Below are 60948 nucleotides of genomic sequence, written 5' to 3' on the forward strand. Positions count from 1 at the left end.
AGGCATTGGCATGAAAATACTAAACTCTTCACAAGAAATGCTAAATTCTGTAGTCTCTTTAAATGCTTTTTTCTTCAATTTTCAACTATATTAATACTGTAAAATGTTATTCTCTGCTTTGTTTGAAGGCTCATAAGGTTCATACATACACCATGAACACGGTTCCTTCCTTCACCTGAATTCATATGGCAAGTGTCATTTAAAGGAGAGCAAGAACCAGCATCTACTCAGATATATCAGTGTACAGTCCTTTCGACTTCTGGCATCTAGATATGACTGCCACTACACTTTGCCGGTTTCTCTCTCTTTATATGTAAAACCACTATTATTACTGTCATTAAAAAAATGCTTCACAGAATATTCATTTATATCCGTGATAGGTATTGTATATATTAATACTGTAAATACATTAAGGCCAAGAACATTAATTAAGAAAATTAAAAAAACAATGAGTTAAAAAAATCTCTCAAGCACTGAAGGTGTTGGGTTTAAAAAATACTACTCGCGCCAAACCATGTTTTAGGATACACCGCTTTGCCACAATGATTCCTCCAAAAACCTCATTGGGTGAACAGCTTTCTCTCTGTCCATGAATACCTCTTAACGGCACTGCACAAGTTTAAAAAAAGAAGTCTGTTTTGTGTGATTACGCGGAAGGTGGCCAGTGTTTTGGCAGGTGGCCTCTTGGCTCGTAGTGGTGCGGGGGGTCGGTGAGGTTGGCAATGTGGTCGTGGTTCAGTTGTTGCCCTGGGTCTGGGGCAGGCTCTTCTGCAGTAGCGCGGAGCTGCCAGCAGGGAGCACTGTGCTGGTGGGTTTGATCCAGGGCAGGGAGAGCAGGGAGGCCCCCGTGGTGGTGGCCGTCATGGTGACCTGGATGACCTGGTCTCGCTGGATGAGACGAATCAGGCTCCTCAGGCGCTCCAGGGAGGCCTGAGTCTCCTTCTGCTGACCCAGAAGGCTGTTCTTCAGATCCATGCATTTCTGAGGAACACAGGAGACATTTACATGTACAGTAGTGGCATTTAGCAGATGCCCTTATCCAGAGGGGCTTAAACAGGTAACAATTTTTACATGTTACCCACTTATACAGCTGGATATTTACTGAGGCAATTCTGGGTTAAGTACCTTGCATTACATTACATTGAATTATATGCATTTAGCAGATGCTCTTATTCGGAGCGACTTCCAGCACAATAGAACGTAAGTGCATCCATTCAATTTAAACGAGCAACAGTGTCAGACCAGGCCAAAACCGCTCCTAGCCCATTGAGTGTGAGCATAACACCAATCAAGCGCTACCACAACCTTCAATCTGACGGAAGCCAGGTACACTACGATACAACAGTCCCTAGAATCCAAAATACATCACAATACTACACGTAAAATAAATATCAAATACTAGAGGTATAAAATGTTAGCGGGTGGGGACTGAGGTGGAACTGAGAGAAAGCCTGGACCTTGAACAAGGGTACAACTGCAGTGCCCCAGCAGGAATTCGAACCGGCAACCATTCAGTTACAGATCCCACTTCTTACCACTATGCTACACTGCTGAACCACTGGCTTTTTAAAAAAACCTGTATTCAATTGTATACAAGACTATAAAGTGTCAGTATGGACTAGATTCCTACAGCATGACGACAGGGTTCCCCTGCAGAAATAGATTAGGCTCCGTTGACACTGGGCTAAATACATATGCTCTGGGTACTTTCTGCTCATCCAGCCCTAATCCTCACCCCAGTCAAAGCATGCAAACAATCCCAAGCTGGTAAGTGAGACGGTGCAGATGGCGTGTAGAGTGAGTGCATGGGGCCACAGTGCTGTGGGTGGCCATGCTCCTGTAACTGCGGTACTACGTGAAAAGCTTGTACCTTGTCTCCAGCTTGTACCTCGTCTGGCCAGCCACTGAAACCTGGCCATGCAGCACTTCTAATACTGTTGACTTCTTATGTTTTTTTTTCATCTGCCACATGACTAAATGTAGATGTAAAACGTAAAAGTGCATGCGGGTGTGGGAGGGGCAGAGGGCGAGTTACCACGAGGGCCTGGCTCAGCGTCTGGTCCTGTTCGTCCAGCAAGGAGTACTCCTTCTTCAGCTCGCTGTTCCTCTTCCTCAGCTTTCTCTTCTCCTCCAGCCTCACTGCGGAGACGCAGAGACGCAGAGCCAATGAGCTGCGAGTATCTCCTCCACGCACTTACACAGGTGAAACGGATCAGTGTTGCCCTTAGCATGATCCCCCGGGGACAGTATGGATCATCTTTTGGTAATATTTTACATAAAGAGAAAATGGTCCTACTGTGGCCACAGATATCACTTTGTGCAGAATTGTGAAAAACACACATTGTTAAATAATCACTACTGTTGAAACCAGATTTATGCAATTACATGTTTTTGTTACTAATAATAAACTAGTACCGGTAATTACTATCCAAATAACAATTACTCTACCTCATCTCTCAAGCCTTAACATATTTACCACTCTTTTTAATACAGCAATTGGCATGTCATTATAGTATACCTACTGCTAAACTGCTGCAGTGTAACTGGTTTTCAGCTGCTTACCTGTTTTGTGTGTTACGTAAGACTGGACAAAATTCTGGGGCCATGGCATATTGTCTTTGTTTAGTACCTGGAAAAGGAAAAACTGTATTGAGAACTGTATTGAATACCTGCTAAAAAGACAAGTAACACCTACAGTGTGATGTCATCTTCTGAAACGTAACGAATAGACTGATACTGTAATGCTGTTCTGGCTAGGCAAATAAAGAGAGCAATATAATCGTCAAAATCATACACTTCAGAGTACATATAAACATACGTGATGAAACTGAGCAAAGATGGACAGTTGTAGAACATGTTGCATTTGCGACGCAGGTTCAAACTGGAATCATGTTCTGCCTCTCAGCTTCTAAAGGCCCAATATTCAAATCACTGGATGTCTCCGCAGAGACCCCACAGGCTTTGAGAGGCCAGACAGGCTTTCCGTCAGCGTCCCACTGGAAGCTGTGACTACGCTCACTGCACCATCTCTCTGGTGCTGGGAAGCGCACCACCCATCAACAAGTAACAATGTTATGGCAGAGCACAGCATTCTTGCACACACTTCTCACAGCTCGGCACATTCAGCCCACGTTTAGGTCGGCATGACCCTTCCCAGGGAAGCGTCCCACCTTTTTTTGGCACTTGGGGCACAGCCACGTCCCTTTGGGCGGAGCGCTGAGAGGGGGCTGGAGGCAGTCGAGGTGGTAGGCACGGGTGCAGTTGTAGCAGGGCTGCAGGTCTCCGCCCTCCTTACACACGACGCAGTGCTCGTCATGCTCCTCCTGTCGGGCACAGCAGAAACGCATCAGCAAACACACCTCTAACCAGGAGATTGCAGGATCAAATCCTGCAACCTAACCCATACTGAACCTGTTAATAGTCATCTGTAAAAATGGGCAATATATCAAATGTGAGCCATGTGGTAGCAAATGAAAAAAAAAGAAGACGAAGAAGCAAGTGGAAAATAAAGAAACAGCAAAGGGGCCCACTGGTGTGACATATGACACATCCATTAATGCACTGCTGTGTGGCAGAGCCTCACTGGGTATACTACAAGGATCCATTTCAATGCGTAACAAGCCATTTTCATTATCACTGAAGAACTTTCTGTACCAGGAGACGCACCACATACGTTTGAAAGGTAGACATCAAGTTAATGGCTTTTACAACATTGATTTATACACTCTTTTTATGTCCAAACAGACACTTCACACGGGTTTTATTTTCTCATGGAACCACGCTACACGCAGTTGAAGCAATGCAAGGCAGTCAGTGACAACACACTGAATAGGACAAACATTAGCCCCCCCGTGTTGTGGTAGACCAGATAAGACTGCTATAGGTTCCCAACAAAAGGTCACACTTCATTGTTTGGCATATAAAATGCCAAAGTTGAAGGAAAACTGGGGTTCAGAAAGCCTTTATTACTGCGTTGCAATGATTAGACTTTATATGTAGTTTATGATGTGACAGAACTCTTCAGTTTGCAATAAGAGAGGCCTCTACTGAGAGACACTTCCTTTGAAATCAAAAACGTACTGAAAGGGCAAAAACGGGTAAATGTACGAATCAGCCATTTACACAGCAACGACTCTGACACTTGAGAGCAGCAGTTAAAGCAGCTGCAAACTGCAGCAGAGGCCTCAGGGAAGAGATGGCGATGGAAAAACGAATTACATGAATATGAAATCAAAAGCGGCTGTGTGGCATCATGTAAAATAACACCGCTCTAACTAGCCCCGATTTTCAGTTTATGAGCACCCTGCCGCCCGTTTCTACACTCCCTGACATCTTGTCCCCTCAGCATTTAGTTTCATTTATCTGAGGTAAAAATGTCACACAGCAGTGGCCTTCGTCCCCCGTGTGTTTCTGATCAAAATGTTTGTGTCCCCGAGCGGTGGTGGCACTGGCACCCACAGGGAAGGGGCACGGAGTGAAAAATACTCTCTCTTGAGGACAGCAATTTATACCACAACACAAGCCTAGCAGAACAGTAACATGTATGGAGCGTTATCAGAGCAAACTGCCATGGTGTTGGCCATCCCCTCCATCACCACCCGAAACAAGCCTTGAGGGATACACACACACACACACACACACACACACACACACACACACACACACATATACACACACACGCACACACACGCGCACGCGCACGCACACGCACACGCACACATACACATACACATACACACACACACACACACACACACACACACACACACACACACACGAAAGCTCCAGACACACTACCTACCTTCCAGCACAGATCCTCGGTGTCTAGCGTGTAAGCAGGAAGCAGAGAAGAAGTTAATGGCAAGCAGTACTTTTAGACAGGGATATACACAGTGGGGTTAGAGGGAAGGCCATGCAACAGCTTTAGGAAAGAACAGTAACTGGGAAACAATCCACAAGAAAGACCGGGGCATGGAACTTGGCACTGGAGCTATTCGCAAGTCACTACAGTGTGTGTGTGTGTGTGTGTGTGTGTGTGGTTGTGGATGTGGTGGCGATTACAGTATCAGGTGTAGCATTGGGGTTGTGTCGATGGGAGATACCTCTAGCTGACATGAAGAGCGGACTGTTCAGGTAATTTCGCTTGCGCTGGAAGGCCAAAACACAGAGGAGACAGTAAGCATTCCATACGAGCTGAAAAAACACTATCCAAATCTACATCAGAGTGTTATCAGATGTACCCAAAGATTTGCTAAGACTAGTTGATTACTAAAGCAGTTTTATGAACCAAATAACTGAAGCTAACAGATGAAGATATTTTCTAACCAGTGCAACACTGGCTTATGTGATCTTTGCTGCTTTACCTAGTTACAGCACTCATTTATTATTTTTTCTGGTATATTCCTTTAGGGTATTGCAATTTGACATTAATCATTGAGATTTTTTTATTATTCTCATACTTAGTTTGTATTCATCATTGCACTGGCTATAACAACATAGTGTGACGGACTGAATCATATTCAGCTTTGGTCAAACATTTTCTACATGTGCTGTTCTTCATGAGGCCTTACTATGTGAAAAGTTGTACCTTTGCTTTGTAACAGAGTCTGGATAGAGCATCTGCCAAATGACTAATTATTAATGTAAATTTATTGCATCTGCTGAGGAAAGCTGCCGTTTCACCAGTGTGACAGCAGGGTTTCCCATGATGCCCCTCACTCAGCGCGGCTCGCACCTCGGGTTCGAACAGGCCGCTGTAGGCCGGGTTGGCTGTGCTTCGTCTCTTCCTCTCCTGCCTCTTGCTCTGGATCTCTGTAATCACAGGAGAGCGCGCGCCCTGTCACGCCAGCGGGACTACCACCTGATTTAGCTCCATTGCACACAGAATCTCACTTATTTCCGCAAAGGAACAGCAATTAATGCCATAGCCATGACTCATAACCACGTCTCTCCTTGTAATCACAAGGACTTAGTTACAATCTCCTTTTTCAATGAACCTTTCTGAGTTTCACCATAAAATATACATACATTCAAATGCATAACAAGTAAAAACTAAATGGATCAACTAAACTAAATGGATTAATTGGCACCTAATGCGCCTGTTCCAGTCACACAGAAATGAAATGAACATGGTGGTAAATATTACAGTAGAAACCAGACTTCAAAGGATGTGGTAATCAGGCTTCCTCCAGGGCTCCACCACATCCCACGCTGAGGTTTGGGTGCTCACCTTCCAGGTGTTCTGTGGTCACGAGGCCGAGGGCAACCATGAAAGCGATTTTCTGTAGGAAATAAACACGTCAGTGTCAGAGCACAAACCGCGAGATAAGAAACCCACAAAGTACACAAAGACCGGTTAGGTACTTTGAGTTTCGAGAGTGTCGCTGTGTCTGTGTGGGGAATTCAGCTGCACGGTGCCCTTGTGAGAAGCTTGGCACTTCCTCATTAATTATTCATGAGAAGCTTGCTGCCTGGGTGGGAGTTATTGCCGAGGGTAACGGTCAGTGGCTCACTATGAACAGGAAAGACGCAACTCATAGCTACATCAGAAAGCCAAAAAGGCCAAATAGGGCAGCCAACCACTGCTGGCAAAATGGAATTCCAAACGGTTTCCTTTTTTATAAGAAGCCATTCCTTACTACAAGATTATTTATTTTAAAACAAATATAAATAAGTTTCATTTTTAATTTAAAAATTCTTTTTATTCAAATTTTTAAATATTCAATTTGCATGAAGAAATTAAATCAGTCAATTAAAAATGAGAATCTTTTCAATGACTGGAAGATGAGCACTAAATTAATGAGCACTAAATTAATGCATTCATAGTGCGGAAGCTCTCTCTGCTCTGTTCACAGGATTTACATCATTGTGACCTAGCTCATCTGTACTAAACTTTAATAATCATAACTGTATTACATATCTGCACTCCTTTTATGCCACGGGACAGTTTCAATAAAAGATAATTGTTTAAGGCAACCTAAAGTTGTAGTTTTTAGGACAGGGGTGTCAGCCTCACCTCGGAGTCCTCGTCCTTCTTCTTTTTGGTGGGAGGTGACGGGGCGGGGGTGGTCTCCTGGGCGGGGGAGCTGGGCTGCGGCTCAGGTGAATTCTGAGAGCTGCTCGGAACCTGGGGCTGGATTATTATCACCTGGGGACACCAAGTGACAGGCAACGGCCAAGAATGAGCAGGCAGGTAGGCAGTAATGAGCCTAATCTAAGTCAACTATAGGTGGCTATGTCAAACCTCAAACTTTCATTACAAACAAACTGAAAATGAAACAAAAAATAAATTATACAGTCAGAAACAAATTTTTATAACCTATAGAAGTAATGCAAATTTAACACTAAAACTCCCAAGGAAAATAAGACACTAGTAGTATTAGTAATGTAATAGTAACACTAAAACTAAAACGTAGATTGCAAACTCAGCTCATATTTATTACCCGAATTGAAAAAGACAATGACAAGTAAATCATTATGTCAACGACCTAAAATTTAAGCAGCCCATTATCTGTTACTTAACTTAACTTACATCGCCTCTTTAATTTATTACACACATATTATGAAAAATTATGATTCAGAGAAGCAGAGGCGAGGTTCAAGTATGCATCTTCAGATCAGACACCGAGAGATAATCCAATGCTGTGATGGTGTCGGCTTGCTGGCCAGATAAGCGGCCGTTATCTGCAAGGCCAGGCAGCAGCGCACATCGAGTGTGCCTCTACGCGGCAGGGTAAGACCCACAGGGGGGTTGGGGGGGTGCTGTGTGTGTGTGTGTCTGACCTTGCTGTCGGCACTGAGCAGCAGCGGCTGCACCTTCACGGCCTCGCTGACGGCCGACACGGACACGGGGCCGGCGGGCGAGGCGGAAATGATGGCGTAGGCCACGCCCGCCCCGCTGACGGAGGCGGGGGCGCTGGTGGGCGGCAGGGGCAAGGGATCGGCGCGCCCATTGGGAAGCTGCGTGGGCAGGGAGGCGGTGCTGTTGGAGGAGGGCGGAGCGAGGCTCTGGGTTCGGGGGCTCACCACGGCAGTGGCCCTCTGCAGGCTCGGGGGCCTGCTGGCCTGCTGCTCCTGGCTGGGGCTGTGGGGGAGGCTGTCTGGGATCAGGGTCTTTGGCCTAACCTGGAGCAGAGGGGTCAGACAGGAACACACGCTCTCACAATCCTACACACCACAGCGGCAGATATTCCCTGATCATTTTACATTTGCTGCTGGTGGGTTAGTTTGCAGGTGAGACAAATAAACCTTTGTTCCGTCATTTAGTCACCTTATGCACACAGAACGTACAAAGCATCCATTCCATAACCCTCTCCCCCCACTATTCTCTAGACAGCACTCACATATCCCAGAATATCAACATCAACGCAAAACTAATCAACAACATTCCTACAGGATAACAGCTCTTTAACATGTTTAACAAGAGAACTCATTGTAACAGTTAAAACTGTTTGTAATCATAATCATGATCATTATACTGGGTCACCAAACACCACTGCTTGCTCAACATTCTACACTCTCACTACACCTAGTGCTTCCTATATACTTTTTTCTTAGCACAAATGGTATTTATAAGTTATAGATGGTCACTGTATAGCAGTGCATTTCCACCACAAGGTATCACTACACTGTGCAGGTGAGGTAAAACTGTTTACAGTAGGTACTTAGCTAACCTGATTTAGCTAAAATATGCCTTTTTCTGACCACTAAGTTATAAACACACATAAAAATCTTTGTTCTGGTGCTTTCGCCTCACATTTTACATTTACATTTATTCATTTGGCAGACACTTTTATCCAAAGCAACTTACATAGGTTACAGTTCTTTACAATGTTATCTATTTATACAGCTGGATATTTACTGAGGCAACTGTGGGTTAAGTATCTTGCCCAAGGGTACAACAGCAGTGTCCCAGCGGGGATCGAACCGACAACCTTTCGGTTACGAGACCTGCTCCTTAACCACTATGCTACATGGAAATGTAAAAGTGTCATTTACAAATTGTGGCACATTGTCCCAGGAATTCACTAAAGTCATATTCATATGTAAATAGATCTGTGCTCATCTGTTTTCTTTGATGTATGATCTTTGTGGTTAATATTTCACTACCTGCTGCCTTGTCAACACCTGACAGAATGTAGTGTTTATGAGCTTTGTGCTGCCACCCTGTGGTCATGTGAATAATTGCACAAAACGTGTCCTTGCTAACAGCCAGTAAGGCCTCAAGACCAACCTAATTACAAAATAAATAACACAGAGGTGTGAAAAAGTATCTGTTATCCAAATGAAAAATGGTGCCGTCTAATGCCTTGTTAACGAATCACTGGATAATCTTGCAAATTTTGTCACTGCAGCACTGAGCAATCAAGGGCATACATCTTACGTAAATTGTGGATATAAAGGATTTATTATACAAATTTATTTTTGTAGCTCCGTTTTTGCAGGCAGACATGCCAAGTATTTCAGTGTACAGTTTTAGCAAAACACCCTGGAGGTGTGGAAGGCTTTGGCATAGAACATTGCAAAGGCACAGTTAATGGTACAGGATGTTCCTCTGTGTTTGATTATTTTGGTCTGGAATTACTGAGAAGGGCATTTATAGCATGAAATCCTGTTTGCTGACAAGAACTAGCACATGAAGAGTTGTTTATTCGTGGTGTATAGGAGGCTGGGGAGGATTAAGCATTGCTGGGTGCGTAGTTAATGACCTCATGAGTGAATGATAATTTTGTATTGGAGAGATTGTACAGGTGGGTTGTGGTGTATATGCTTGACTAAAGCTGAGTGTGTGGTATGTGCATTTGTACGTCAGGAGGAGGATGTGTCTGTTGTGCCCTTAAATAATGTACTCAACTGTGCCAGTAAAAAAGAAAAAACCTGGTAAACTGTAGAAATGGTTAATATAGTGCGGAGGGTCTACAATGGCTGGGTGTATTGGATGTACAGGTGTATTTGGATATATAAAAGTGTGGGTAAATGAGTGTGTATTTGCAAAATGTTAGTAGTGTGTATAAGTCTATCAGATAAGAAATGCTTTCAGACATGACAATTAGTTTCACTAATTTCAAGGGCAAGAAAAATGGGACACATGGTATTTGCAGTAAAACATATCGTTAATTGCCAATTAACATTATACCTGTACTCAAAGCACAAACATCGTTGCCTATGAAATGTGCACTGTGTGACATGAAGTTTGCCTTTTTGTCTAGTACGTCCTGCTGGGTGCGTCCGGGTGTGCTTGTACCTGAGGTGGCACTGTGGGAGCCTGCACTGCCAGCCGGGTCAGGGAGCTGACCTGAGGCACCCTGATGGGAACAGCCGAAAGATTCCCCAGCATCTGGGAGGGAGGGAGAGAGAGACAGAGAGAGAGAGAGACAGCGAGAGAGAGAGAGAGAGAGAGAGAGAGAGGGGTGAATGAGAGAGAGAGAGAGAGAGACAGAGAGAGAGAGAGAAAGGGGTGAGTGAGAGAGAGAGCGACAGAGAGGGAGAGAGAGAAAGGGATGAGTGAGAGAGAGAGGTGGGGGGAGTGAGAGAAGGAACGAGAGAGGGTGGGTGAGAGAGAGAGGGAGAATAAGAGAAAATGAGAGAAATACCGTGGAAGAGAGAAAGTGAGAGAGAGAGAAAGTAAGGGAAAGACAAAGAGAAAAAGTGAAAGATAGGGAGTAAGAGGGAGAGAAAGAAAGAGCAGGTGAGGGAGGGAGAGAACATAAGTCTGTCACAAATTGCTGTCATTGTAAACAGCCTGGTTTTATCTGTGCAGCAAAGTGTTTTTATTCCAATAGAACTATCTGGGATTGTAAACACCTTAAGGCTAACTTTGGGCATGGTGCCATCTACCTCAGTAACATCTGGCCTAACATTTACTTTCAAAGGCTTCTTACCGTTTCTCCTAGAAACAAGTACACAGCTTGAACTCAGAGTCTGCTATGGACTAACCAATCATTGCCGGTGACAGATTTTTTTTGAAGAAAAGAGGCATTCACTATGGAAACATATCTCTCATCTGATGCAGGGAAAAGGAGAAGTCATAGGGTCTTACTCCTTTGTAACAAGTGAGCCAGATAATTGATATGAGTCAAATCAGTGTGTCAGTTGAAGAAACCCACATAGTCAACATCACAGGTTTTTTAATTTGGGAAATTCATACACACATATGGAAGCAGCTATTACATAGTGGCAGTCATTCCAAATCATTTTTAGAAACTGACTGCAACTGTGAAACTCAATAACTACTCACTGCTGTTGATAGTGGCGGTTGAGTCAAATAGCAGCCCTTGACTCATTTCAGAATGACAATGAGGAGGCTGACCTTTTGCACAATTAACTTACTGCTTCATCAGTAAGACTAAACCAATTCAGACAAACGTCTTAAAAAGACGGATCTAACATTTATTAACATCTCATTTTCCCAGAATAATAATGCTCACTGATAAACTAATGGATAAATAATATTTTTTTTTTTTTAAAAGTGCAGTAATAAGAATTTGATCTGGTAAGTGAAGCTTTGGTCTGCCAGGTTAGCAACATGTGGGGAAGCATCATGAATGAAGGACAAACTCTGTGATTGTTATGTATGAGTACCAGGGAGCATTTTCAAGATGGCTGTTAGCTCATACTGGTGACTACCAATTGCTAGGCAGCCAGCAGTTGGTTGATGTAGCAAACAACTTTCACATTCCCCCAATCACATTTCACATCAAAAGCATTACGTATCAAAACAACTCTACTGCTTTGACTGCATTAAGTAGACAAATAATTATTATTACTGAAGTCAGTGTGTTACAAACAGTTTTATGTCCAGAAGGCCCTGTGTACTGAGAGATAACAAAAGTCCAGGGGAACCAGAATTTATTTATGTTTTTCATTTTCAGGTTCCTTTTTCGCTTTGGCAAGTTATTTCTATACACAGTAAAGCTATAGCAAATTCACCAGCTTGTTTAAATTATTCTGTGACTCTGCAGGTTCACATTATCATACAAATAGACAGACATCTGCTGTATTTCTGAGAACAGTCTCCGAGTTGTGTAGCGTGCAGGCAGAGCATGGTGACGATGTCAATGTATGTCTGATGGATGATGACAATGACGGTGATGATGATTATGATGCTGATGACGAAGATGATAATGGTACTATTTCTGCAGGCTCCACATCAGACCTTTCAAAAGTAAACATCCATATCTGGTCATCAAATGACATTATAAAGACACAGCCTGACCACTACCCAACACCCAAACACATGCTAGCAGCATCACAGTATCCCTACTTTGTAGATGACAATTCAAAGCTTTTCTGTACATCTGAAATGATATTCGAAAATACATATGAAATATGAAATAAATACACTCATGATTAATTTATATCACGGCAATATCCACCAGTTATGATGTTTTATGCTGTTTATGAAAAGGAAACAGAACCAACCATTGCATCTTCGATGTGGCAAACAGTGTGAAGGTACAGGGTAAATTTAAACCTTACTCAGTTCGTGCCTTTTAACTCACAGGAGCCTTCTCTCCTTGGGCCTGGCCGGCTTTGATATCGGCCTCATTCACAGACCGTCACTGAATAAATAACATCAAGCCAAACCTCGCCAACAGGCTTTCTGAGCCCTTTCTTCTATGTTGATATCTACTGGAAAGGTAGAAGGTAGGGTTAAAAAGCCTGTTCCTATGGCAACGGCCAAGATGACCCTCTTGCACCGAGGGCATTTATTTTGGTAATTGCTCTGCCTCTTTCATGAGCTGAAGTGCCTCTACTTAAGCCTCCTTGAATATGAAAGCCGCAGCCTTTTGTCATATCTGCACCCCCCTCTTGAGTATGACCACTTACTACGGCCAATTGTCGGAAAGAACACCTGATCCCTCCTCTGCTTTTCCCAAGAACACCATTGGACAGCAGGGAATGTCAATCATAGACATTCTGCAGATCAGTAAATAGACAGAGGTGGGGTTCTCATGATGAATCAGTATGCCTTTCGAACAAAGAAAATAAATCTGCAAAATAAAATGTAAGCTATATTACTTTGATTTATGTCATTGTTATCATCATGAAATGTATACATATTTCCCACTGTCATATACCATATGCATTTTTATTCATATATGGTACAAAATAGGTAGACTGTAATCTAAATGTCCAGTAACCTTGAGGTTAGCTAGCTAGTGTGTCTGAATAATACTACCACTGAACAAAGACAGACAGACTCACATGGCACCAGGTCCCATGCCCAGGAAAGATAAGTTATTGCCAGCAAGCTTTGATAGTAATATCTTGTCATTTTAGCACACCCCAGACACCGGGATTTATCAAATATTAAATTCTCAACTTTTCAGCACAAGTATGAAACACCACATTAAGATTATGGATCAGTGAAATCCGTGCACTAACCAAATCTTAGCTCTGTGCCCAAACACTCTGTCAGATGCCTTTGTACCTCGGCTATGCCTCAGGGCCCCATCATGCCTCCCCATCATAGTTTATTTTCATAAAACACTGCAGCTCTGTATAGTTCATTCCTTACATAATTTTCTGCAGAAGAATGAAAAGAGGCCTTATCCTTTCTGCTTGTCTCTTCTGCTAGAATAACAATAAAAAATTGAATATTGCTTAGTCTGCTTAACAATACAATATTTCATCAGGTCATCTGAGCTCATAAAATATTTGATAAATAGAATGTTTTGTATAAAATCTGCTTTCTGGGAACCCTGAAAAATTCAAGCCTAAACTGAACCGAAGTTTTAAGTAAAGGTGAACAGCAGCCAAAAAAGACAGAAAATTCTAAGAAACCATCCCAGCTATTCTGACATGATATGGTACTTTATCTTGGTTTTTCTTTCATCCATCCGAGAGCACAGTGCATAAATTCATTTTATATGATCACAGAGACCTGAACCTGCTAGCACTACGCTCACCAACTAAGCCACTATTTTAAGAATTTGTTTTGACAATTGCAACATCAGCCTCCTGAGCCAAAAATGGTCCCCTAATTAGACAATCATATATTTTGGTACTCTCTTTTCTCCCAATCACAAATTGCCAATTACTCTAGCGTGTAGGTCTCTTCCTGTTCGCACAACAACTACATCAATTCGGGAGAGCAATCTGCTTTGTCTTTATAATGTATCTTGATCAGTACAGCTCCATATTACTTGTCAGACACAGAGATATTGCATCATATGTTGCTTACTTAAATATTAAAACTATGAGGGTTAGAGGCTTAATAATTGGCTTTTGTGTGTTGATTTGGATTCTTCGGGCACTTACTAACTAGAACCAAAGAAAGACCAAACTGGAGTCATAGTTTTGAAATTTATCCATTCAGATCCCCCTATCACTTCCATCACTTTAAAACAATCTGATAATCTGATACGATGGCAGCAAGTTCTGAGGCGGTTGGTGTCGAAACCTCTTCCCCTCTTCCTGTTTGACATGGAATGGGTCCAACAACATCCGTCTGGAGTAAAATGGTGTCGGACACATCAACCACGTCATTCCTGTGTGTTTCGGTACAATTCAGTCTATTCCACTCTCACCATTACATGTGTATGTGCTCGCCCTCCAATGGTTCACGCAAGCTCTAGATGATGGGGTATCAGACTACTTCATCTGGTGCACTGAGTGGACTTTGGCATGCTGCCACTAACCATCTTTTTGCTCTCCCTCTCTGCTGTGTTGCCAGTGCCAGATGTTACTCAAAGTCACCTGCTGAAGAGAGTCTGACGCGCCTGGCTTGTGCCAGTCATGTTTCTGATTCCGCTGCGCTCCTCTGCTCACTTATGACCTGTTGCCCCCTATCAGGCGTTTGTGCACAGCCACTCCTGTTCTGCCTGCTCTTCCTAATAGGTCCTCCCCACAATTGCTCCAAGATATCTAAATAAAACTGTTACAGATACAAGCAACATTTAAATCATAATTGCCTCCATGTAAAGTATAAAAATATATAATTTAAAGCTATCAACTTTCTTCTTTAGACTGCTTCCCCGACTAGTTCTTCCAGCTGTCACCAGGGGGTAGTATAGGCATCAGTCCTCTATTTTGAACAGGCACCACACCTCTCTTTTCAGGATCTCTGATGCTCAAGTTTTCTCACACACCTGCTTGCAAATACACCATCTCTGCAATGTAGTCCTTATATTTTCACACATACAGAACAGCTCAACAGCTGTATACAGACCATCTGCACCATGACTACATCTAAACTGATGAATTTGAGTGTGTAATGTTTGACTCTAATATAAATAATAAGTACTGACATGTGGGTCCTTGGCTTGTTTCCATTACAATAAAGGAAAGGTGAAATAAGCCAGCTGAAAGCATATCATTTTTATTTTATTCTTCATAAATGGCAATATAAACATAAGCCTTTTGATCATTGCCATTTTTGTTTTTACCCACATTTTTTGCACTAATCCCTGAATGTCTCTTAATGTCTGTTAGAGTCAAGTTTTACAGATTGTATCTACAGATCTGCTGTATCATCTCTATCCCACACCTGAGGAAAATGTATTCCAATCAAACACAAAGTCAACAAAACGGAAGCTAGTGTGTACAGCAATCTCTCTTACAAAGCACATGTGTCACCACATGCATCCATAATAAATGGCTTATGTAAACGTGTTTTTGATCGTCTTCAGATGTGAACTACAATTTACATTACACACTGTTTAGGTTTAGATTAGGACACCATTGGAGTTAAATATTTTGTTTCTACACTAAGGTAAAGCTATGCTTTCATTCAAAACACCCTCTTTATAATTTACGTGAAGGCAGACAAAGCTGCCACAACTACCCATGTTCCGCTTGCTACACCTCCCCTCACTGGCTGCATCATGACCCGACTTTTCTACAAGTGTACACAAGTACAGTGCAGAGTGTGAGGTAAGGTGTCACAGCGCTGGCTAAAAAAACTCACTTTGCACCACATAGGAGCTCGTTGCCGGGGCTGGCCCCCTGTCGGACTGCAGGAACAGGAATGCATGCCTATGCACGCCGTAGCCCAAGGACGTGGGGCTATCCCAGTGGGCACAGCAAGGTCACTGTGCCCGCTGCTATTAGCTGCAGGGGGACAGAGGTGCTTGGTGCACTCCCCAGGGGCCCCCTTGGCACAGCTCCCCCCTCCCAGTTCATGCAGCCAAGGCCTCTCATCTCTTTCTCCTCTCATCTCTTTCTCCACAGGGTGTGTTTAAACTGAGAGAGCTCAGTTACACCTCCCTTATGACAAACCAACACACAGGTACATCATAACACGGTTAAATATCTTTATAGTTAAGAGGAGTGTGTTTTAGACACAAATAAAATCGCATGCTACCTATTACAAAATATATATCAGTGATTTCCACTTTCATACATTCAATCTTGTACATTTATTGAATACATTTTAGTTCAAGTCTTCAAACACCATGTTTTTAATTTGAAATGCAGTGTTAACAGGTTCATAAAAATTGTACTGTAGGGGCAATTTGGACAGTGACTGAAAACCATGACGACAATAGTAAAAGAGACTGTTGGTATACGGAGGGAATTCATGTCTTTCACTGGCTTTTGATAGGACAGCAAGGCGCATGGGGGACGGAGGACTGTGGAATACAGCTGCTGTAGAAAGAAGATTCAGGTGTCCTTGGGGTGGCCATGATATCATGAAAAGCTGGACTCAAAGCAGGACTCACTGTGAAAGTAAGATTCTGTCTGAAAGAAGCTCCTTTTTTCTAATATCACAATTTCAGTGACTCGATGTGCTGACTTGTAGCCGCGGATGCGCTGATCTGGTAAACCTCCGAATCAAAGGCGAGCGCTTCAAGAAATGTTCCAGTTCTTTGAATTCTGCTGAACCTTGAAGCACCTTGTTGAGTCCAGCTGTATTAAAGGACTGTTTTGGTTGGGTCTTTGTGTATTTTCCCTATGATACCATGAGGATGGTTTTATTGTTGTTTTTCAGCAGGGAAATGTCACATTATTCACCAGATGACATCTGCAGTTTGTATTCAATATAAAACAACATACATTTGACAAACAAATCAAATAAACAATCTGACTGATAATTTCAAGACAAATGTCTTTTTTGGTAGTTTTTTGCAAGTATTTTGCCTCATGACTGCAAATTTACCTGTTTTTTTATTCCTTTGAAGAAAAGTTATGATTTAATCCCAACCAGAATCAAAATTAAGCAAAACTTCTACTTTCTACTTGCTGAGTTTATTCTACCAAATCACTGTGAAGACAAAATGATCAACACTCTCTATGGAGTTAGCATTAGTTGGTTTATAGCCACCCAGACATGTGCGATCTGACCATTTCATGTAATGGACATGATCATTCAAAAACTGCCATAGCAATCCAATTAAACCTCATAATAGATCTTCTAAACAGCGGCCAGGTGTTTCAGGAATCTGTTTCCTTCCCCAAACAAACAATTAGCCCTCTCTTTTGTGGTGCCCTCTGACTCTTCCTCCAGACTGAGAGGGAGGAAGAACAATGCAGACTTTGGGCTTTGAGGTGGTATTATTCCAGGGATCCCAGGCAGCTGGGGGAGAATAGCTTGACGGCAGACCCCCACCCCCACCCCGACGCCCTCCCGGCAGCCCCCCCCCCCCCAAACAAAAAGGCCATAAAATTCAGTAAAACAATCGAGTGGCCCAACCTCCACCCCAGACTCTATCTGACGGGAAGCGAGAGAGAGAGTGAAAATCTCCAAGGAGACCCGCGCCGCGCTCACAAGAGAGGCGAGGGCTATCTCACCCTGAGAGCGTGGCTTTCATGAAACACCTTTTATCATGTGTGAGAGAGTTTTTCGCTCCTCACTCACGAATGCGTCTCTCCTTGCTGCTCCCAAGTGGAGCGCTTGCTCATTTGCGTCTGTGACATCGAGGGATGAAATCCTGGCAACTGCATTTGCACTGAATTTAATCCCTGCGAACTGTGTGTTCTGGTACAAACAGCAGCCATGTCCCAAACTAAGGAAACCTCACTTTCTTTCCTGCCACAAAACATATAACTCAACTGACAGTTTGTTTTCATTCTATTGCATGAAATATTAATCTTGTGATTGTGCCATTTACAGCTACATGACACACAGAATGTTCACAGCAGTGATTGACAACACTAAAAATCTTTATTGAGATCTGAGTGTTTCCCAGATCTTATCCTGAGGATGGGATCTGGAAACAGCTGGTCACATGATTAAATAAGACATGTATGTGATGTGTTCATGGTGGTAAGTGAAGAGGCGTTTTGAGGATTATATTCTTTTGAGTAGTGGCCCTGCCTGTTATCACAAACTGAATTCGAGCTGTTTTATGATGTCTGATTAGAAAAACTTTCCAAAGTCATTCAAATCTATAAATACTGTGTTTCGGGTGTTAAGAGGTACTGGTATATGCTTATTCTGCAAACCTTGTGCCATATTCACCATAGTGTTTCTAAAGTTCTGATTTTTTTTTTCTGGTTTAGGAAATTATAAACTTCAGACCAGACGTAGCACACATTCCTGTCCAGTTTCACACACACAAAGCAGGTTGGGGACTTTTAAACTTGTGTCACTACAGCAGTTTTGCACTGATGCCTAGAGGTAAAGCATGTTTTGAGAATACAGACTTTAATACAAAACAACATCAAAACAGCAGATTTTTGCAGCTATGTTATGAAGTGCAACTTCATGATTATGACAGTAGCAGCTTTTGCAGCAGTGTGGGGAAGTGCAGTAAAGCAGTTTTTGAGAGTCATTATGACAGCAGCAGGATTTTGCAGCAGTGTGGTAAAGTGCAGTAAAGCGGGAGGTGCGCAGGTACCTGAGAGTGGGGCGGCTCTCCGGCCCTCCTGCTCAGAGAGAGACCGCTCCCCGCTACTTTTCCCGCCGTCTGCAGGTTGCCGGGAGCCGTCTGCAGCGGCTCGGGCCCCGGAGCCTTTTGTCCGTTCATGTGCGCGGTCACCATGGAGACGGCAGCCTTCGCCGGCGTCACGGAGATGGCTATGCTCTGGCTGGGCTTGACGAGGGAGAGGGGCTTGGTGCTCCCCACGGGGCAGCCCCTGACAGCCAGCTTCTACGAAAGGGGGGGGGGGGGGGGGGGGGGGCGGAAAAAAAGAGAACACAAACATGCTTTTAAAAACCTTGCTCACGTCAGACGCGGCTTCCGGGAATGCAAAACCAGGTCGATTTCTTGAAATCCCAGGTGAGTGGAGAGACAGCCATGTGGGACTGACTGCACAGCACACAGTAACACTCATCCTGCAGCAGGAAAAGCTTACACACAACTGCTGCTGCAGCATCTGTTCAACATCTTCATCATCTTAAACAAACAGCAGCAACAAATTGCTCAAGCTGTTTCCCACAATATTTAGCATTGAGTTAATACAACTATAGTCTCTCTTTTTCTGTTTAATATGCATTAAAAAAGCTTACTGTTTATTATAGCAATAATTCTAGATTGAATATGGTGCTGGTGATGGACTGACACATGATTAGATGTGGGCTCTTGTTTTCTGTATGTTCTGATGTCCCTGTGGCTTTATTTGAAGGTGTGTCACAAAATTAAAAATGTGTACCAAACGGCTACGTGAAACATTCTGACACTGTGAATTTCAATGCGAATCCTTTCAATGCAACAAATAAAGTTTTGACTGAATCAGTGAATCAATTTAACTTATTTAACTAGCCGAGCCCGCTTCTCTGCATTGCGACCTGTGTCCCCGTGGTTTGTAGCAAAGCTGTGGGCTCTGTCAGGCTCTGCCCCACGGGCCACAGAGTGAGACTCACTCGGCTAACACACACTCAGCTCCCCTGCTCCCAGTGAAGAAGGTGGCGGCTACTCCTCGCTGTGATTAGCACGGCTCGCCTCCGTGCAAAACAAAACTGGGGAAAAGAAGAGCCACTCTAAATATTTCATTCGCTGCTCTACAGCTCCTTTCTATTCTTCCCTGCCTCTCAGCATCTTCCAGGAAAAGGTTTTAGATGTGGGTGGGGAGGGGGACCCTTCATTTTTCTGTCTGTAATTGATGAGGGAAGAAAGCTTCTGCGCTTTGCAATCACGACCTAAATACAGGCCAAAAAAAAAAGCGGTACCAGTGAGTGAGTGCTTCTAAAAGCTGGTGAGGGTGGTTCAGCGAGTCAATGAACCCAAAAGAAAACCATTAGCATGAACCTTTCCAGCATGGACCCTGCCTCAACAAAGCCATTTGATTTGGATGGTTCCTGAGCTTCCACTTTCCCCTTCTCTTTCCCTTTCAAAGACAGTGCATATTTACTTTGAATACATTCTTTTCACTCAAAATCATGAACCACCCAGACATTTATCTCCATTTATGCTGGATTTTTTTGTTGTGGAAAGTGTCCACCTATCGTTCCAATAAAGGTTTGTGCTCTCACCTTACCTAATTCACTTCTTTATGCTCTACATTTGACTGGTCTGTTCTTGGCTCAGCACTTTCCTACAGCTCTCTACTTGCTTTACAACAGGAAACGGCTGTTGTATGACTGTTATTCATCGACTGTTTGCAGACCATCACTGCTCATAACACAGAACACAATTCTGCAAAAACTCACAGACCTTCCAAAGACAAATTATCATAATCTCTTGACATACTAGATGATCAAAAGAGTAACGCCGATATATGATTTTCGAATGCCAAATTTAAACAAGAAGAAGAGTAAACTTGACTTGTAAACGCTATTAGGAGTAAAACGAACAAACAAAAAAACCCAAGGCTGAATGTATTCTGGGTATATGATCATTTACCTATGCTGGCCACACTGGCTAGTTCATTGCAAAGGAACACCAGCGGCCGGGCTGGGGGATTGGGTTATTTGAGATTCATTTGGAAGCTGCCATCTGGGACACTGCATATTTTAATCAAGAATTGAGCCCTCAACCAATGCCTGCTCTTCTGTTCTGGGGGTAGTGGGGAAAGGGGGAGGGGGGTGTGGAAGGGACACAAATTTATGGGATCACAGTAATAAGAAGGAGAATATAGGGGCGGGGGGTTGGCAGGGGCTGTTAAGAGAGGGGTCTCTGTGGTAACTGGATTTTCACTCAGTGTCAAACTCAACTCTTATGAGCAGGCATTGACTGGTTTTGTGACGTTATAAAGAACAGAAATGCAACAAAAGCACAACTCACAACAATCACTTTCTCTCCTGTCTTTCCCTTACTTTCTCTCTCTCTCGCTTTCACCCTAACTATATCTTTCTCTGTCTCTCATTTTCCCTCTCTCTCTCTCTCTCACTTTCTCTGTGTTTGTCTCTCACTTTCTCTCTTCCTCGGGATTTCTCTCACTTTCTCTTATTCTCCCTCTCTCTCTCACCCACCCTCTCTCGTTCCTTCTCTCACTCCCCCCCCCACCTCTCTCTCTCTCTCTCTCTCTCTCTCTCTCTCTCTCTCTCTCAACCAACCTGTGTTGTCTATTAACCAACCCTGTGGCCAATACTGTGGCTTTCCAGCAGTTTTTCAATTCAGACATCAATAGTATCCATGATTATAATGTTACATCATTATGCTCTGTTGTCAGTTCATTTAAACATATGTGTCACACATATATACCATTTGTAAAGAATAAAGCTGACAAAAAATGAACCAGTTTTCCAGAGAGAGTAACAGGCTCAAAAGCAAAGACGCAATGACCTGAAAAAAATTAGTAACGAGCCACAGGTGTTTACTTACATATTTGTGTTAAGTTAATAATCCTTCATTGCCAAAGAGTGTTTCATGAGTACAAATGTATCAAAAGTCTTAAAAAAAACCTGCAAAAGTCTATAATTGTGCAAATGTCTTTCTTTAGCTGAAACAAAGGGCTTTCAAACTGAAATTCTAACATTTCACCCATTTTCACTCTAGTGTGAATAAGGCCTTTATTAGCTCATCTCATTTATGAATTCCTCAACAATGCCAGCAGGACTTACATTGTTTTGGGGGATCAATATAATCCATAGACAGCCAGAGGACTGGGTTGCATCTGGGCCCCTGGCTGCCGATTGGTCAATCAGACTCACCAGAGCTCCTTTCACAAAAACTCATCCCATTCACACAAAAATCTCCCATTCACACAAAGTATACTCATTTAGAGGGAGATATCTACATGCCTGTCCTGTCCACACACAAACATTTCCCTTGGTTTCCTTTTTCAGAGACCTGTGTGCGCCTTTCTAGCGTTAAACTTAGCACAAAGAGTTATGATGTAGTGGCAAAGTAACACTGTGACATTGTGATGGCAACACTGCATGTCTGCCAAGATCAAACGCTGTTCGTTATCTAAATGAACGACATCAGCAATTAACTGTTCACTATGTTTGTTCACCTGGCCTGTTAAAGTGCATCTGTGGGCTCGTTTCCATCTTGAACTGTCCTCTTCACCAGAGATCATAGATCTGAACTGGAGACTTGATGTGCATGCAGCACGCACTTAAGAAACACTTAAGTATGGATTATTACACATAAAGAAGCAAATGCTAATGTACACAATCTATAATTGTAAGACCTTGATGAATTTCAAAATAAAAAGCACAGTTCACTGTCACCCCCTTCAATGACCGCTGTCATTGGAATTTCCATACATATCAAAGAAATTTATGAACAGCACATTTGAATATCAAAATGACAGGCTAAATACTGTATCCATAAGGATTGCGAAATGAGCATTCTACATTGATTCTCACAGTTGAAATCCTTTCTTTTTCCTTCAACCCTCATAATCACTTTAGCTTCAATCATGACACCCCAGGGGTAGCTACTGTCATTGGGCTGCACAAGTCATTGCTCACCCCTGTAATTCTCAGAGCTGATCCTCCCTCATCATCTACCCACCATGCATACGAGCACCTTGGGTGACAACATCTCAGACACATCCAAGGGCCCTTTCTCCCCAGGCTGAGTCCAAGGACAAGGCTGCCCCCATCACCACACACACTGCACGCGGGTGCTGTTATGGTGATGAGCAGAAAAGAGATGTAGACCGATAGAGAAAGAGACTGAAAGAAGAGCGGAGGAGATTGTAGCTCTTGTCAGGACCCACAATAGTGCGCCTCAACATGGAGGGTAAGATACAAGGTAATGGAAAAGAGCAAAACTACAGGATGGAACCAATCTGCTTTACTTCCAAGCCATTCTAATCAACCACACACTTCTCTCAGGTTTCCCTGAATCTCCACCAACATGTCAACATCCCTTGTAGTAACAGTGTCTCTGTTATGGTTGATATAAGTGGTCTCTACCATCACATTGTAAGTGTTTGTGTGAGTGCATGTATCTGCGTACGTGTGATTGTGTGCAGAATTTGTCTGGAGGCTTCGGCCTTTGCAGAGCGGAAGTGTGTGGTCCTGTTTCCATTTGCACTTGATGAATGTGTGCATGGCGAATTTCTACAAGGAGGGCGCTAGTGGGGAGGATTGTGTGAGGAATATACGTGTACGATGGGTGTGTTTACATGTATTATGCGTTTGCAGTTTGAGTGTAGAATTTATGCCATGTCTGCGTCTCTCAGGTATAACCTCCAGTAAGTGCCGACGCAACAATAAGTGCACGTATTCAAACTTCAAACATCAGCACATCGGGCTGACCTACATTTACAAGAACAGCCTGGTCAACACTGAGGTCCGTGGCAGCTCACTGTGCTGCGCTTAGGGCAGTACGCTGGGTCAGTCAGAGCAGGAGGAAACTGCCTGAAGGAGGAGGAAACTGAGAGTCAGCGAGACTCCGGCGTTCAATACAGATCCGTATCAGGGGTGAGGTGACGGAGCAGGTTAATAAACCTGAGGAAGGTCCCGCTAGCAGGGCTCTCTCCGCAAGTGTGAGTAATTCACAAGCACCGACGCATCGCTATTCTCCGCTAAGTGTGAGGACGATGCATAGGCAGGGGAAGGCTACAGGGCTAGCATGGTGGAGACAAGACAGAGAGAGAAGCCCAAAGGACAAGGGCATCGCTCCTCTTTCCAAGTACTCCTGATCCGTGCCACAACGTCACCGTGGCGACAGGTTGGTACCATGCCACTGTCGGGGCTCTGTGGCTGCTTCTTTGCTGATAAGGCATGGAGGCTGAGCTGCTGTATCTTATCTGCGATCTAGGAAATGCATCTAACAACTCGTCAGGAGATTTATGCATTTGGTCTGTCTCTCAGTTCGCCCAGCATTGATCCGCTCTCATTCTATTGGCTGGACAAAGAATGTGCCTGCTGAAGTCCATAACAACTGTATAACACAATGCTTAGACTGCACCTGCTACCACAGGTACTCAGCAGCTAGTAATTATGGTTCATACTGGGGGTGCTGCATTGTTGCCTTAGGATGTTAAGGCAGTGGTGTGCAGTGGTGTGCTATGTGACTGCTTTTGCAGTGATTGCTTATCTTCTATTTGTATTCTGCAACTGTGTCTTTGTGTCTTCTAATACTGTAAGCTGTGCATATGCTGAATACTAGTACTAACAATACTGATAATGCTAATATTACTACTACAACTTCTACTACTACTACAACTATTAATAATAATAATAATAATAATAATAATAATAACAATAATAATAATCACAAGACACCCTTAATATTATTCAGATGTGACATATATGTAGGGTGTGGACCCTGGTGTGGGTTGTATGTTTTGCTGCATGTATTCTGCAGGGGCCAGGATTGTATGGGGTCTGCTCAGGCACAGGGCCCCTGTTAGACACCAGGTTTGTGTTCCCAGCTGACCAGGCATCCAGGACTCCAGGACTCTTGCAGATAAGAGGGCAAAAGAGTGATCGCCACACACAACATCAATCCCGCGGATGCTCTTGTGTCCTGTGACAGACCATTTGAAGAGGACAACCAGAAACAGTGCTTTTTTTTTGTGACCATTTAGAATTCAGGAACCGTAATAATAAATTGGACGCAAACAAATGGTTTAATGCCAGCCTGATTACAATTTAACTGACATGACAACCATTTTCAGGAGCTCTTATCAGATTAACACCCTATAAAACCATAGTGTTAGACTGGATTCAGGCAATTATTGCTCGGTGTAAATATGGAAAATAACGCACAGCATAAAAACCAGATAAGATTGCTTTCTCTGATAATGATTTTAACAGCCACGGCTCCAATTTATTTTGTGGAAACTGCTCTGATGATTGATTACTGAATCAGAATTAGCTTCTTCTTCGAAGAAAGTGACTGCTGATGAGAGAAGGGGAATCTATTTACTACCTAACACCGACTAATGACACTGCAATATTGTCCTAAAATCCTAAAATCATTCCCTCAGCAGCCATTTCCAATAAAGTTTCTTTGATTTGATCCTCTCTGTTCCAGTCACCATAGCCCCCGGGCAACCACACACACCCACTAATCTGGAGCATAGGCACAGGGACCTGGCTGCAGAATTCATTGTCTGTTTCACGCCATAAAATCAATGTTAGATATAATTTCCAAATGTGAGGAATTTTCAATATCATTTTTCCATTATTATTTTTTTTTTTACAGTAGCACATCTCATTAAGCATTATTTACATCCGAAATAACACACAAAATCGCCTTGAACCTTTCTGATTTGACAGTGTAGAGAAAAGTGAAATTAAATTCCGACTCCCAATTTCCTCCAGAGAGGCCCGCTTAATCACGTGGCCCGTGCCTGTCACAGTGCCAGTACACAATAAATCCATTTAAATGCAAATCATGCACACCCAGAGAGCCATTTTCCTTGTGGGTGAACTGACTCATTAAAACGGCCTGCAGAACAGGGCAAATTCGCCCCCTAAAAGTAAAGAACAGTCGTAAATTGACAGCAAACTGAGGTTCCTCTGGTTAAACAAATCTCAGGAGTATGTGTGGCCTTCACTGAGGCCTCCAACTCCATTCACCTGCCGACCTTCCACCTTCTGCTGAGGTGCAGTACATTTTGGTCTGCAAACAAACCTCACGTTCATGTTTTTAGATGTGCCATCCAAAGAAGGATCAGAGAAAGGCATGAAAAGAGGGCTTGCCAAGTTGCCAAAAAAATAACCCCCCAACAAACTGACCATTCTGCACTGAAGTAAGATGGTGACGTTTCCACAGCAAGAAGCAAATCAACACAAGTAATCCCTCTTACTTTAGCAGAGTTCTGCTTCTAGGCGCTATAACATTTGCATATTTTTTCCATCAATCCCACCAGTCATTTACATCTGAAATTACTATGGAAATCAGACAGACCTGTTTATCGCCCCGATAGCCTCTGAAGGAGGGCGGCAGATATCTGACTTTGCTTTATTGCACAGAAAAGAACCGTTGCGTTTAAAAGACTGCGTTCCATAAAGTGATGGCCCTTACACTACCCCCCCTCCAGCAAAGACCGACTGCTTGCAGAGATGAATCAACATCAGGGCTTCGTTGCCTGTTTTATACACTGATTTAATTTGAACATGCAAACATAATTTGACAGATATTTATAGAGCGTTGATAAAAAAGTTTAAAAAAAAACAACAGAAAAACAAGCAGGAAAAGTTTAAATGTTTGTCATCTTTTCAAACCTGTTTTTTAAATTTAATGCAGAAAAAAAAGAGTTTGTATAATGGGGTAGCTTTTCAATTCAGCACAGAAGGAGAATTATAATGCATTTCTATTGCCTCCTGTTCTAGCTGTGGTTTTGCTCAGCTGAAGACTGTTAAAATGTCAGTCTCTCAGTCCTCTACCTCTTTTCATTATTTTGCCGGTGTTGGCATTCACCCAAGACCAACTCCCAAATGGATTTTCCCCTGAGTGCCTGAAAGCCAATCACAGCGCGGCAAACACCTGATGCGGCCGCTGTTTATTCCGCCGGCTTTTTAATAAACTCCCAATTTGCACGGCGCGGGGCTCTCTCCGGCAGGTTCTCTCCCCGCGATGGGACGGTTTTATTACGTCCGACCCCGCACATGTCGCGTCTCCCACTCGTCCCGCTCATTAAGAGGAGGAGACACTCAAAAACCTGGACGGATGCAGGAGATCCGCGAGCCTGGGGGACCGCAATGCGCTGCCGCAAATTTAATGAAGGGGGGGATAGTATTATTGCAGGAAGTGTTTCCTCTCCTCCTGCCTCCTCCGGCTGCTGAGCCAGGTCTGGCGGGTGTAGTCACAACATCGGGCCTGTCTTGTCCTCGAGTGTGTGACCGTGGAGCAGGGCAATCCGGTCTACCGCAACCGGGAGACAGAGAAGATCTGAAGTCCAATTTTCTATCAATCCGAGCCCACAAGAAAAACCTGCTTCTAATAGAAAAGACTCCTCCAAATGAACGCTCCTTTATGTTACTAACTTGCTTTATTATGCAGGGATTATGAATTACAGCAGGCACTGTGTGAAAAGTTCATTCTGGCTTTTCCGTTTAGTAATTCCTGTGAGACAGTTATTATTTGACTGTGAGGTATCTGGCTTCAGCGATTTGAAATCACTCGGCAATGTTTTCTAAAAGACTTCCTGGGCTCTCTGAGTCTGTCCGGCATACACAGCTTGTGATAAACCTTACCTCCAAGGGCCTTTACGATATATTCATACAACATCATCAGGGACGCGCTTAACTCCAGCCAGTCTGCTGCGAGGTCAAGGCCTCGGAGATGTGTGAGATTAAACGTCTGAGAGCCGGGGACTATGCCATGGAAACACATGTAAGCAGGCCCTGTGAGAGCCCTCGGCGAGAACACTGCGCCGTCAAACGTTCCAATCCCTCCGTGTTACCAGAGAGGCAGCTACCGTTCTGCCCGTTCTCAGCAGCTTGGCAGAGGCGGGCACTTTGGCTGGGAGCCAGGGTGGAGCCGGACACCGGCACACCAGCACTAAATGAAATTAAAACACAATAAAGCGGCTGATGTGTACATTACATTATGTATTTGATTAACACACGCATTTATCCAGGGTGACTGACAGGGCTCACATTTCACACATTATCCAGTTACACCGCTGAGCGTTACGAGCAGGCGGGCACACAGCACTGCCCCGTCCAGGATTCAACCCCGCAACCTTCCAGTAATGAGTCAACTTATTCCACCATTTCACACCGCTGGTCAGTACCATCATCATTCAGGGTTTGCATGGGCTTCCTATCAGTTATAATCTATATTGCCTTCTTTAATATACTGTACTGCAGAAATGACCTGCAAACGTCTCTGTCTAGCCATATGCTATTTTGTTTTTTTATGACCGCACTTTGAAATGAGCCTGCTGATAACCAGCACTGCTGGAACTCCAGTATATGTTCATCCTTCTGATACGAATGTCTTTCTCTCCTTGTTAAGCTTAGCTTCATGTGACAGTAAACTGCGGGTCCTCGTTTAACAGTGGGCACCAGTACGCTGTGGAGACGCTTGCCAGGTTCACAGCTCATATAGTCACGGTGATGTTCTTTAAACTAAAACCTAAACAACATCAACACTAACCCACAATCCCTGGGTTCAACCAAAACTGACAAAATGACAGTTTTATATGAAATCAGTATAACAGCAGCAGATGCTTTAATCAGCAGATACACAGGATGTGAGCAAATGATGTTGTGTTGACCAAAGCATTGTGCTTGGATGCTGCAGTTGATCTGAACCAGTGGCATTCAGGTCCAGATTTTTAGAGCTCTCATCACCACACCTCACTGCTGCAAAATACATGAACTGGCTGCTTCATTAATACTGCAAATTAAGTCAAATAGTATTTTCCCCATTTTTATTGGTATACATGGGTCTATCGGTGATATCAAGGTCGAAATGTTAGCCCCTGCTATCGGAAAGCATAGTGCAGGAACCACAGCTAACTCCACAGTGAATGAGCAGATACTAACCAGACGGTAATTAACAGCCATAACTTCCACTGCCGCTCTGACACTGGCCTGTGACGCTGTCATCTCTCACTTAATTATAGCTCCCCTGCTGCGAAGGAACACTTAAAATGATCAGTTGTCCATAATTCTTCTCTCATTCACTTATTAGTACAGAGTCTGACCTTTCTGCAAGTTCCTGTTGGGATTGTGGCGAGTGAGGTAAGTCTTTACTCCTGAGGAAAATATGAGTGGGAGAGTAAATGAATATCGCATCTTCACATCTGAATAATCTTCCTTCGAGCCCAATGTTTGACATGGTAAACAGTGCACAAAAAACTTTCCTCAGAGACCATGCTGGTATTATCTCGCACCTGTGCTTTGTAATATTAACGTTGGCAGTAGGAAGGGAATTCCATATGTGTTGTGTCAAATGCTTTTGAAGAAGTGCTGTCAGTACATCGGCAGGCAGTGTTAATAGGGTAGTTTTCAAAAAGTCTAAATAACCACATCAAAAAGAAATCTGAAAATGTTTCCCTTTTGAAATGTCACTAAATGTAATTAATGCAATCTCTTACTGAAATTTTTCTTGAGTAACGAATGGCCTTTGTATGAGCTGAGCTGTAGGAGGAATCAGCATAACACTCCATTGATGCAATATAAAGATAGATGAAGCTCTTCTAATGAGCTCTGCTCTGACTCTGGGGAGTCCTACAGAGATTCCACCGGAATCAAAGACGTGGGAACTGACTACACAGAGGAGGAAAACCAGCAGAGTGGATGTTCTTTTTTTTTTTTACCCCGGAAAAATTTTCCACCTGATCCAACCAGGCCACTTCATTTGGGGGAACACCGAGTTCTACATCCACCAGAAGGATGTCAGACAAAAGAGAGGGAGAGCAAAGAGAGAGAGAGAGACGGAGAGAGAGAGAAAGAAAAAGAGGAAGCCGCCCACTCAGAAAGACAGAGCCAGGAGGCTTCTGCAACCCGTCCAATAAGCACTGAAACAGAGGGGAAAGGAAAAGAGTGAATAAAGAGCCAATCAGGGCAGAGGAATGAATTATGGAACATCAGAGCGCTTCTGGTACAACACTGGGAGGACTGACGGTGAGAGGCGGGTCTGTGTGCGGCCGTAGCCCCCACTCACTGTCAATCAAATTACATTTGTGATATTGCAACTATCATCTCTCCCCTGTGAGAGTGAAACACAATCCATCCAAGGACAAGAGCTGTATTTCAAGAACTTTTTTTTTCTGGCCTCTGACTGGGCCTGGAACAAATAATGACACATAAAGGAGTGTATTTCCATTTCCATGAATAAAATGCCATCCGATGAATTTGCTTAGCTCCGACAATAACGAAATTGGCACTGCCAAAAACTTGTATCTCTTTCCGGATAGCTTTTGTTTCCTGCAATATCCCCCCCCAAAACTTTTGTAATGCCGACCTGATGAAAAAGTCGATATCCAATCTATATTTGGACAGCGGAGGATAATGAAAACAGCATCCAGGGAGGATGGCGAGGCTCCAGGATGGTAAAGGCAGTACAGGGTGTCCGTGTTCCACAAGAAAGTGCTTAAGCAGAAGAGGAGGCATCAGCGCTGACAGCAGGCCCCCTCACCGAGCCCGGGACGGGCCGTGCTCTGCACGCCGCTTCCGGCTGCAGGGGACCGTATCAGAGGGAGAACGGACAGCTGGCGCCCGCATACCGGGAGCTGATGAGCGTGTGTGTGTGTGTGTGTGTGTGTGTGTGTGTGTGTGTGTGTGTGTGTACTCAAGTATGATTGGGCACCTGTGTGTGTGTGAGTGTGCGTGCATGGGCACATGTGTGCGTGAGAGCGTGAGTGTGGCAGTGAGAGTGCACGTGTGTGTGTGTGTGTGTGTGTGTGTGTGTGTGTGGCAGACTGTGGTCTCGTGGCAGGAGGCAGCAGATGGACTCCAGTCAGTGGAGACAGATGCAGCGACAGAGAGCGGCTAAACAGCAGGCAGGAGGAGAGCCGAGCGAGCCGTGCTACACACACAGGGAGAGAGGCCTGTGAGAGAGGCCTGTGAGAGCGGCCTGTGAGAGAGGCCTGTGAGAGCAGCCTGTGAGAGAGGCCTGTGAGAGCAGCCTGTGAGAGAGCCCTGTGAGAGCGGCCTGTGAGAGCGGCCTGTGAGAGAGGCCTGTGAGAGCGGCCTGTGAGAGCAGCCTGTGAGAGAGGCCTGTGAGAGAGGCCTGTGAGAGCGGCCTGTGAGAGAGGCCTGTGAGAGAGGCCTGTGAGAGCAGCCTGTGAGAGAGCCCTGTGAGAGCAGCCTGTGAGAGAGCCCTGTGAGAGCAGCCTGTGAGAGAGGCCTGTGAGAGAGGCCTGTGAGAGAGCCCTGTGAGAGGGGCCTGTGAGAGGGGCCTGTGAGAGGGGCCTGTGAGAGGGGCCTGTGAGAGCAGCCTGTGAGAGAGGCCTGTGAGAGAGGCCTGTGAGAGAGGCCTGTGAGAGAGGCCTGTGAGAGCAGCCTGTGAGAGAGGCCTGTGAGAGAGGCCTGTGAGAGAGGCCTGTGAGAGCTGCCTGTGAGAGAGGCCTGTGAGAGGGGCCTGTGAGAGAGCCCTGTGAGAGCGGCCTGTGAGAGAGGCCTGTGAGAGAGCCCGGAGGCCAAGCTTTTTACACCCAGCTTTAAAATATCACCACAGGTGTGCGAGTCATTTTAGAGTTAAATACAATTTCACTGACAAAGGGACTATTCCAAATCTTTTCGATCTTTTAACCTCTGTATTGCTCAAAAACTTTGAGTGCAGTTCTTTTATGAATGTAGTTACTGAAATCCTTTCCATGCATGCACCTGTTTTTAATCTGCAGGCTTAACACAATCCCTTTCTTCTAGTTTCCTTTCATTTGCTTCTCATTAAATACCAAACAAATATTCTGCTTGGAAGCAAAGTGACTTTCAGTGCCTGCATTACATACCTTTGTAAAATGGGCAAAAACTGCCTCATTATGTTCTAATTTTTTGTTTCAAACATTTCTATATACAAAATAAAATCAAAATATGTTGTTGATGCATGGCGTGACCCTTGGCGTACGGTTGAAACCCCTCAGCTTTTCCTGGAATTACATTTCTGTGGGTGGTAATTTAATGAAAAAGCAGTATCCCTGTCCATGGAGTGAACCCCCTCCGATCTAATCCGTGCAATTCATCATGTCCTCCACCGCGCTCTGCGCCGGGGGTCTCCCGGTTTCTCACCGCCGAGGCCGTTACGGCCCTTTACGGCATATTCACTGCGCTCTATATCAGTGTATTCACAGGAACTCAATGGCAAATATTGACTCTGCGGATTTGAATGAGGAAATGTTCATCTGGCTCTCAAAGCTGTTCTGTCCGTCGCATAAATGTGTGAAATGTGCTTCCACTACCAGGGTCTGCTGGTACCAGGTGGGGGGGGTTGGAGCTTTCCCCTGGGTTGTGTCATGCAGGGATAGGTGGGGAGGGGGGCTGAAGATATGCTGTCACAGTGTAGGGTCAGCGAACACTGCTGGTGCCCTGGCAGTAGAGTTACACCTTCAGCAGAGTTCCCTCTTTCTCTCACATGGAGAATAAGCGGCTTTGCTGCATTTTGCAATGGGGAATAAAAAGTCTGAGAAAGAAGTCACAAAGCGGCTGCATACTGGAGTGCATGTGACCATCTTTCATCCACAGTCTCTCCCTTTAAAAGTTTCTTAAGGCATAGGGCATTTTTACTGGGGTATAGAGTTGTTGTTATTTGTAACACTTACAGAATAAGCTGTGCCTCTTCTGTTCTTGAATGCTCTGTGATATGCAGTAATGCACTGACCCGTTACGTGTGGTTGAAACTCAAAACTCTCTCACCCTCTCTTTCACACACACAAACTAAGGCTGAGCTCTAGGGTCTTCCAGTTTGCAACTCAGAATCCACTCCATGTGGTTGACATCACAAAACTGTCACTGGTGGTGACGACTGACACCCAGGTCACATGCAAGATTCTTACATATCAATCCAATGTTTTTAAACAGTGCTCCTTTGTGCTGAGGTACAGGCTTGGGTAAAACCTCTCAGAATCATGCCAATGGGTCTTTACACAACATGCCTTTCATGCTAATTTTCAGGTTTGTTTAATGTTTCCCCTGTTAAACAACATATGAAAATGTATTGCACAAAACAAAAAACCAGAGCACTGCTCATGTGAGGTATGCTCCAGACTTTTGTGTGTGTGTGCCTGTGTGTGTGTGTGTGTGTGTGTGTGTGTGTGTGTGAGTGTGCCTGTGCATGTGCATGTGTGCATATGTGCGTGTGTGTGCGCAAGTGTGTGTGTGTGCCTGTGTGTGTGTGCCTGTGCATGTGCGTGTGTGTGTGTGTGTGCGCGTCGGCGTATGTGTGTGTGTATTCGTGTGTGTGTGTGTGTGTATGTGTATGTGTATGTGTGTGTGTGTGTGTGTGTGTGTGTGTGTGCCTGAAAGGCCTACAAAGCTGCCACTTCGTCACTGAGCAGGGGAAATTGAAAGATCAATCAGCCAAAGGCATGTCCATGTGCAATGCACAGCAATGGTTTCTGTACAGTCCAGCTGGAGCAGCCAGGGGTCATTAAACTCCCCTGAGTCACACAGCATCCAACCCCTTTCACCTCCATCGTATCTAAATGAGCGTCAATCAGCAAAATCCAGGGCTCTCAAAACGGATCTATACACTGCATGTTCCTACAGGGTGCTTAAGGCAGTGGCTTGGAGGATAATGAGTAGTTTACCATACTGCATTAAACTGAAAGGCAGGTTCCCATGAACCACCTATAAAGGGCATCTTTTTCCAAATCCAGGAGTTTTGCTGCAATGCTGTGTTTCCTGCCAAGTCCACAGTGCCTATTATGAACCCACCCGCTACAGGAATACCAATCCCATCAAAGTACTGTATTGCTAAGCCACATTCTATCATACCAACTGCGATCTATAGAAGATTACAAGAAAATTGGAATGTAATCTTATATTTTATATATAGTGATTTTGAAATGAATAAATAATGTACATGTACATCACAACCACTGCAAGAGATTATAAAATGGAATACTTAGTCCATTTAAAAAAACGAACCTTTTTTACTTCATTAGTTTTACGCACTTCCTTCGATAATTACTTTAAAAGTCAATGGTAGCGTGAATCACTTTTCACTTTGTTCTCTAATTTATATTTCAAGTCAGAATGACTGACTAATTAGGCTGATTGGCTGTTAATTAATTTTTAGTGTGTACGTGATTACTCTCCCTTGTCATCTTGGGAGTAATCTTACTGGGAAAGCGGTTTTTGGGAAGCTGACATGACACTCTACGTGAGGTGGTTTCTCTCCATCATTGTGCAAGGGAGATCGAGTCTGTCTGTAATTACACTGCAGAGAACGGCGCTTGCTTATAGTGCTCGGTTTCACTAGGACAGCAAAGTCTTAAGCAGCAGCCAAGGTCATTAGTTTTACACAACAGTGCCAAAAATTTGAGATAAACGCTGGTCTTCTCTTCCCAAAATGTCTACCCATGCTCAAACGCAGCGTGGGCACATATTTTGGGAAAACGGGACACAGGAAAATAGTTTTTCTCTTTTAAAAATGTGCCTCTTAATTGGTTTAAATGCTCCTCCTGAGCAAACTGCAGCTGTGAAGTGAGCAAGAGATTTGCTCTAATGTTATGAACTCTCCCTCAGCAGTGGAAGACTTGCCTGTTGGTGTAGTGTGCAGTATCTGGCCCTTTAAGAAAGCATCTTTCCCTCCTCCAGGGAACGCAACAAAGGTTTATTGTATGCTACCTGTTTCACTGCACTCCTATCAAATATTCTGTTGTTCATGGCATGTAAATAACTGTTGACTTGTTGTTCGAGTACAGAGATTGGAGGCGCTATTAATGCAGACCTGTGGGACCCTTGAACATGTATATTTAATTGGAGATTGAAATAAATTTGACGCTTTCTTGGATAAAGGCAATAACCATTGTGAAACAGCCCTCCGGGCACGTAATGGGCTGTTTCCAGCACACGCTTGCACAAGCAATTCAACAGCACTCACAAGCCTGACAGATAAACTCTGGGTACATTCAACAACACTTTCCCTGTGTTTTACATTCTCATAAACCAGGTTATGACTGGCCTGCCTTGTCTGTACACGGCCGGTCTAAGGATACCTAATGCGATGGTTTGTGTTTGCTGATGCTGTCACATCTTGTTTGGTGAAATCTTTCACCCCCAAATGTTTGTGTTAAAAAACTGTGCACCCTTGTTCTTTGTCTGTTTACCACTGGTTAAAAAAAAAAAAAAAAAACCTGTGGGAGTTTGTGAGATACTTCCAAAGTCGCGGTGACATTGGGGATTTATGCAGCGTGGAACGGGACGCCTTGACACATCACCTGCTATTTGTGTCTTTTCATGTGACAAGCCACTGCGATCTGCATTTCCTGCTAGAGGTTTAACTTGACAAGAAGGGCTACAAACAGCCAACAGTGTGTTCACACTGCTCTGCTCCCGGAGGAATGCTGTGCGCAGACTTTCCAAACAGTGAGGTCTGCTGAGAGGTCTGTCCTCAGGTGATCAGACCCCCAGTGGTCCTGGACCCACCTGGTCCTGGTGTCTCTGTGGGGTTCCGCTCCTTCAGACCTCTAATCCAGCCCTCCAACCAGGGAACTCAGGTGGAAGCCTGAATATTCACAGTTCAGCAGGTCTGTGTAAATCCGACATCCCAGCAGGTGAGTCACAGTTTGTTTTGGGCAGGTGAGGCCAGCCCGGCTCCCACAGGGACGTAGCTGGTCCTGGAGGTCTTCCATTCCAGCTGAGCACTTAAGCGCTTTAATTCAACTAATAACTTACTTGAATTAACCGCTGCTCCCAGTTCTGAAATTAGCTCATGCCTTCATTGTAAATGAGCGCCTCTCAACTGAAATAACTGCATTTAATAAAGAAAAAAATTAAATGCAATTAGAGAGATGAAAAACCTGCCTGACTGCACTCCTCCCAGGCCAAGATGGAGCAGCCATCTCTTTGAGTAAACCTGAGGACACTTCAACCCTGGTGCTGGAGTCTCCTGTGGGGCTTCGCTCCTACCAGGCCCTCAAGCAGAAGATTCAACATATCATCATCTTCAATAGGCCAATTTAATGTCCCATCTACCTCAGGGTGGCATCGGTTTCAGAGGAGCTGGAGAGCACTGCTGGATTACAGCCCTCAAGACACTGAATAGCCCTGCTGCTGAGAATGACCTTTCACCGAGCTGCGTGAAAGTTACAATCCTCCACACATCTGACTCGCTCATCAGAGCGGTGACCTAAGTACAGCTTACCGGCAAATGAGTCATTTGAAGAGGAGATGGCTAATATTGAAAATGCAACAAACCTATAGCCAATTTTAATATATACAGTTTGTATATAACACCATATTAGGTATTCGGTACCTCCTCCCTGCAGGGACTTCAGAAGTCATGAAAATGCCTACAATAACAACAATGAAGACATGAGGAACAACACTATCGTGTCCCCACTTTGCTAAAATGCAACACATAAATGAGGTTGATTGATTCTGTTTATAAACGCTCTTTCTGCATACTCACAAATACACAACCAAATCCAACCGAAAGGCAACTAAAATCCCCATACACACAATAAACTGTCCAGCCATGGCAGAAAACAAATTCTGTTTCAATCACATGCACCAATGCCTCACTACAATTATACAGCCATCACAGAGCAGAGAATTGATTTTAATTAGCTTTTTAAGTGGTTGTGCTTAGCCTGTTTAACATGGAAAATATACAAAGTAGAAAAGAGCAAATTTGCACAGAGCAGAAGCAGGCTGACTCACAAAACATAGTAAATAAGCTGGTATCAAAATTAACATCCAGTGCCTACATTAATATTGCCTTGATTAACCACAAAAATTTGTTTTAAATAAAAACATTTTTGCCTCTTCTCCAGACCATTTTACATATGTCAACCCACACGCCTAAAACAAACGGCATGAAAAATGATAGTTATACTTCGTGCTGAAATGTTTTATTCATGAGGTCAGGCTGGACGAAATTAAACTAACAAGTAATGAATATAAGGTTTTCTCTCCTGTTTCACCTTTAGAAAATGTGAAAGGACATAATTATATTCCCAGGATTTATTCTCAGGCACAAATACTCATAGTTGAGCCAATTTTAGCAGAAACCACCTTGTGAAAAACTGTGAAAATATCTCTCCTAAATATTTAAAGTGCACAACCAAGGTGAAGGCAGTAGCTGGTCTTTTTACGAGGAAGAAAGCACAATCATAATATTGCAAATCACATTGTCTAAACCTCCATCTATCCTCCTTTCAGGGTTGGCACATTCCACGCGGAGAGAATTGCTGGACATGATGTGCATGTTCAAACACGCTTAATAAGGAAAGGAAAGCATGTGGAAGAGCAGCTGACCATGGCTCAGTGCAACGAGTTGCATGCATTCAAAAGGGACGAATGCTGAGACCTCATTGATTTTCCTCTGCGATCCGACAGGCGCATGCAGAGGCATCACGGAGCCTGCGTGTTCGGAATCGGGGGCGCCGGGTCCGGTATCACTCTCTCTTTCGCCTGACAGGACATCGGGGCGGCGAGAAGGGACGGGAAGCCGACAGATAAACATATTAAACCCTCTCTGGAGACGGCTTCATTGTGTATGCATAGCTTTCTGCGCCGGGGACGTTTACACAGCCGAACGCTGATAACGCGACTGGGAGGAAGGTGCAAACATTGCCTCATTGGCAGCCTACGCGGCCTGGCTGCGTCTACACGCCGCAACAGTGCAGGCTTCTTCCCTTTTTCTCATTTTCACTTCATCAGCTCCACATCACCTTTTTATTCCGAATGCGCTGTTCAAAGGCGAAGGCACCATACTTAGCGAAAAATGGAAAGTAGGGTCTTCACGGAACAGCCGCACTGAAGATTACTTTGGTCAGTAAGAGCTAGAGCTGGGCAATATGCAGAATCTCCTTTCATCTTTAATTCTGAGCTACTAAAGCTGACATTAGCGCCATGCCACGTACATCAAAGGATATTAGTTATAACGTGCTTCTTTCAAGCTGTCACAGGTGAGCCTTACAGCACTTCCTCTTACTAAATGTAAATGTAAAGAGTGACAAGAGTTGATATGTATATGTATTTTCACATTGCTAGTAAACAGGTGAAGTGTATAGTGGTGTGTTGTCAAGTGCCAACTACAGACGTGGATCGTTGGGTCGATGCTGCAGTTGTGTTAATCCTGATCTGAGCTTCCACTTGTTATTTTCATTGTAAGACAAGGGGGATTAATCTCTCTCTTTCTCTCTCTCTCTCTCTCTCTCTCTCTCTCTCTCTCTCTCTCTCTCTCTCTCACACACACACACACACACACACACCCAGTCCCTCACACACACACACAGTCCCCTACACACACACACACACACACACAAACACAGAACCTAACAGACACTTCACTGAGTCACCAGAAGGATATACCTCTGAAGGCACACACCAAAAGCAAGCACCACATCCGCTGTGTTTACATTCCTTTGTTTCATACAGTACACTTCAAATAATCTGTCCATAAACAGCACAGGTGTGATCCAGTTCTTTAAGCCATTACACCGTGAGCATTTACAAGTGGCACATTTTCCATATTTCAAGAAGTCTACGGAGGCTCTCCTCTCAGAGCTCAAAGCCTCTTGTGGAATCCCAGACTCACAGCTCAGGAGTCACTCTGACAGACTACAAATAGAGCTGTGGAGAGGCATGTTTAGATTCGCTAAGGAAACGGAGCTGGGGAGAAAGCTTCTCAGTGTGCCGATGTCACCGGAGAGGAAGGGTTCTCTGAGGCGAAGCTGACTCACCCTGACACTCCTGAATTATCAAAACAAAATGGCACAGAGCAAGAGACTTTTCCCCACATGACATCTTATGTGACCATCACAACTCCCAGTATGGAGATCCCCATTACAACATGGGCGAGTATAACACGGGTATGTCCCAATTCAAAACCTATCCTTGTACATCATATCTTTCAGCTCTACTTGAAAGAGTCACGGGAAAGCATGTGTAGTGTATGCCCAGCCATTTTCCTTGGCCTTTTTGTCAAAAAACAAGAATCAGGAATTTTTTTTACAGAATTATTCCTGGGCCTAATTAAAACATTTACTTTACCTTGTCCCTAGAAAATATGTCATCAGCTAGTGCTTCACACAACTTCTGTTATTTATTTGGTTGATAAATTGGTATTATTTTTGTTTCACTTACTTTTTTAACTTTTTTTTTCTGTGAACTTTAAATCAACATTCACACACAGTCCTGGGTTATAATCCTGGAGGATCACGCAAAATAGATGTTTTTCACTGAGTAACAACTAACTCTAAATACATCCTCCCCAAAACAATAATTATCAGGACCCCAATAAGCCATAATTTTGCACTCAGACACACTTGTGGTCAAAATGTAACTAAATAAAACAACATCAAATCCACAAAGCATCACTAAAATTCTACAAATGGCTCAATGAACATTATAACATCAGCTTCAGGAAAATCCATACACTGTTTCCATATGGCACTTGTCATTACTCTGCCTACAGGGCCATTTGTTCCTGTAGCAGCAAGACTCCAGTGGCTTCCTGCTATTCACCACTGCAAACCAGCCAAGGGGATGGACGTCTCACAGGCACATTAGTTACTAGCTTAGTAGATATCCTAATCCAGGGTGATTACCATGCTTTCATTTTACATTTATCCATTATTACTATGCAAATTTGTGCACCTCTAAAATACAGAGCATGAGAAGAAACAAAATAGCAGGGTACTCCTGATATGAGCCGAAATGGCTCCTTTTTATTGCGGTGTACCAGATTGGCAATGTGAACAACATATGTCACGCGCCCGACATGCGGAATTACCCAGACAAGACACATTGTTGGCAATCTCATTAGCCGATCGCTTAAAGCGTTGACTCCATTACATTCAAATGGAAGCGTGGATGTTGATCCTTCCTGGCGATCAGTTAGCATGGTGTAGATTACAGTATACTCATTTGGATATCTGTGAACACAAAACAAGCAACAGCACACAAAGACAGAAGGGGGTGATTACTCAAACCTCCACCATTCTCTCCTCAAACCTGCTTCTCTCCTGCTCAGCGATCACGCCCCGCACAACCATGCAACCGGCTCCTGTGCGCCACCTATTTGCGCCGCCCCTGACTGTGCAGAGCTTTGAGGCTTTTGAATGAAAGGCAATGCAGTATAAATTTCCATTAAAACAGCCTGGGGAGTAGGGGGGTTGGATGGTGGACTCTGCATTTCAGCTAGAAGCAGCAGCAGTAGCCATAACTGCTGTTTTGTTTTATTGGCGGTGCGGTAGCGATAAAACTCAACATCAAACAAAATCTCAAAACCTAAATGAATGAGTGACGGAATATATAAACACAACAGATGAGAGATGGAATGGGTTCGGGGCTCAGTACAGCAGATGTACGCTGGCAGACAAGCTAAGGAAAAGACACCCTCGGCTACTCATGACTGAGTCTCACACAGGAGCTACCACCAGCCAGCAAGCAGTTCATTTATATTTGCAGCAAATTTCATTAGGGTTTTTCATTTACAGGGCTTACAGGGCATGTTGTCTCGTGGCCTGCCCCGTCAGCTTCAGCGCTGGTATATTCTCAGCTTGTGCACTGTGGAGTGGAGCCCCAATCATGGTGTTAAAAGGTGTGCATCTGCAGCCACAGTGTAACGTAGTGGAGGGAGTGCATTTCCACAGAGCCACACTGGAGCAATTGGTTGGAAAATACATCTACATGTGTTGCCGGCTTTGCTGTCCGTAGCAGATTTTTTGAGCACTCTGAACATTTTTTTTACACACTTGGAATATGTGGAGAATTTATTCCAGAGAGGACACTAAATGGCACCATTACTGTAATCTTGTGATAACTATCATAAAAAAGCAATAATACATTTCCCCTAAAATCAAAGAATCCAGATCTGCACCAAAATAGGTGAGGGATAATTGTTAAGTTTTCTATGTTGATCATTTTTTTTTTTTAAGGCTGACATTTTAATGCCTTCTGGGTACACAGTTTGATTTCCTGTTCTTATCATAAACAGTGACATCCAAAAGAACCTAAAAGCAGCTCCAGAGGAAAGAACATCTGTGCAAAGCACCTACGGTAAAGAGCTTTAAAAGGCACACAGCTGGACATTATCAATGCTGTTGCATTGGTTTTAGTCACTGTCCACAAGCTCCAAGAGAAAAAAAATCCAACATTATGCAATCTCAAGAGCTGAAAAAGCCAACATTTTACACAAATTCATCTATTCATCCATGAATTGTAACTACATGATCCTGACCGTTATACATTTGTTGTTTGCACTAGTGACCTACAATTAAACTAAATCACTTGTAAAGCCACAAGGTACAGATCATGTCTTCAGTCCACATTGTCATTAATTATTATTGTGATGTATTAGCTTTTTGTGTTTACAAAGTCCTCAGAAAATAAGTTTTTAAACCCTTAGTTTCATCTATTACATTTTTATATACAGACATCATATTATAAATGAGACGTATTTTCTTATGAGAAGTTTTGCATTGTTGATATGAGTGTATGTGGCTCCATATGGATAAACTGCTCAGATTCTGAAGAACAGCAGGAGACTGGATAAAATGGAAAGTAATTTCCTCAACCACTGAGCGCACGAGGTCTTTGCACACAAACTCAAAACACTGTGTCATTGGGATGCCAACTGCGCGGGCCTCACAGAACGGCTGTGTGGTCACAGCAATGCTAGCATATGCTGGTAAATATAAAATGCACAACTGGCCCTCAAACACATGCTGTTAAAATGAATTTTCATGAAAAACATTGTCATCTGTCTGTTGAATTCAAAACATTCTATAATGCATACTGTAAATCTATGCGTACAACACTATGCTCAATTATGACTCGGTTATGATGAGATTTTGTTTGTATTCCCATTGACAGGAAAGCACACACGTGCAATACCACTGGTGAAACAGACCTGTGTTTACGTAACTGTATCCTCAGTCACTGCTGAATCACTTCTGATGAGGTGAGTCAGGGTTGCAGCAGGAAAAATGCTAACTGACACCACAAGAGAGGTGTTCCCAAAATATGGACCTAAGGATTTAACCGCTGAACACTCCTGGAAACACCTCCTGTTACGCTACGGGACTTATCACCAGACATTAACTGGGCTGACTCAGCGCTTAGCTTAGGTGGTGTTAATCATACAGTCCAAACCCTACAAAGGCAATGTTTCTAATGTTTGGATTTTGATCCAGACTTATGATGTAACTCCTGTACTTCTATCTGTTATTTCAAGATTCATTTTCCTCTGAGGATATTTTCAATGAAAACAATACATTATAGATCAGAGACTGCTCTTATAATCAGATGATGCTTGTGAAAACTGACCTCGGTTGTTTTGTGAAGCCATGGCATCATTCACGTGCCAAGCAGGAGCCTGGTTCACGCGCTGTGAGTCAAATCGCTCCCTTTTCCCGGTGCCGTATTTAAAACCATTGTAGGGCTATTAATAGCATGGCCGCACGCTCTCTCATCAGAGAGGATAACTCTAGCACAAACAAACCATGCCATCTTCTGGCTGCCCACTCACAGCAGAAGGAAACAGTGAGGCCAAGGGGGACGGAGGGGCACCTGGAGGAACATAAATCCAGGGAGAGGGTTTAGCTGGACGGGCCAAAAACCTTTTTAAGGCCCATCTACTCATTACGTCTCAACAAAAACACTTCCCACTTTATTTATTTATTTATTTATTTATTTTTTTTGAAATGTTCAAGTGCCAAAATCACCCTCAAAGATTTTCTCTAAAATGGATGTACTGTGAGGTGCAATGCTCTACGGAGTAATCATAAAACCGTCAGGTCTTGCTGACTAGATTGTTATGTATATGTCACCTAATTAATGAGAGATTTATGAAAATGTATTCCCAGCCACAGACAGAGTGGGGATGCACAAGAGGGGACCAGGGCTGATGTCAGTGACCTGTCCAATGAATCAGAGTAGTGTGTATAAAACAAAGCCATCAACAAATGACCTAATAACAGTGACAAAAAGGCACACTACCACATGCACCAAGGGAGCACAGCAATATAATCTTTGTTTGCTTAATTTACTTTCATTTTCAAGTACCGTTATTTCTTATGAATAATAACACGTATATGGGGACTCGAACCAGCAACGTTTGGGTAATGAGCCCTGTGCCTTACCACTATGAGATACTGCCGCTGTGCTACAGTGCTACAATACTTTTTAAACAATACAATACAATTTCCAAGAACCAGCTCTTCGATCTGATCTGGCTCCAAGAGCAATAGTTTGAAAACATTCTTACAAGCACATAATAGTCATTTGACTGTAGATCTGAACACCAGAAGTGTTATCTTTTCTTGCAGACACCATGCAGCAGGTGTTAAAAAAAATTGCTGACATCACTGTTGGTATCGGCAGTCCTTTCTCTAAAAGATGACTCACAGGTCATCATTACCCTTGATGTGCCACATAAGAGCAGAATTGATGTAATAACATAGCTGATTCAAAGCAAATCTGCTGAACCTATGTATTTTACTTATGCAAGTTCCTTTAAAAATAATGAGTTGAGATTTTTGTAATGAAACAGACTGGGATCCAGATGCAGTTACGGGTTTTAATGACAGAATCCAAAAAACGTGGTCGGGGACAAAACAGGTCGGCAAGAGGAATCAGAAGCACTCCAAACCAGAATCCAAAAAACACATAAGCAAGGACCAAAAACCGGCGAGAGGTCAAAACACAGGAATAACACAGTTGAATGGCAGAGAGCAGGCTTGGTAAAGAATCAGGGAAACAATACCTCACAATGAAGCAACTGAAACAGAGTCCTTATAAAGGCAGGGCTTGATTGAAGGAATGGATCACAGGTGTGCTTGAGTGGGTGTGGTTGAGCCAGGCTGAACTGGGCGTGGCTGAGCGGGTTGAACTGGGCGTGGCTGAGCTGGCCCACTGGGAGCGGGTGTGACATTTTTTCATTTATAATTAGGTGAAGCACCAATTCCCATTGATGGACCTCTTCTAATGCTTATAATATAAACAGACTGTATCCTGCATTAAAAACCATGCTGATTACAGTAACTGAACTGGTATGGCACATTCTTTCAAATGATGAAAATACTCTCTAAATGTCTGTGCATTTGCTTGTGTTCTTTAGTCTGGAATACGTTTTCACAATGAATACCTCTGAACTACTGAAGTGCAAACTGGTGCAAACATCAAAGCCTTCTATCAATGTAACTCTCATATCCTGTGACCAAGCAACTCATTTTTTCTCTCTAACACCATTAAGTAATCACTGCCTATAAACTGAATGAAATGGAATGAATCAGAACTGTTCTGAAAACTATTTAAACACCTCACTTTAAAACAGTAATAGATTGAGAAATGGGAAAACACAAAAGTGGTTAATTTAAACTGATATCTTAATTTCCCTAATATTTCTGGGCTTTTATCAAATCAAACATTTGGACTACTGGATCACAAAGGTCCTCTCTGGGGCACGCCGTATTCAAATGACTCTGTCAACCCTTCACGGAGAACAGTTAAATTCTGGTCCCAGCAGCCTCTGCCATCCTTACTGTCTGATTTACATACAAATCATGCTCCAACAGTTAATAGAAGAGCTGCGGCATGTACTGCAGAAACTGAAAGATGAAGGCGATTGTGAGGTGAAAGGTTCTTTTGTCCGTTCATTCAGCTGACGACAAAAAATTGGCGCTTTTGCACCTAATCGCTGCTTCTTTCAAAGTCAGGACTGCGCCTAAAGCTTAAAATCGTAAAGGTGCGGCCGCTAAAATGTGCTCTGTCACTGTTAGCCAATCTTTCGCTTCATTAATCTGTAGTCCCACGGAATCGTATCTGTTGATGAAAAATCTGGATATCAATGTAAAAATTACAGAGGCGTGAACAGGATTTTCCATAACTGAAAAAAAAAAAAAAAATCCTTCTGAGCTCCATGCTCTACACTTCAAAGCACTCAACTTTATTTAATCAACTTTAAAGAAATGTCAAAAAAAACTTTGAAGTTCATTATGAAATGAAACATGCCAATCGTTTGCTCAAGGAAGGAAGGGGCACAGCAGAAACATTGTCTCTACTTACAAAAGAGACCTGACAGCTTCCAGGGGCTTTATAGTCATTGCACAAACTTGGCATCAAAGGTAAACAGACACTGTGACATTCATGAGATTCCTTACTGTTTAACTTTCATACCCTTCAGCTGTCCTTGAACAACATTACACTATCTCAAACACCCCTGCTCCTGCTCAAAGCTGCCGTGGCATCACCTAGGTAGGGTCAATGTTACTTTTTAACTGTACTGTTATAGTACCTTGATGGGGAGATAGATTCACCTGCAAACAGCAGGCCTCCAGATGTCTCCCAGTACATAAAAACAGTCGAGAGAAGATGCTTCTGCAGGCCATTAAAGTAGACATTTCAGCTCTTTCAATCATCTCTTGCAGCAACAGCAAAATGTTGTCCTGAGTAGCAGCTGATGGTTACAAGTAATGGACCCAAGTAATAGCATCACATCAGCTCAATACATCCCCCTGGTAACGGGACTGGTCCTGCAGCATAAGGATGCCAGGGGTTGTACCCCCGAGCAAGATAAAATGAAAAATGCAAGTTCTGTAGTTGATCTCTGATTAGGGAATGTGCCAATAACATTAAATGAGCAATGTGTCTTGAAATTCTGTCTTGTTGACTTTTATCGAGAATTCTCAGATTCGTGAGTTAAAAACAATATTATAATTATTTTGCGTCATCATCAGGTCCTTTGGCTGACCTTTTCACAGCAATATTTTTGTTGGTAAAAACACTGCTTTTTACTGCCATCCCTGTAAACTACAAAAGCTCTATCACAGCTATCTTAAGCTGATGATGCCTTGGGCTTGCACAGTGCAAAGAGATTTCAGAGGGACAGTGGAATTAGAGGGAGACGGACATGCTGACAGTTCACCACAGCTTAAAAACTGCCCAATTCCTCCAACAGCGATAATATCCCTGTTTCTGCAGGCAGTACACGCTTGAGCTGAAATCATTAATGAATCTTGTCATGTATTCAAAAACAATGTGTCAATGCCTATTAACACCTTGTATATAATGAAGGTATTTCCATGATAATTCACTGAATAATTTGGATAATACGCTGTTTTTTGATGGAAAGCAATAAATATATTTGAATCCATTACAAGTTGAATTCTAGTATTATTTTTATTATTAGGCTCTTATGTTCACATTAAAGTTTTACTAGCTTCCTTTGAACAAACCAACAAGAGAATAAATCTGTTTTTTGGAGCATTATGTTTTTGTTCCACTGTAAATCATGATCTGATAAAGCGAGCAACAATATGATATTTCCCACTAACAGGTTGGAGAAAGTATGAATTTCCCAACTACTTTGAACCATTAGTTCAGAAAAGTCCAAAACCGTTTCAAACGTTTCGTATTTGGTTGGTTCCCTCATAAACTGAGTTTAGCACACAGTATAAAAACATGCACAGCTATGCAAGACAATAACTAAAAAAATAATCTGGAGTAATATACAAAGTGATTTACTCTGAAGTACAACGGACGAAACTTTTTCCACAGCAAAACAAACCGCTACCGCTGTTTCATCAAAGCACCCTGGTTCACTGCCAGGCAAAATGGTACTAAAAAAACTTTTAAAACCTGATTTTCCTCTTTTTTAGCCTTGGCCTTTGTATGGCAGGCAGTGTGGGACAGAGGTAAACTAAACAAGCTACTTGACCTCAAATACTGCAGCAAATATGCTGCTATATCAGTGAACAATATTACAAATGAAAGCTAGGAAATTCACCACAGCCAGAAGCTTTAACAGAGCAGTAAGCAGGGTATACGTAACCCAATGCACTCACTGCAGTGATACTACAGATGGGGAGGGTTGCAGATGTGTAAGAGTAATGGAGATTATTTTAGCACCTTCTGGTGTATGGTGATAGGAGGCAGACAGGCGTGAGGGTGGGGGTGGGGACGGGGGGCAGATTTAGCAGATTCTGAGCAGCAGCGAGGGGCTCCCAGAATGCACCGGGCTGCAGATGTGTGAGAGTAAATGTATGATTGAGCCGCATCATGTGACTCGTTCATCATCTGTCTGACCTCATCTCCCTCCGTGCTCCCCCCGGGGCCACGCCTCTTCTTTATACAGTCAGACCGTGTGTGGCAAAGCAGAAAGATGGCCCTCGGCCTCAGAAGATATTCCAAGCTCCTTTCTAGTTGCATACCTCTGGTTGTAAGGAAGAGGCAACAAGGTCTTTTAAAATAATTTTAGTGACAGATTTTTATAACACAGTTATAAAACTAGGATTTGTGTTCCATTCTCATTTGAGTGTGTGTGTGGATGTGTGTGTGTGTGCATGATGAAACTGTGTCCAAGCAATCTCCCTCTAAATAACAGACTTAGCAATGATGCGTTTTCTCCCACTTAAAGAGTACATATGCCTGCTCTTGGAACAATTAGTAGTTTACTATACAATTAACCATTGATCCATTCATACATAAATCTTTCACTGGACCTTGAAAGTATTTGAAAATAAACTGGGGAAAGTGTTTAGAAAGACTAATGAACCAAAGTCAATAGCCCTGAAAAAGGCTAATCTGTGTGCTTTCAAAGAATATTTGGTGTGTGAGATCAGACACTTTCACTTGGCTGTATGTTCTCTTATGTTCTCAGCGCCATTGAGTGACATTATGTGGATTTACTGCATCTAAGAGCAGGTCATTTGAGACCTAAATAAGTGGACAGTCATAGATGGGACTTCCCTGTCCACACAGCTTTGTTAAGCAAGAATTATGAGTAATCAGTCTAGGACATGAGTCATATTGAGGTGAGGCACTCTAAAATTCTGGTTCACTGTGATTCAGCTTGGTTTGGCGAAAGGGAATACGGGTAAATATGTCATGCGGCTAGTGATGTCATCATGCAAAAGACTGCACTGTTGCTCATTGACAACGGATAAAACAAAAGCTACACACAGCAGTAGTTGTCAGGGCACTCTAAATCTCAATATCTCTACTGTTGTTGCAGCTTTGAATATGCTGTATTACTTGCATAACTATGTATCTGTTATAGTCGTTATGTAAAAAGTCACTGTGGTCAATGGTGTCTCCTAAAAATACTTTGCTGATAGTCATACTTCTGAGAAGGTGCAGTCTTAATTTATGCAGCAGAAGTCACCTGGCAGCTTAACACACAAAGGAAGCCTGAGGATATTCTGGATAAAAGGAAGAAAATGTATTATGTTCTCCCTGTTAGAACTCAGTCTAAATCTAGTTTAAATTGCTGAGCAATATTTCAGAAAGTTTTGAAGCTGATCTTGTTAAATAATAGCCCACTTCCTCTCAGAATGGTACATCTCCTTTTTTAATGTCTGGAACACTAGACCTGCATAATGGGCAAGCAGGTGAGAATCAAAGAAATTTAGTTCAGAATGTTATGCAGATCTCCTGGGAGGGAAGGCATTTCCAGAGACAGGCCACCTGCACTGTGTGTGACACAGTGCATCACACTGTGTCATATCTTCACCCTAAGCACTTCCGGGCCACCGAGTGAAAGGGGAACTGGTTTCAAGAAAACAAAATAAATAAATAACTCCAAATGTGATTTACCTTAAATTCTTTTCACATACGCTATCACTACTGTACTGGTAGTGACTCAGGTCTGCCATGTAACTTCACAGTGTAAGCATCTGAATAGCAAATGTTAATTAAGCAGAGGCAAGGAGCAGTCTGCTTTGCCCAGAATCCTTTGCTCCAACCTGACATCTTTCCATTGTAATTATCCTCACTCATGGTGAGCGGTCGTACAGGCCAGTTCTTGGCACTATTTGACACAGCGTGCTCCATTTTCAGAAAATGCTGAAAATTAAATTAAATAAAAAGGCTGGAGGCAAGTGGATCAGCCTTGGTAAAAAAAAAAAAAAAAAACAGGCATCCATTAAAGCACTGTATCACACACTCTCTCTCACCCTGCCTGCCATCCAGGATTTGTTTTTTTGTAAGACCAAGCGGTGTGGCAGACAGCCTACATGCATATGATTAGACTGAATACCACACTGAATAAGGAGGACATTTTTCATTTTCAGATGAGACTATATTATAGCACCAGTCAAAACTTTGGACAGACTTTTAATTCTTCATTCTTATCATTTTCCACATTTTAGAATAATAGTAAAGATGTCAAAACTATGAAATAACACAAATGGAATTATGCAGTGACCAAAAAAGCATTTTAAAAAAATCAAAACTATCTTATATTTTAGATTCTTAAAAATAGCAAAAATGTTTTTTTTCTGAATTAAATTTTTCTTTTTGGATAGAAATTCATAGGCATCAGCTTCATGATTTATATTTGTCTAAGAAAAAATCAAGCATTTAAGCATAAATCTTTAGATCAAAATGTCTTTAAATGCACGTTCCACATTATCTTAATCAGGTGTGTCCAAACTTTTTACCAGTACTGTAGGTGCGCTCCTATATGCCTGGTACAGCATGGTTTATAAAACATACTGAGAAAACATTTAACAAAAGAAACTGTATAACCAACACAATTACAATTAGCAAAATTACACAAGCTTCTCATTAGCCTATTTCCACGTACCCAGAAGCAGGGTTTATTTTAATTAGTGTCGAGGTTATATCGTCTGCAGTAATTATCTCATTTTTAACTTCATACCCTCATATCCTCCAGAAGTGCGTGGAGATCTAACAGACCAGCAACTGTAAAAGTAACTCCTGTTATTATTCATCGATTCCACCCTGCACAAAACGGACGAGCACAAGCTGTCCTCATTTCACAAATCTGAGAGTGGCACGGGCATCAAAGCTGCCAAACTGAGGAAGCCATCTCTGAAAGAGTTCTAGGACTTCTAGCCAGTTCCAGGAGACTAAGCCATCTGGTCCAAAGCCATGACCTAATCTCGTTACTCTATAACGAGGGATAACCTGTCAGACCGAAGACGTTTTTCCTAAAATTAATCTGCCATATATTCACCTTGTTCATGTTTACAAATAGGAGCATCCCAACCTTCCCCATTAATGTTTTATCAGGAAGACCTCTTTAGCATAACAATGAATAAAAGATTACACACTACCCCAGTTGATGCAAAACAATGCAAAGCATGCTGGGACAATTAATGGTCCCTGGAAGAGAAAGCAGCTATTTAACTTCTTGAGACTGGAGAGATTATTAGAACTCCACCAGGACAGAAAATCATTCCCGTCCAGTAATTTTGGGGTTGGGGATGTTATTATAACCATTAGTACAAATATTTCTGCCGTTTATTTATTTTCAGCTGATGCGAAGGACTGAAACCTGATAATCACATATCTGTCAATGTACTTTTGACAGATACACCAACATTTTAAGAACATTTGTGTGACAGATCAGGGACACAGAGGAGGGTTGTTTGTTGTAAAAGTAAATATTGATTTTCAGTGTTAAGTGGGAATGTGACCAACCAAACCCTTTCCACAAGTTTTACTGCCGTACACAATAACATTGTAAGCCTTTGAAGGGACATCTTAACAGTTTGATTGTATTATAATCTCGATACAGTAGCGGTCTAACAGTTGGCAACGGAGAAAACCGGTCTGGGGCACGGGCAAAGGGATAAAAGAAAGATGAAAACATTGGAATGATCGGCCCTTGAGCAGCGATAAAACGTGTTGCTACGATACATGGCACACGGGAAGTTCATTAAAGAAAGGTCTGAATGAAGCATACGTTACTGTCGATTTCTACAGACAGCGGGTGACATTGGGCATTGTCTCCTGACACTGGGCATTATCCCCAAGGCTCATAATTAGATTCCACTGTGTACAAGGCTGCCCGCCATTCACTGCACTCCCCCTCCGCACGCTAACATCCTGTACGGTGGATGTCACGCTGAATTTGGTCCTCTGCCGTCCAGGAGTTTATTTTCTTTTCCTTTCACTGTTAATAAAAAATATTACATTTGCCAAACATTATAATTGTGACCAGTCAAATGAAAATACCAGCACTTCATTAGTTTGGAGAGTCACAATTACCTTTTAATTTTCTTCAGCACCTCCAAGTCATACACACGTCTTTCCCCATCAAGTTTAATAATCCAGTCCTGACTTCTCAGTGTATTTTTTTTATCAAAATCCATGGACATCTTTACCATATACTGCACACTCAAACTGAGTTATCAGAATTTTTTATATAAATCATTACGTAAAATAATTACATCATACAATTTTATTTATTATACAATTGCTGATTCAAAAAGGGCAGAAGACATAATACTCTCACTAAAACATCTGACAGTATGTGGAGCAAAGCAGCCAACAGCCCTGTTGCATTCAAGCTCTCAGTTTACGCATTCAAACCCCAGAGAAACAGACATTTCCCTCAGCCTGGAAAAAGGTCACAGACTGACGTTTGGGCTAGAGATATGAAGTTTATCTAAAAACTGTCACCGAAATGGTAACAAAGGCACACAATTCAGCACTCCTACATGTTTTCCAAGCCCAGCTCAAGTGGACTAAACACACAGAGTCTTATTTTCACGTTATAGGCCATCTTAGTTTAGATACAGCAACAGCTACTATGATATAAGATCAAAAATGTGAGGAACGTACTTGAAATGTATGTCAAAATTATAACTGCCTATATTGGATCAACTAAATTACTGCCATTTTCACGTAACAATTATATTCACAGAACTACAGTAAAACTACATTTGCTTTTAATCGAGCCTATCAATAATCATTGACAACAAGTAAAAGTTCACATTAAGAAGTGAATCCTTGTTTTGTTTGCTGAAACTTGAGTGTTTTTCTTACCCCAGCTATGGAACCTGTACAAGGCCCTGACCCCAGGGACCAAACCCAGTCTTCTGACATCAGAAACATTTTACCACAAAAGGAAAAAGTGCACAAACTTATCCAGTCTGAGATTTAACCTCACTCTGATATGCCTTCTACCTCTAATCATTAAATATTGCTGGCAGAGAGGTCCCAGTTTAGTCTCTCACTCCTTTTTGCTTCAGCAGGTATCTAACATGGAAGGCTCACTTTCACAAGCCCAGCGCCATTTCATGGTTCATATCAGAAATTACCCACACCACAGTACAAGCTATGCTTTTCACCTCAATTTCAATGACTTGCATTTTTTTAAATAAGACAATATAAATAATTCTTAACCAGATAATTGATTTCTATAATCCTATACTCGCTCATAGGAAATTAAAAAAAAAAAAACAACCACTTTCTGAGAAAGTTCCTTGACCAAATCCCAAACCACCTGTACGTGTGATGCGGACGATACTCTCCCTGTCCATGTTAGAGAATAAAACTACTGCCCTTCAGTCTGCCAGGGCTTGCCGCTGGGGCCGTGCGACATCAGCACTTTTGTGTGAGCCCTTTGAAAATTGCTGCTGTACAACAGTAACTGGTCATTACGAGGAGGCGAGCTGAGGGATGAGCTGGATCCGTGTTCATTATCACCAGACATTTCATTATGGCGAGACAGCACTTAGAACCGGAGCCTGCAACCGGTTCACAGCACACTTCCACGATCAGCGTTCAAAAACAAGACCTACATCTATAAGACCTACATGTATTTCGCTTTTTGCGACATAAATACAAAACCCTGTGTGCCACATATCAAACTCTGCCAATTCAGAGAGAAGGTGCATTGCAAACAAGGGACAAGCCATTAAGGAAGGGGTAAAAAAATAAAAGAGGACACTCACTCGTTCTGTGGGAGATCTGCTTCCTTACTTGCACTCCTGCCAGTGCTAGAGCGGTGATGTCCCTAAGGAGGAGTCAAGCCAGAGTTCTGAAACAGCCCTCATAATTAAACAGGGAACTTTTAAAGGCCCTCTAGTCGTAATTAAAGGGAGTCAGCAAAACAAAGGATGATACGCATGGCCTGAGGTCTAAATGAACAAAAAGGGGAGATTTAGAGTCCTGGGAGATTTCCAAGACTCTGGTATCACTCTCTGGTGATGTGTGAATGCCATTTATATGCCTCCTTCCTCCCTCTTCCTCTCCCCCTGTCTGAAGGCCTTGGTTACAGCCTGCAGTGTGGTGATACAGCAGTGCTGGGCCTCTACACTTTCTTGAGGTTTTCCCAACAACTACAGGCCCAGGCTTCAGGTGGGGCCCTGAGCTGCACTTCTGAAAAATGACACACAGAGAGACAGGCCTCAGAGAAGTTTTTTTTAATGGAAAGAGCTGAAGGGATCTTTGCAAGTACTCACCCCACACAGACGCACAAGCACACACACACACACACACAAGTGTAGCCAGCTCAGAGGACTTCACAGCCTCGGTGAGTCTTTAACTGTAGCAAAAGAAGCTGCCAATCTGTGAATGTCTGTAAATGACAAAATGTTGAGGTGTCTGACAGATTACTATGAATCACAAATGTTCTGTATTCTTTCCATATATACTGCCCTAATGCTTTCTCACAAGCACACTGATTCAAGAAAAGATTTTTGGATAATAAAGGAAAGAAACTGAAAGTAAGTCTTACAAACCTCATTACTGCTTCTTATTGACTGGAAGCAAAAAGCACAGAATAGAATCACTCCATTCAGACTAGTGCATTATCAGCTCTAAAATGAAATATTATTTCAATCTTTAAAATCTTTTTACATTAATATTAAATAAAAGATATTTAAATATTTTATTTATTATTAACTATTTCAACTGTAAAACTTCATCTTAATAAGTAAACATACTAATTATGTTTTTACACCCTGATGCATTTTTTTACATTAAGACAATCTATGGGAAACATCATGAGAGAAGTGTGGATGGACAAAATCATACTAAACATTCCCATGATCAATAATAACTCCATCCTATTTCAGTTTAATTCAGTCACAACTGCTGCAGTGGACATTATGCACTGACCTGGGATCAGTTCATTTTTTCCATATAAATGTTGGGGTTATAATGAGGCAGCGGAGGCCGATCCTCGGCGAGGCCTCTGAGGTCAGAAGATACACACAGCCTATGTGTTCCACAGACAGAATGATGCAGACAGGAAGGAAACAGATCATTCTTGGTATTCCATAACTAAACGCAACAGCAGGCGGTGAGAAAACAGAGGCAGAGCTTGGAATTAATCTCCTGTCTGAAAGACAAAGATATGCCAGCAAAACTTTCGAAACCTCCCACATAATAATCCAAGCCAGATCCTCTAATGAGACACCGTGGGATTGCAAGTGTTATCCGGAGTCCTGTGGGAGGGTGGAGTGGGGGGGGGGGACGATCAATTTCACAGCTCCTACAGCAGGTGAGGCGACCCATCTCCCATCAAAAGGTCGAGCTCCAGATATGGTAGAGATGCCATGTTAAAATCCAGAACTACGGGAGAAGTAGGTCTTGACAGAGGGCAGAGAGGGAGACAAACACAGCTGCTTCCTGTCTTATCAAATGTCCGGTTGCCCCTGCCCCAGTGCCACGGTCCGTTATTCACTGACGCGGGCGATAGCCGGTGTCCAGGTGATCGATACTTGGATGAAATGTAAATCGTAAAAATGTGAGCGATCATCATGGACTGCTTTGCTTTCCATTTAGAGCAATGACTCAGAGAGGCGAAGAGAGGCTATATATGCTCTGTCAGTGTTTGCATGAGTTTTATACATTGGATTACATTCTTGTCATTTTAGAAGATGCTCTCCTACCCACAGCTGGACGTTAAGTGAGGCAATTCTGGGTTAGGTACCTTGCCCAAGGGTACAGCAGCAGTGCCCCAATGGGGAATCAAACCTGCAACCTTGCGGTTACAAGTCCTGCTCCTTACCACTACTCCACACTGGCGCTCATTATAAATGACAAGACAGGCCTGGGCTATCCCCACAACATCTTAATTCATTTCTGTCTTTATCATCAGCTTCTGTTGCCCATGTTTTTTTTCCAAGACAAAAACATGCTGCCACAGGCTGCCAGTCTGGGTCTTTTTTTGTTTGGCACTTGCTGAAAACAGACACGGGGAAAATACTCCTCAACTCCTATAGCCCATGAGAATGTGTCTGCAGGAAATGACAACAGGCTTCCTGGGGCAGCCCCTCCCACAGACGGCCCCTCTATAGGCTGACAGCTGTAAACAGCAGCCCATAATGAGTGTCCCCCACGCGGGTTAACTACTCGACCTTTAACCTCCCACGGGATGCCATTCAAACGCTGCCCGGATCCGCAGCTGAAGGGTCCCAGCCCCAGGCCCCCTGAGGACCACGGGACCATATCATGCACCATGCTGCAGTGTGACAAAGCGGCCGACCCTTACGGGCCACGCCAAGGGGAGAGGTCGGAGGTACTGCCTGCTTTTTCCTGCCTGCAATCTCCTTCCAGTTTGGAAAGGCCAACAAAGGCATCGTGGAGGGGGGGACGCGCAGTCTTTGTTTTGCATAGCAACGCCTTGGAGACTGGCACCACGGCTAGGTTTACCAAGAGCTGCCTTACACACAGGCCACAATGAGAGTCCCCATAGCAAAGCAAAAAAGATGCATTTGTGCAAAACATTAGTGCATGTGAGCATGCAAGAGCCGGGTTACAAACTCAGGGCACACAGAAATATTAAAACGGAGCACATTTACACATCTAATAATAACCGCACCCCTATAATTGGGCTATTTCAGTATATTATACTTGGTTGTTGCCCTCTATTTGCATGTGTTTTAGCAAGGTGCTGGTTAGCAGAGTTACAGTTGTAACCTTTCCAGTCTGACAGAAATTTATCCCCTTGTACATGCTTGTAAAATGTGATTCCTGTAGCCCAAATGACATGCAAATGCTGTACTTAGAGCCAGACAAGATAAGGCAGTTCCTTAATGGCAAGGCCTGATTTGGATGGTGGGGGTATAAGTGTATACTGTCCCAATGTGACCCCTGTGGTGGCATGAGGCGAGTTTTCTGCCTGGCTCTGCTCCAGTATGCTCAGATTCCTACTTCTGCCGTTGCTACCACAGCTGAACAGAATTACCCGGCTGCAGGACTATGGCTGTCCACGCAGGAAACATTGGAGCACCCTATACCACATAAACACACACTCCCCCACTGGTCTGTTTCCCTGCTGCACTCCCAGCTGATTCCTCTGTCCCATCCTACCCGCCTCCTGCATGACTGTTTCCTTCCCTCCTCACTTTCTGTCTCACTTTCTCTCTTTTTGAATCCCTCTCCCCCTGCCTCTCTCTCTCTCTCTCTCTCTCTCTCTCTCTCCCTCTCTCTGGCTCCATCCTTCACCTATCTGATTTCTGTCTCCACACCTTTCTTTCCCTCCTTACAGTCATTCTTTTTTTCCCTTCTGTTTTTTTTTTCGATTCTCTCCATCTCTCTAACTCCCAGTCCATTATCCATCTGTTTGCCTCTTCCACCGCCCGCCCCCCCCACCCCCCGCACATACATTACCTTCCGCAACTCCTCCATCACCAACACGTATTCAATTGAAAATTACACAGAGCCACAGAAAAAAAGCACACAAAACACCCTTGTTCTTTTATCTGCTTGAGTAGATGTTTATTTAAAGTGCCGTCTTCTCCTCTCCCCTTTTCCGCAGCCTCTCCCATTATCTCAGGAGCAGCTGCATTAATTAAGCTGGATGGGGAGGTTTATAAAGGCAGAATCCCGGCGAATAAGTGATGCACGGATAATCTGCTTACCACGAGCGTCAGTGACGAGAAAAGGACTTAACGAGGAAGACATTTGCACATTTTACACGGAGAAGTCTACGGTCTTTTTCGGGCAGAAAGCTGCTTTCAAAGGAGCGATTCCCCATCAGCGGCTCTGGTACATAATTAAAACTAAATGGAATCCCATGTAACTACTATAATAGGAGCACAGAACACACTCTTGACTGTGTAACTCCTAGCCTTAGAAGAGCGCGTAGCATGCAAGTAAATTTAGCAAAACATTAGTAAGGAAAACTGATAATGCCTGGAAGGAAGATGAAAAACATGTACATTAAAGAAATTACAGTATACAGTCAGCACCATACGCTGAAGTCTCTGAAGTTACAGCAGATTACAAGAACAAAACTTAATGTAAGAACCAGCAAAACAGGTTTTGATACTCCCAGTAATAAAAACAATGAACAACACAATTCTAGTCATGCGCCTATTGTTAAGGTCTGAAAAAGGGATAAGCATGCTTTGCACATTCACCCATTAAACAGAATTAACAATGTCTGTGGCATTCTAGACTCATAAAAACAGACAATGTGGCAGAAAAGCAGTTTTTTTAATTATTTTGATTGACATGGTTTCAAAACAAAATGGGCTTATAGTACTGACTAATTTCCATGTTCTGGGCTCTCTATGGGGACACACATTAATAACTAGCTTCTGACATGCAAAAGTGCTTTGAATATAGATTGGTATCCATAGATGTCACTTCCGGTACACCCAGGGACCGGTACCTTCCAGTAGGGCATGCCTCAATGCCATCTGCCATCTGTAGCTTTCTGATTTAACAGTGGTAGATACATACAGTATTATGTGTACGGATACTCAATCGCATTTGATACATATGTATGACATTAGCGGAAAGATATTACACTCAAGCAGTAGAGACTGAAAAGTTATTGCTAAAGACACCATGAAAGAAATGGTTTGTAAACCATTCCCTAATCTCCAGTGGGACCAAGTGACCACATCCTTCACATTTTCAGAAATGTATATTAAGATGACCATTCCTTTCTGCTGCAGTCATGCACTCACTCAGCCATACATTTATAATGACTTATCTTTAATAGCGTTACCGTGGATCTTTGGGAATTCTTAACCTGAAAGCAATTTCAACAGTTAGGAATCTTTTGGCCTTCTTGTACTACTTCTCAGGCAATTCCAACACCAGGCTTAGATGTTTACCTTTCAGCAGGGAATCAAATTAACATCTCATCTATGCTCTTAGATTTTACTAAATGTTCTTGACGTATGTCAATGTCTGTTTTCACAATTTTGTGTGCGTGTTTGTGTGAGACAGAGAGAGAGATTTTCATGGAACTCTGCTATGAATACGGAATCTGATAGCTCAATGTGTGTCACGTCAATTAAAAACACTACTCAGTACATTTTAACACTGTTTATGAATATATTTCACTTACTGACTTATAACTCCTGTATTCAGAACAACTAACAGCATGGTAACTAACACCAGACTGGTTCGTAATGATATTTCCACTTAATATGTTTCAGTTTCTTTGTTTGGTTTGTTATTTTGGCTAATTTTCTGTGTTAAACGTTAGCATGTTCTCTCTGGTTCGTTTTCCAGGGATAACTATGAAAAATCGTTAAAGGGCTTAAAATTCGAGAACTTGCTCCACGTCTCACTGGAAGGTACTGGAATGGGGACATCGTCTGTTACCAATACAAAAACCAGGATTGGCTCTACCCACTGATTAAAGAAACTCCTGCATCGTGCTAGTTCGGGTTTTTGCTCTCTCTCTCCCTCTATCTATCTCCCCTCCCCCTCCTCCAAAAATGGCATCAAAGCAATCAAAATGGTAATGTTCAGCATGAATGGGGGCCCATCCCCCCACCCCTAAACTCTGCAGACTTTTTCTCCATGTTAGGAGGAAACCAACACCCCTTCTCACACAAAATGGAAGCTTCCACTATCAAAGTGGTGTGCTTTACAAAAACATTTCGCCAAATACCGTTTTAATCACTCGCCCTACTGTTAAAATACAGACAACTAATCATAGCTCAACACATCGAACGTCGAGTCTCCTTCGTAAAAGCAGTCTATTCACCATTTCCCTTTAAAGAGACAAAATGCGCTGCTCAAGTGATTAAAACTGCATTCCAAAGCAATCGGGATCGATTCAACTTATGGAAAGGAAAGGGCCAAAGCCCCGCAACTCAATTAACTAAAACATGCCACAACAACAAAACTGTAACGTATACGCCCTTTGCGCTTTATTTCATGTGTCAATTTTATTTCCTTTCCAAGCTTCTGGAACTCTGCGGGGGACTGAGCGAGGGATTGTAGAGAAAGCATTGCGACTTTAAGCTTGGCATCTCTTCGTGGTGCTGAAAAATAGCTCCTCCGTACAAAGAGGCAGAACTCGACCACCCAGTCGAAGCACATCGCTCGCTAAATAATATAATACTGCATCAAGGTTTTACGAAGTAAACGACGGATTGAAGTTAATAATGAACACCGTTTGATGCATGATTATAAAAAAAAAAGTGAAAGTGCACCAGCGGAGTCGAATCAAATGCTACCACGTCGTCATGTGACCAAGGAGAAATAACATCAAGACTATAAAGTAATTAATTAGTCAATATAAAAATAAGATTCCAAACATTCGGATCCGTGAATTCTTATTTGGTTTTTCATTATTTTCTAAGGTGTTTTTTTGTCTAAAAAGTGATCGCCGAATACTTAAGATTCTCTCCTCGTTACTCTCCAGAAACATGTCGACCTACTCAAAATGGACGCTAAATTTTTCAACATTTCATGTTACACAACTTAGCGGGTATCCAAATAAAAAGCACAATTTGCGCGAAGGACTTCTTGGAGATGAACCATTTACTCATAACACCTAAACGAAATAGCATACTTTTACAACATTTTGACACAAGACATTTTGCTCGAAACATGCTTGTTCGCTAAACACACTGGCTGAACAGGCGACACAGTAACACGAAGAATGAGTATTATCTAGTACAGGTCAACGTAGTCCCAAAATCTTACTTGTTTTTCGCTTAGGGTTGTTACTGATGATTGCCTTTCGTGTAGTTGTTTCATAACCTCGCCATCCTACAATTGAACAAGACACAATCAATGTAACGTAGTAGGAAAGAAGCAAAATACTAACTATAATAATACTGACATTGTCAAAACGTAAATGAATACGCCGCGTTTTCCTGCAAAGTCACACTAAGGACAAAGCAGTGAAACGGTCGAGTATGAGGGGGAAAGGAGAGAAAAAGATCCATACCGATAAAGTTTTTTTCACTCACTCGTAATACAACTGCCTTGTTGAGATGCTAACCGATCTTTAGAATTACCTCTTTACCTGTGAGTCTTTCTTCATATGTGCAACTAGTTTCTCAACGGAAACAAATAAACAATAAAAGAACAGTAAAAGTGTTTCAAGTTAACACGTAAGCGACGAACAAAGCAGCGAGCACACACAGCAAGTCAGTTTCTTGCTTCCTCATAAATATTCAAGTCTCGTTCAGCTCGCTACACAGAACCACTGCATTATTGCTCCACATCCTTGTTGCTCTAAAAAAGACGCACGACATTCCCAAACTACTCCGAAAAGTGCATTAACAATTTCTCCTCGAACGACATGCTACGCAGGTAGTCACCAACCACCGAAACGAAACAAGTAAAGATCGCCTAGTTAGTCCTCCGGCATACAAATCGCTCATGTTTGGTCCCGTCAGATTTTTTTTCCCCTCTCGCTCTCATTCACTCAGAACACCAGTAAAGGATATTATCGTAAGATTCTTACATTTACCTGATGACACGAAATCTCCACTTTCAACGCCTCTTGCAGGCCTTGTAGTTCCATTGTTCGACTCCCAAAGCACTTTTCGTCCACTTTCGAAGCAATCGAGGTCAAGTTTTTGGAAAAATAAAGATTTTTTTTAAAAAAGCGACAATAACAATCGAAAGAAGAACTACTCAGCCCGCAAAGCAAGTTCTCGCTTCTTTACTGGGAATCGGACTCATCACTCACTTTACGCCACTGAGCAAAGTGCTCCAAAGGCACCGAAAAGATTTCAGCACCTGGACAGATCCGCTCCCAAAATAGCACCGAAGACACTCGTCCGACCCGGGTGGGTTTTGCGTGTTTCTTTCCGTTATTCTCAAGTGAAAACGGAGGACTATATTTTGTCCGAGTCCGCGACTTGATTTCACTTTGCCTGTGGAAAAGCTGCGCTTCGGCTGTCAATGCTAATTCGAGAGTTCCCGGATGGAGCGGTGAGAGAAGAGCAGCAGAACTCTCCTCTCGCCTGTCACACACATGCAGGCGCTCAGTCATGCGCACTCTCGGAAAGTGTGCACGGGCAGTGTATAATACTACGAGGGAGACCATCGATGGTCTCCGAACGTGTCCGTAATTATTTTCGATGATATTTTATGTTCAATGAAGAACAACACAGAGGATCACATTGCATCTTAAATCAAGGGGCCTTTACACGAAAACATAAAGTGTCGGT

At 43.0% G+C, this 60948-nt stretch overlaps 1 protein-coding gene across 1 annotated transcript; it reads right to left on the reverse strand.

Annotated features, from left to right (window-relative positions):
* Positions 1 to 422: 422 nt before the first annotated feature.
* Positions 423 to 60336, reverse strand: LOC118770514 (PHD finger protein 21B-like). Its single transcript, XM_036518237.1, has 14 exons — positions 60243 to 60336; positions 59468 to 59533; positions 18783 to 19034; positions 10244 to 10336; positions 7783 to 8124; positions 7016 to 7147; positions 6230 to 6281; positions 5735 to 5811; positions 5103 to 5148; positions 4793 to 4824; positions 3171 to 3320; positions 2563 to 2629; positions 2036 to 2139; positions 423 to 981 (listed from the first exon to the last, which is right to left on the reverse strand). Exons 1-14 carry the CDS (start codon positions 60294 to 60296, stop codon positions 736 to 738), a joined length of 1713 nt encoding a protein of 570 aa, XP_036374130.1. The 5' UTR covers positions 60297 to 60336; the 3' UTR covers positions 423 to 735.
* Between the last annotated feature and the right edge of the window lie 612 nt (positions 60337 to 60948).

Source organism: Megalops cyprinoides, chromosome 23 (assembly GCF_013368585.1).
Source record: "Megalops cyprinoides isolate fMegCyp1 chromosome 23, fMegCyp1.pri, whole genome shotgun sequence".
Lineage (NCBI taxonomy): Eukaryota > Metazoa > Chordata > Actinopteri > Elopiformes > Megalopidae > Megalops > Megalops cyprinoides.

Coding starts and splice junctions, on each gene's coding strand:
- LOC118770514 (XM_036518237.1), bottom strand. CDS start 60,296: ATGGAACTACAAGGCCTGCAAGAGGCGTTGAAAGTGGAGATTTCGTGT. Junction 19,035..59,467: donor CAACCCTAAGCGAAAAACAA/GTAAGATTTTGG, acceptor CCCCTTTCGTAG/AAGCTGGCTGTCAGGGGCTG. Junction 5,812..6,229: donor GACCACAGAACACCTGGAAG/GTGAGCACCCAA, acceptor CTGTGATTACAG/AGATCCAGAGCAAGAGGCAG.